The sequence below is a fragment of the Nicotiana tabacum genome, chromosome 7 (assembly GCF_000715075.1).
Source record: "Nicotiana tabacum cultivar K326 chromosome 7, ASM71507v2, whole genome shotgun sequence".
Classification (NCBI taxonomy): domain Eukaryota; kingdom Viridiplantae; phylum Streptophyta; class Magnoliopsida; order Solanales; family Solanaceae; genus Nicotiana; species Nicotiana tabacum.
Window position 1 is genome coordinate 20,011,059 of NC_134086.1, and position 72,089 is coordinate 20,083,147.

General features: G+C 41.5%; 3 protein-coding genes across 4 annotated transcripts; 2 read left to right on the top strand and 1 right to left on the bottom strand.

The window, feature by feature from the left end:
* Window positions 1-999: 999 nt before the first annotated feature.
* Window positions 1,000-2,111, bottom strand: LOC107765505 (germin-like protein subfamily 1 member 17). The gene is made up of 2 exons (XM_016584165.2): window positions 1,914-2,111; window positions 1,000-1,783 (listed from the first exon to the last, which is right to left on the bottom strand). Exons 1-2 carry the CDS (start codon window positions 2,038-2,040, stop codon window positions 1,230-1,232), a joined length of 681 nt encoding a protein of 226 aa, XP_016439651.1. The 5' UTR covers window positions 2,041-2,111; the 3' UTR covers window positions 1,000-1,229.
* A 7,705-nt stretch (window positions 2,112-9,816) lies between these two features.
* LOC107765503 (uncharacterized) lies at window positions 9,817-43,832 on the top strand. Of its 2 annotated transcripts, none has more exons than XR_012711514.1 (3): window positions 9,817-10,418; window positions 13,048-26,744; window positions 42,196-43,832. XR_012711514.1 is itself a non-coding variant. In XM_075256993.1 (3 exons), exon 3 carries the CDS (start codon window positions 37,334-37,336, stop codon window positions 38,459-38,461), a length of 1,128 nt encoding a protein of 375 aa, XP_075113094.1. In that variant the 5' UTR covers window positions 9,819-10,418; window positions 13,048-26,744; window positions 29,324-37,333; the 3' UTR covers window positions 38,462-43,832. The 2 variants fall into 2 exon arrangements, 1 of the variants encoding a protein (XP_075113094.1); XM_075256993.1 differs by having other exon boundaries at window positions 9,819-10,418; window positions 29,324-43,832.
* Window positions 43,833-45,516: 1,684 nt separating this feature from the next.
* Window positions 45,517-64,087, top strand: LOC142182649 (uncharacterized). The gene is made up of 2 exons (XM_075256994.1): window positions 45,517-60,377; window positions 63,852-64,087. Exon 1 carries the CDS (start codon window positions 54,150-54,152, stop codon window positions 55,275-55,277), a length of 1,128 nt encoding a protein of 375 aa, XP_075113095.1. The 5' UTR covers window positions 45,517-54,149; the 3' UTR covers window positions 55,278-60,377; window positions 63,852-64,087.
* The last annotated feature ends 8,002 nt before the right edge of the window (window positions 64,088-72,089 follow it).

Consider the following 72,089-nt stretch of genomic DNA (forward strand, 5'->3'; position numbering starts at 1 on the left):
ATTATGAATAGCTAATTTATTATCTAGGGTTTTGATGGAACCTATTGGAGGATGATTTTCCTGTTACGTTAATATAGATTTGTTGTAGCTTTTTTTCTATTTGTTCAACTGCATTATTATTGTAGTTGGTTGAAGAGCTCTCAATCGACTGTGCCTATTTTGTGTGTATTACTCGGGAGAGAGTGCATATTTAGGTAGTTGTTGAACAACATCGCTCCTAACGTATATGAGGGATCTATACGGAGGGTTTAAAGATGAGATTAGGGATAACGAAATCTTGGTGCGATCTGAGTGAGCCGTACATAATGTCAGCTAGCATAATTCGGGATAATATGTCTAGTAAATTGTGATAATTACTCGGGAGAGAGTTACGAGAGTCAGAGTGCTCATGATCGATAGAGAAAACTTAGGCAAATTTATAGAAAATGTAGCAGAAAGGATTCCGACAATAGGGAAATCATAACTCTAGACCTTCGTAATCTTGTCTCCAATCCTTATCCGTATTAATTAATAGTTTTACTGCTTTCTAGTATTTGTTAGTTAATTAAAAAATATATATTATAATCTTTATAATTGGGAAATTGTTTGGACTTGTGTTTCTTAGCGATATTGAACAACTGTAGCTAAGCCTTAGTTCTCTGTGGGATTCGACTCCGGACTTGTAAATCAGATTATATTTGCAACGACCGCTTAAACCTTTTTATAAGGCATAGTTGGGCGTGATCACCTTGCGAGCATCAATATAACATTTATAGTCTAAGTTCACAACTAGTTCCTTTAATCATTTTTTGACAAATAACAACACGATTGATAGAGAATCAGTGAAAATTGTCAAGCTCTTTGCTATTTACTAATCACTAGTTTATTAATGTTGTATTCATAGTGAATCCTCCCAGTTTGCTTATCTGCTGTAGGAATTTGTTAATGGAAATGGAAACGTTAAAGAAAAGTATACGAATACGTTCCCACATTGCTTGGGAGCAGCTAGCTATACACAACTTTCAGCACACAATAATATCTATAATCAGAGGCAAATCCAGGATTTGAACTACATGAGATTCAAATTTGAAGTTCTACCGTAGTTTATCGAATTTAATGGATTCAAAATCTATTATTTATATAAATTTAATGAGTTTATCGGCTGATATTCAGGGTTTGAGCAGAAAGTACGGGTTCAGCTGAACCCAAATCTTGTATTCTAGATACGCTCCTGTCTGTAATGAAAAATCTTAGGAGAATTTCTTCCGAAGTTGTTTGATCACTTTCTTATCAAGCTGGAAACCTTTGGCAAGAACATCATCGAGAATAGGTGGATCTGAAGCAAAGATTTCACTCGGAATCATGACGAATCCCGGACGTTGACTGTTGAAAGAAGCGAGTACAGTAGCATTGTTATGTCCCACATTATATAGGAAGTGAATAAGACCTTCTGGGATAACAAACACTTCTCCAGGATTCAAAATTTTCGAGAAGAGACGACTCTTAAAAATGTTGGGAAAATCAGGGAGAAGAAATCCAGCATAAATAGTACCTTCCAATATAGTTATAAGCTCGGTAGCTCGAGGGTGTGTGTGAAATGGGACTAGACCCTTCGGTTCTAAGTCAGCACGAGATATAGAAATACCAAGAGTGTTGAGTCCAGGCATTGTGATTGCATCCAAAATAGTCACAGAATAGCCCCACTTAGGGAGCGCTATATTTCCTTTTATATTAAGACCTGAAGCAAAGAAATCGTCTGATTTTGCAAGCTTTGGGTCTTTGCAAAACTGTCCATTCATGAATACTGCACAAGTGAAGCAATGAAGCAATATATGGCTTTTAGCAACAGTGATTATATAACATATTGCTTAAAAAAAGAAAAAGAAGAAATTAGTTAATAAGTTTCATAAGTACTATAGAAGGATATGATTTACCAGAACCGTTAGAGTCTGTATCTCCAACACATATGTCTTGTAGAGGGTTGAGATCATAGGCGTAAGCTAATTGGGATGAAAAGAAAGCAGCAATGGCTAAAGTTGCTATTAACCAGCTCATGCTCATTGTTGTAGCAAAGTCTAGTTTCACTAAATTTGGAAAGAATTGTTTGTTTGCTTTGGGCTTGTTATACTTTTTCTCTTATTCCAAATAACGAGAGAGGGTTCTACTACTTATAGTTCGACCTGGTCAATCATATTGCCGTCTTGCTTCCATTTGCCAAAAAGAAAAGTCCAGGTAATTTCTCTTTTTAAAATGCATATTATTGCAGGCTCAAGTTCAAGAAGTAACGATTAATCAAGAATCTCGTGATCTGTTTTACGTCCCTTTAATTAGTGGTCAACTTCACATCACTCAGCAAATGGTGAATTTGTTAGGTGTTTTTCGTGATATTTTTACCATATTTGATTTCATATCTCTTGAAGTAAAGGACAACATATTTATTATAATTGAGTTTTTCTTATTTTAGAAGAAAATTATAAATCTTCCTTATTTGGTTAGTCCCTTTTCTTGGAGGAAAATGTTTGGATTTCTATAAATTGAAAATCTTTCCTTCTCATTCAACAACATCCACAATGTAACCATAAGGGGTTTGAGAACTACTAGAAATTCGGGGAAGATTTTACCAATCAACTTTGGTCGGTAGCTGTAATCTCTGGAAAATAACCGACCAACTTCGGTCGGTTCATAGGTCAACATGGTCAAACATTTGAATCACATTAAAATTTACTATCTAAATAATATAAATATAATCTATTAGCACTTTATTTTGTAATACAAATAATGCAACCCCAAATGTTTTCTAATTGTTTCTTGCAACTTATACACTCTAATATCAGGTTGAGAGATTATTCCATCCTTGAACTTCTTAGCAATATATTTGGCTAAGCATAACTTGTTCTTGTTTTTTGTATTACATTTATGGGTTGTATCATATTTTTTTCAAAGTGAAATCTCCTGAATCATTATCAACACTAGCATACAGATCTCCTGAATCATTATCAACACTAGCATACAGTTCCCAATTACACAACTCTCCTTTACATTTTACCCTGACTCTATGTGGTTTATTAGGTCTTACAGCTTGTTTGGATGGTTTTTACCCATAGTTTTATAATATATTGTATAGTATTGTATCATTTTATGAATATAACGTTCAGATATAATGTATTGTTTGTTGTTGTTATATAACATTTTGCTATTTGTTTTGACTTTATCGTATCGTACTGTAACTGATAAGTTTACTAAAATACTCTTAATTGTTTAAAATTAAATTTATTAAGAATTACACATAAAAATAATTTAAGAATACCCCTTTCTACTAATTTGTCACGGCCCAGATTTTTCACCCGCGGGAGTCCTGATGGCGCCTACTAGTGAAAGCTAGGCAAGCCAACCCTTTGAATTATTTACTCTTTTCCCATTTTTAATCCCTTAACAATTAAGAACCAACATTATATAAACAACGGAATTTAATAAGCGAAAGACTGAAATGTAATATTTTAATTAAGATGCCAATACCAATCTATAAATAAATTACCTAGAACTGGTGTCACAATTCCATAGACTGTCCAGGAATACTACAAATAAAGGTCCGAAAGATTTATTACAACACTGTCTCTAAATTACACGAAAGAAACAGAATGAAAGGATAGAGGGAGACGCCAAGGCCTGCGGATGACTGCAGGACTACCTCGAATCTCCGAATGGACTGAAAGCAGCAACCCAAAGCTACGGTCTGTATGCTCCAGTACCGGGATCTGCACACAGTGCATCGTGTAGTATCAGCACAACCGACCCCATGTACTGGTAAGTGCCTAGCCTAACCTCGGCGAAGTAGTGACGAGGCTAGGACAAGACTACCAGATAAATTTGTGTAGTTAAATCACATACAACAGAAAGATAGAAGCAAATAATTACAACTAAAGATGGGAGGGGGAAAACATGCTGCGGGGAGTAACAGATAACAACAGAATATCAAAGAGGAGTGTAAAGAAATCAAAATCTAATTGCTAACAAGGATAAGGAAAACAAAATCATAATTCACTTTCATTTCTTCCTCACTGCAGACGTGCAGCCCGCTCCCATGTCATATATCCCGTTGCAGGCGTGCAATCCGCTCCCATTTCATATATCTCATTGCAGGCGTGCAACTCGCTCCTATTTCATATATATTGTTGCAGTCATACAACCCGCTCACATTTGATATATTTTGTTTTAGGCGTGCAACCCTCTCCCATTTCATATATCTCGTTGCACGCGTGCAACCCGCTCCCATTTCATATATCTCGTTGCAGGCGTGCAATCCGCTCTCATTTCATATATCTTGTTGCAGGCGTGCAAGCCGCTCCCATTTTATATATTTCCATGGCGGCGTGCCACCTGATCCCATTTACAGATCAACATCAATCACAAAAAAATTCCGACAAGGGAACTAGAGTATAACAACAACATCCCGGCGAGGGGAATAATATCGTAACAATAATATTCCGGCAAGGAAGACAATATCATAATCAATAACATCCCAACAACGGAGACAATATCATAATCAATAACATCCCGGCAAGAGAACCAACAATGATAATCAACATATTAAGCATGAATAAATCTCAACGGGGTCAGAACAATTACAAAACTAGACCTACGGGCATGCTTGACACCAACGTATGGATACTTATCACCATACCCATACGTCGTACTCCACAATTAACACATAGCAAATAAGACACAACTCTGAATCCCTCAAGCTAAGGTTAGACCAAACACTTACCTCGATGCCACGGACATAATTCAAGTCTCAACTACCGCTTTACCTCTGGTTTCCATCACCAATTCGCTCGTATCTAGCCACAAGTTAGATAACTATATTAATAAATACTAAATGAATCCATTCTAATGCATGAAAATATGTTTTTCAATGTTTTCCCCAAAAAGTCAAAAATCGACCCCGAGCCCACATGGTCACAACCCGAGGTTCGAACCAAAACCTGATTACCTATTCACCCACGAACCCAAATATATAATTTTTTTTGAAATCATACCTCAAATCGAGGTCCAAATCCTCAAAATTTGAAAAAACTTGGTTTTACCCAAAACACCCAATTTCCCCCATGAAAACCCTTGATTTTGAGTTGAAATCGTGTGAAAAGATGTTAAAGATTGAAGAAAACGAGTTAGAAATGACTTACAATCGATTTGGAGAAGAACTTTTCTTTGGAAAATTGCCCAAGAGAGCTTATGTTTTGAATGAGTTTGAAAAATGAAAGATTTTTGGCTAAGTTATGAATTTGCAGTCGCTGATGTCGCAATTACGACTAGGGTTCGCAATTGCGAACCGTTAAGAAACCTGCTTTCCTCGCATTTGCGAACAGGGGTTCACATTTTCAAACCCTGGAGATTCCTGTTCTCTTCGAATTTGCGATAAATATATTGCATTTGCGACCAAGGTAGCCCAGCCTATAGTTCGCATTTGTGATACCTAGTTTGCATTTGCGAGCCAGGATTCGCAATTGCAAAGCCTGCAGGCCTGTAACACACCAGCAATTTCCTAAGTCCAAATTTCACTCTGTAGCCTATCCAAAACTCACCCTAGCCCTCGGGGCTCCAAACCAAACTTACACGCAAGTCCAAAAACATCATACGGACTTGCTCGTGCGATCAAATCATCAAAATAACATCAATAACTATGAATTTAGCATGAAAATCAAAGAAAATCTCAAGAACTTTCAAAGTTTCAAATTTTTCAACTAAGGTTCTGATTCACGTCATATGACCTCCGTTTCTAACCAATTTTTACAGGCTCCACTTAAATCACGTATAAGACCTGTACCGGGCTCCGAAACCAAGATACGGGCCCGATACCATCAAATTCAAACATATTTCATTTCCAAAAACTCATGTATATTCCAAAAAACAATTTTCTTTAAAAATTCATTTCTCGGGCTTGGGATTTCGGAATTCGATTCTGGGCATACGCCCAAGTCCCATATTTTTCTACGGACCCTCTACGACCGTCAAATCACAGGTCTAGGTCCGTTTACCCAAAATATTGACTGAAGTTAACCTAAATTCAATTTAAAAGCAAAATTCACTGTTTTTCACAGATTTTCACATAATGGCTTTCCGGATATACGCCCGGACTCCGCACACACACTAAGATAAGACAAAAAGGAGGTTTTAAGGCCTCAGATCTCAGAATTTAGTTCTAAAACAAGTGATGACCTACTGGGTCATCACATTCTCCACCTCGAACGGACATAAAAAGGAAGTATTTGAGTCAGAGAAAAGATGGGGATAACGGCTCCGCATATCATACTCAGACTCCCAGGTCGCTGTCTCAACAAGCTGACCTCTGCAATGAACACGAACATAAGGGAAACTCTTCAATCCCAATTGTCGAACATGCCGGTCTAGAATAGATATCGGCTCCTCCTCATAGGACAAGTCCTTGTCCAATTGGACAGTGCTGAAATCTAATACCTGGGATGGATCGCAGTGATACTTCCGAAGCATGGACACATGAAACACTGGATGCACAGCTGATAAGCTCGGCGGCATCAATAACTATGAATTTAGTATGAAAATCAAAGAAAATCTCAAGAACTTTCAAAGTTTCAAATTTTTCAACTAAGGTTCTGATTCACGTCATATGACCTCCGTTTCTTACCAATTTTTACAGGCTCCACTTAAATCACGTATAAGACCTGTACCGGGCTCCAAAACCAAGATACGGGCCCGATACCATCAAATTCAAACATATTTCATTTCCAAAAACTCATGTATATTCCAAAAACAATTTTCTTTAAAAATTCATTTCTCGGGCTTGGGATTTCGAAATTCGATTCTGGGCATACGCCCAAGTCCCATATTTTTCTACGGACCCTCTGCGACCGTCAAATCACAGGTCTAGGTCCGTTTACCCAAAATGTTGACTGAAGTTAACCTAAATTCAATTTAAAAGCAAAATTCACTGTTTTTCACAGATTTTCACATAATGGCTTTCTGGATATACGCCCGGACTCCGCGCACACACTAAAATAAGACAAAAAGGAGGTTTTAAGGCCTCGGATCTCAGAATTTAGTTCTAAAACAAGTGATGACCTATTGGGTCATCACATTCTCCACCTCGAACGGACATAAGAAGGAAGTACTTGAGTCAGAGAAAAGATGGGGATAACGGCTCCGCATATCAGACTCAGACTCCCAGGTCGCTGTCTCAACAAGCTGACCTCTGCAATGAACACGAACATAAGGGAAACTCTTCAATCCCAATTGTCGAACATGCCGGTCTAGAATAGATATCGGCTCCTCCTCATAGGACAAGTCCTTGTCCAATTGGACAGTGCTGAAATCTAATACCTGGGATGGATCGCAGTGATACTTCCGAAGCATGGACACATGAAACACTGGATGCACAGCTGATAAGCTCGGCGGCAACGCATGTCTATAAGCCACCTCTCCCACTCGATCAAGAATGTCAAACAGGCCAATGTATCTAGGCAACACCCTTCATAGGCGACACCCGAAGCAACACCCACTCACCGACCATGAATGCCAAATTACTAACCTTACGGTCGGCATAACTCTTTTGCCTGGACTGAGCTGTACGAAGCCTATCCTGAATAATCATGACCTTGTCCAAGGCATCCTGTACTAGATCCGTACCCAACAACTGAGCCTCTCACAACTCAAACCATCCAACCGGCATCTGACACTGCCTACCATATAAATCCTCATAATGAGCCATCTAGATACTTGACTAGTAGTTGTTGTTGTAGGCAAACTCCGCTAAAGGCAAGAACTGATCCCACGAGCCTCCAAAGTCAATGACATAAGCTCGGAGCATATCCTCCAAAATCTGATAGTACGCTCGGACTACCAGTCCGTCTGAGGATGAACTACTGTGCTCAACTCAACCCGTGTGCCCAACTCATGTTGAACTGCTCTCCAGAAATGTGAGGTAAACTGCGTACCTCGGTCCGAAATGATAGACACAGGCACACCATGAAGACGAACAATCTCCCGGATATAGATCTCAGCTAATCTCTTGGAAGAATAGGAGACTGCCACAGGAATGAAATGTGCTGACTTAGTTAGCCTATCAACAATAACCCACACTGCATCGAACTTCCTCTGAGTCCGTGGGAGTCCAACAACCAAGTCTATAGTGATATGCTCCCATTTCCACTCAGGAATCTCAATCTTCTGGAACAAACCACCAAGTCACTGATGCTCGTACTTTACCTGCTGACAATTCATACACCGAGCTCATATATGCAACAATATCCTTCTTCATCCTCCTCCACTAATAATGTTGCCAAAAATCCTGATACATCTTAGCGGCGCCCGGATGAATAGAGTACCGGGAACTATGGGCCTCCCTAAAATTAACTCCCAGAGCTCATCCACATTAGGCACACAAACTCGACCCTACAGCCTCAAAACTCCATCATCTCCTAATGTTACCTGCTTGGCATCACTGTGCTGCACCGTGTCCCTAAGGATACATAAATGAGGGTCATCATACTGCCGATCTCAAATATGCTCCAATTAAGAAGAACGAGCGACTGTGCGAGCCAACACACAGCTAGGCTTAGAAGCATCCAACCTCACGAACTGATTGGCCAAAGCCTGAACATCCAAAGCAAGCGGTTTCTCACCAACCGGAATATATGCAAGGCTGCCCATACTGGCTGACTTCCTACTCAAAGCATCGGCCACCACATTGGCCTTTCCCGTATGATATAAGATGGTGATATCATAGTCCTTTAATAGCTCCAACCACCTTTTATGCCTCAAATTTAGCTCCTTCTGCTTAAATAAATACTGCACTCTTATGATCCGTGAACACCTCATATGACACGGCATATAGATAATGCCTCCAAATCTGTCTTTATTTTGTCACCAAAGATATGTATTTAATTTGTCACCGAATATGTCTTTAACAATCATTAGAAAAAAATGATGAACTATGATAAAGAAAGGAATGAGAATTGGCAGGACAAAAGAACAAAGAATTGGAGTGTAACAACCCGACCGATCATTTCATGAGTTATAGCCCTGTTTTCCCTATTTCTATTTTTTATGTGTTTAAGTTGTATTGTATGGTATCGGGTTGGTTGGTTCGGGTTCAGAGTGGTTTTGGAGAGGATAGACACTTAGACTCCTATTTTGAAGTTAAGTTGGAAAAGTCAACCGGATATTAACTTATGAGTAGATGATCTCGGATGTGAATTCAGATAGTTCGGTTAGCTCCGTCAAGTGATTGTAGACTTAGAAGCGTGTTCGGAATGTAATTTGGAGGTTCGTGGTAGATTTAGGCTTGAATTGACAAAATTGAAAATTTGGCGTTTCTCGGTTGGCAATGGAAATTTGATACCGGGATCAGAATGAAATTTTGTAAATAGGAGTAGGTCTGTAGTATCATTTGTGATGTGTGTGAAAAAGTTTAGGTCATTCAGGTGATGTTTGATAGGTTTTGGCATCGTTTGCGGAATTCGGAAGATTAGAAGTTTTTAGGCTTGAATCCGAGGATGAATTGGTGTTTTGATGTTATTTGGAGTGTTATGAAGGTTTAAATAAGTTTGAATTGTGGTATGTGACTTGTTGGTATTTTTGGTTGAGGTACCAGGGGCCTCGGGATGAATTCGGATGGTTAGCGGAAGAGTTGGAAATTTGTTTGAGCAGCTAAAGCTGCTGCTTCTGTTATTGTGAGCAGTTAATTTTTTATCATGTTTAAATTTATTCCCACTTTTCTCCACTCACTACCCACTTTCCCCACTTTCTCCACTCATGTTCCACACTCTCCCCACTTTCCCCACTCATGTTCCCCACTCTCCCCAAAAATATTTCCTCCACCCAATCTTCATCATTTTCTGGGCATAAGACACACATCATATTTTTTTTTAGAAATGGGCTCCCAAGCAAAAACAAGAGAAGAGATCTTCTTCATCTTCTTCTTCATTTATCCAGGCTAAAAGATCAGATTTCTCTACCCCTAAAAAAATGGTGCAACACAGAGAGCTTCTTTCTTCTTCTTATTCAATATCCATAGAAAAACACACACAAAATTCAGGGAACTGGCTCACCTCCTCTCACGCGACTCTAGCGACCTTCACTGACCTCCCAAAATTCATCTCACTCACTCTTCTCTTATAGATCCTCACCCACACGCAAGAGCAAAAGAAAGGGAGCACTCTCTGATTTAGAGCACTGAAATTCCGCAAAAGAAGAAGAAAACATAAATAAAAAGAAAGAGGACAGGAAGGATATTTTCCGAATTGATTGAGTTTGCTGCAGTTTATCTCCATGTGTCTGGTTTTCTAAACATTTTTGGTTAAAAAGCGCTGTTGATTTTGCTGTTCTCTGCATAGTGGGACTCTAATTAGCTGTTCTAGCCTCTATTTGGCTTTCTCTTCCTCTAAGTTGAAGCTTCGAGCTGTTAGGTATGGTTTCTCCTCAAACTATTGTAAAATCTATTAATATGAAGCTATGATTGCTCTCTGATTCATCTGCTGTGTACTGTGAGTTTGTCGATCTTGGTTTAGTTTTAGTATGAAATAAATGTCATCTGTGTTAATTTTAATCAGAAAGTAAAAGGATGCCTTTGTAAAGAGAAATTTTCTCATTGTTTGAATCTTGTAATACTATAATAGGAGGTCTTCGTGCTGTAAATTGAAACTTTCTACATGAAAACTAAAGCTTTAATTGACTTTTCATTATTACTTGGTTTGTTTTCCGTGAAGAACTTCTGGCCAATGTAACGCTATTTAAGCTCATTCAAAAAAAAAAAGGAAAAACAATGACGAGTAATGTGTACCAAGGTGGATAACTTTGGTTTTATGTTGTAAATTGAACTCAATATACAATCACACCTATACTGTCATGTTTTACATATTCCCGTCATATTAGTAGTACAATTACATCAAGGTTCATCGTAGATGTCTCATGACAAATTGAGTAATCAGCATGGTTGAATAATTCTGCCGGTTAGAAATGAAGTTAAAGTGATATGCCCTGTTATTATGTGGTTGCAAATATATATTTCTTTCATAATAATTCCATACCCAAAAATCAGTGTTTCGCTTGATTTCAAATTAATTTTAGGAGATAAATCACAAACATCGTAGCTTGCCTCAGGCACGATTAATAATTTATCGTGATTGTGGGTACGGTCCCGTGACATAGTTACGATACCTAATTCCCAAATTTGGGGTGCATTTCATGTGACCCGATTATAACAACTTCGAATAATAAAACCCTTTTGTAATAACATGGGGCGTGCCATGCCAAATAAAATCCCAAAACCATGGCCCTCACTTAATTAATTTTAACCCTTTAAAAATCGAGGTGTGCCATTAGTTTAATTTTTCATGGCCTTCACAAATTAATTTAGGTGTGCTACTAAATTAATTTCCTTAAACTCGGGTATGCATTTGATGTGACCCAACTCCAATTCTCAACAATGTTAAATAAAATGTGTCGTGGATCGCGGGTACATTTCATGTGGCGTGGTTCAAGACATGTTTTAAATAACGTTGAATCTTCCTAAAAATAATTAAAAGCGATTTAATAAAGTTAAAATGTACCATAGGCTAAAACATGTATTAAAATCAGATAATAGGCTGATTATAATAGTTTAAGTGACCATGTTAGAATCACGGAATCTGAGAATGCCTAATACCTTCCCTCGGGTTAACAGAATTCCTTACTCAGAATTTCTGTTTCGCAGACCTCAAAAGGAAAGTCGAAATCTTCCTCGATTTGGGATTTAAAAATAAATCGGTGACTTGGGACACCAGAAAACAAACCATCCCATGTGGCGACTCTGAACAAAAATAAATAAATAATCCTATTTCGAATAATGTCACTTAAAGTGGAAAAACTCCCTTGTACTACCTTCGGTTGTGTAAAAAAAGGTGTGACAGCTCTGGCGACTCGGCTGGGGATCGAACCCAGAATCTCTGGTTCAGGGTTCAAGAATTCGAGCTTAGAATAGCTGTTATGATTGGCTTTATCTGTTATCTGATTTTTTTACATGTTTGAGCCTAATGTGCTAAATGCCGCTTTTTACTGCTTTGATTTTATGTGAACTGTATATAAACTGCTACGAAACCCTTCCTCTCTCTAAGTCTTCTAAATCATGGAAAAGGGTGCACTTCGTGTGACTTCACTTCTGTTTAGAGTCTTACCCAATTTTAGAACGAGGCTCGGACAAGTTGCAAAGCCGATGAAGCTTCTGTATTCCCGGTACGCTACCCCCCCTCGGCTCGAGTTGTCCGTTCGGGTAAGCCAGGTCTAGAACAATAAACCCAAGTTTCAAACCTAGTATAACAAAGGCTCATGCCGGATCCCTAGTAGGATTGTTTGTTTGCATCACATGCATTTGACTTACGAGACTCAACATAGGGGTTGGGTCTGTCTAAGACAGGTGTAGCCCAAAAGGAAAGAACATCCTGATGCATCCTACTTGCTACTTGTGCATTTATTTGCTTCGAATTTGTATGTTGACCGACTTATGAATAATAGGAGAAAAGTTGGGAAAAGAAAATCAATGTGAGGGCTCGGAGAGATAATCACATGTTTTGAAAATCAGTGTCCAAAAATATGCAGAAACTCTGTCAAAATTTTGACAAAATATTTCTGTTTGAAAAATAATTGGTTTATTTTCGTCCAATCTTCCCAAACTACACCAGTTTGATTCTCACTGGATGTGGGATACGTAGGCAACCCTCATCGGGTCGAATTCCCTTTTGCAAAAATAGCCCAAAAACAACACAATTTTAGTTTTAGTCACAAATAAGTAGGGTGATGTCATTCTTATCTTAAATAAGCCGAATGTCCCCAAAAGGGCGCCAGAAGGCTGTTTTTGCAAGAACGGCCACCTCTGGTCATTTTGTTTTTTATTTTTTATTTTTCGACCGATTAGTAAGCACAGCCTTAAAATCTTCTTCCCCGAAGTGCTGAAAGGCCCTATCTGCAAAATCGGGTTTTATTTTTAAGTAAAATTTTGAAAAAATAGTGTTACTCTTTTGGGTCAAAATGAGTTATTAAATCACCTTAATAAATGTGCAGGATGAGCACAAATGAAATTGAACCCTTCACAGCCCTTAAAGAGATCCCCTTACAGCTCCACATGTGGTGGAATGATCTAGGAAAAGGCAGTAGAGAAACTGTGGTAAAAGTTCTGGGAGGCCTCGTCGGACTGTTGAACATCAAGCCAAGGTTGGACATAATTGAAGCTTTAGTACCTTTTTGGGACCCAACTCGCAATGTGTTCCGTTTCTCTAACTTTGAGATCACACCCACGCTAGAGGATGTTGCGGTTATGCGGGCCTTAATGGAAACCTTAGAAGTCGATATCCAGTGTCACCAAGACTGGTATCTCCCCACAAATTTCTGGATCTGTTGAGTATTAGTCAGAATATCCAGGATGGAAGTTTATCTAAAGGTTATTGCACTTTCCAGTTCTTGTATCAACGCTATGGTAACCCTCGAGGTTTTGAAAAGCCGAACACTGGTGTGACCCATGCCGGGAATAAAGACAAATGTGAGGCAAGGCGGGGTTTTGCTTTTATAGTAGCATTCTTGGGTGTTGTAGTCTTCCCGCGAAAAGATGATAATATAGAGGTAGGTCTCGTAGGAATGATCGATGTTGCAATCAAGAAAGCCAATGACACTGTAGTTCCCCTGATCTTATCTGAAATCTACCGAGCCTTGACTATTTGTCGGGGAGGGGGAAAGTTCTTCCAAGGCTGCAATCTGTTATTACAATTATGGATGCAGGAACATCTCTGCCACCGAGTTGGGTATATGAATTACGGTATGACCGGTTTGAGTTGCATTGAAGAATTTGAAAGCCGAGTAGTGGGTATTGAATTCCCCGAGGGGACTGAAGCTTGGCTTGCACATTTGAGCTCATTGACTGCCGATAAAATTGAGTGGGCATTCGGATGGCTTCCTGTCACCGAAGCAGTATACATGTCAGCTGAAGTGTGTTATCTCTTCCTGATGGGCATCCGGAGCATCCAGCCGTATGCTCCCCACAGGGTTTTGCGCCAATTAGGAAGATTTCAAACCGTCCCCCATGACGAAGATTTGAGTAAACATGTCATTGAATTGGGCCCAAAAGCCGTATTTTCAGAAGGGAGAATTCGCCATGTGTGGAATGAATGTAGATTTCTTGAACCTAAGACCATGGTGCGAGATCTAGCTAGAGGTGAAGTGGACCCTAAGTACATTTTTTGGTTCGGTAAAAGATTTCAGATTCCTGAGAGACCTGCTAAGAGAGCCCATGTTCAACAATTTACTAGCGACTCGCAAGAACAGTGGGGCTGGTTGGCAAAAGAAGAAAGCTATAGGGCCAAAATAAGCCAGTTAGAAAGGCAAGTCATGGACCTTCAGTTTGAAAATAGTTTGCAAGCCACCACAGATGAGGGAGAAAAGAAAAAACTAACTCAAGAAACTGAATCTCAAAGCTCAAATCAGGAAGATGAAAATAGCTGCTAGAAACCCGGAAAGAAGCCGAGCAGATGAAAGGCTTATAAGCAGTCTGAAAAAGAAAGCCCTTGAGTGTCAAGATGACCTAGAAAAGTCTGAGGCCAATCTAGCAAAAGCCCGGGCTTAATTAGTGGTAAATGCAAAAGGTTGGACACAGTTTGTACAACAAATGAAGAGAAAATATGAAGGGACAATCACCAGTCTGAGAAGAAAGGTAACTACTCTTGAGAATGAGGCAACCAAGCAGGCTAAAGATTTCGAAGCTGGCAGGGAACACTGTTAGGATTTGATGGCTCAGATGGAGGAAGGAATACAACAATTGCAAAATCATCACCTTCACGACTCTCAAGTGTTAGAAGCCAGGAATCAGCAGGCCGGGCGTCTGCTTCAGGAAAAGGGTAGAATCCGAGAAAGGGTTAGAGCCATTGTCGACTACATTGTTATGAAATGCCAAGCATGTGAGTACATGACTCTAACCACTTTCTTCGCTGCAGTGAGGACATTTGTCCGCCAGATAATGAGTGATTTGGAGCGACTTCAAGGGGATCTCGCATATAGGCCCGTGGCGGGACCGAATGATGTCCCACGGGCCCAGGAGTCGAAGCCTTAATGTATTCCTGATTTTTCATTTATCGAGTATGTATTTTGGTTTATTTTGAGTTTGTTTGCAGTTCCAAGAAAATGAGTAGTTTGAAGTCCTTTGTAATAGAAAAGTTTAGGAGTTTTTATTATTAAAAATCGAAAATACCCAAAAAATAAAATAAAATAAAAAATTTCTTTATTTTTCGCATTTTTTTTTGAACTACGTAATGATTTGATTCACGCGGCATCGTGATACGTAGGCAATCTTCATCGTATTCGATCACGATTTTGTAAATAACTCCAAGAAGAAAGAGATGTGAAAAGAAAGACCCATAAGAAAAACCCAAAAAAGGAAGAAAAGAGAGCCGAAGAAAAATCAAAGGAAAACTGAGAAATGAGAGTGAGAAAAGAGATAAAAAAAAGTGGAAGATTGGAAGTGGAAAGAAGAGAAAATCAGGTAAAGTAAGTAAAGCTGGGATGAAACATGCAACCGTTGCAATACACGTAGAAACACATTTGACTGTATAGGTGCATCACACCCCAACATGTGATTACCTATGTGTTATTTGCTTCAAACTGACCAGTTTGTTGTCTGCCGTTAGTTAGGTTTTAAAGAAAGGTGATTGGTTTTGTGGTAGTCTGGCGTCACATCCATACTTCACGAGGTCGAAGGGAAGCATTGAAATGACTCTGCCAACGGTTCCTATTACGAATGAGAGTCCGATCTCGGGCATCCCAACTCCAGAATCGGCATCTGTCGAGGAAAATAGGTTACTACGTCTCCGCATGATGGAAATCTAGGACGCCTGGGCAAACGGAAGAGAACCACCAAGTGCAATCCCTGGATTTCCCGAGCTTTTTCCCAGGGCAAGTGGGACCTCCAACAGCCCAATAAACTATCCAAATACCCCACTAGGATACCCTACTATTTCCGCCAACTTTGTGGGAATACCTTCTAAGGCTCGCCCTCAGGTGTTAGATTCAGGTGCAGCTTCGAATATCTTCACTGCTCCGCCTTGTTCGGCTACGGCACAACCTACACTGCCTATGCCCAGCTTTGACCCATCCTCCTTCACCTTCCAAACACCATCTTTACCACTGGAACCTACACAGTTTCCCACCTATACTTACTCCCAACCACCCCGGTATGAGTTCACCGCAAGGCATAAGAAAGCGACAAAAACCCCGGAGCAAGAAGAGATTGCGAAGAAGATGAGGAGTATGGAACAGAGTATCAAAAGCATACAAGGCTTGAGTGGACATAAAAGTGTATCCTATGCTGACTTATGTATGTTCCCTCATGTGCATCTGCCATTGGGATTCAAAACCCCAAAATTTGAGAAGTATGATGGAAACGGTGATCCTATTGCTCATCTCAAGAGATATTGCAACCAGCTGCGAGGAGCCAGTGGGAGGGAAGAACTCCTCATGATCTATTCCGGAGAAAGTCTGGTTGGCATCACATCTGAGTGGTACATGGACCAAGATATATCCCGCTGGCACATCTGGGATGACCTTGTTAGAGATTTCGTCAGGCAGTTCCAGTACAACATTGATATTGCTTCAAATAGGAACTCATTGACAAACTGGAAGAAGAAATCCTCGGAAAGCTTCCGAGAGTACGCAGTTAAATAGAGTGAACAGGCCTCCAGGGTAAAGCCTCTGATGGATGAGATTGAAATGGTCACATTTTTCCTCCAAGCTCAGGAAGCTGACTACTTCCAAAATATGATGTCCGCAATGGGTAAACCGTTCGCTGAAGCCATCAAGATTGGCGAAATGGTTGAAAATGGGTTGAAAACGGATTGAATTCTAAGCCAATCCGCCATCAGAGCTACCTCCCAAGCCATTCAGGGTGGGTCTGGAGGAGTAGCGAAGGGCAAGAAAAAGGAAGAAACATCCATGGCTGCGTTGGGTGCAAGAAAACACCGTACTCCCAGATCCCTTTTCTCAGAAAAAACCCCGCAACACTATTACCCCCACCAAGACGTAACATATGCTCCTCAGCCATACACGGTCATGAATGCTCAACCTTATGTCCGGCCATAACAACAAGCCAACCGGAACTAAGCTCCATTCTCTAGAAACCAACCTCATTACCAAAACCACTACAACCCCAGCCTCCACAAAACAATTTCCACCTTCGTGAACTACCCAAGAGGCCAAATTTTACACCAATTGGCAAAATCTACTCCAGAATGTTACCAAAGCTTGTTCAAATGGGTTTGCTATAGCCTGTTCCTCAAACCAGGAAAAACCCAGCATCACCCGCTTACACAGCCGGTACCCGATGCGCCAATCACTCAAGGGCAGAAGGGCATGACACAGATGATTGCTGGACTCTAAAGAGAGCCGTGGAGAACTTGATAGAACAAAGTAAGATAGTGTTAAGGGATAAAGATATTCCCAATGTGACTAACAACCCACTGCCGGCCCACAACAACAGGCCGGTAATTGGAATGATTTGTGAGGACAAGGAATTTGACCCAGCATTGAAGGACATCATTTCCATCACTGATGTAATAAAGAAACCAAAAGCTGCCCGGAAGCAAGATAAAGGGGAGAAAAAGAACAAAACCACCCCTCCAAAGTCAGAGAAGAAAGTTGAAGTTGAAACTAGGGCAATGCCTCCAAAAGACGTTGTTCTCTATGTCCCTCGAGGCTGCAAAGAAAAGTAGATGACTTTGAGTCCTCCCAGGAGATTCGAGCTGAATAAGAAAACCCAAATGTATGTGCCCAAGGGCGCTTATGTGATGTGGGGGCCAATTAATCCACCAAGGCTGAGTGAGCCCGTAGTTATTAGCCGCACATCACAAAAGCCCATGACGGATCCTACCGCTGTGCCCTGGAACTACAACAAATCAGTGGTGACTTACAAAGGCAAAGAAATATGGGGAGAAGTTCAAGAAAATAACCCAGCTGAAAAGTATTTCTATTTGGAAGAGGTGAACAATGCCACTAGAAAGCGCTTCCCATCTAAGAAGCCCGTGAGTGCCGAAGAAGTGGAGGCCTTCTTTCGAAAGACTTCTGTAGAGCAGTTGGAGAGAATAGCCGAAAGATTTTCGCAATCAACTAGATCTCCTTCAGCAAAAATGACTTGCCCCCAGAAAGAGCCGCACATAACAAAGCCCTGCACCTGACAGTCAAATGCGAAGGGTACTACGTGAAAAGGGTTATGTTGGACGGAGGCTCTGAGTTAGACATTTGCCTGCTCTTAACTCTACAGCGTATGGAAATCGGTACCAAAAGAATCCGACCCAACAACGTCTGTGTACGTGCCTTCGATGGTATCAAAAGGGACACGATTGGAGAGATTGATCTGATTCTGACCATCGGCCCAGTAAACTTTGAAATAACCTTCTAGGTTCTGGACATGGACACATCCTACAACTTTCTTTTGGGGAGGCCCTGGATCCATGCAGCGGGGGCTGTACCCTCTACTCTTCACCAGATGGTGAAGTTCGAGCACGAGGATCAAGAGATTGTGGTCCAGGGGGAAGATGAACAATCAATTTATCGGGACCATCAGTCCCGTGTCTTGAAGCAAGACAACGGAGCGAGCACATAGTCTAACAAGCCTTTGAAATCGTGGTCACTGATCAGTGTGAAGAAGGAAAACCTTTCCCTCAACCCTTCCTTTCTAATGCATCAATCATGGTGGCCAAAGGAATGATTAGGCATGGCTACAAACCTGGGAAAGGGCTTGGGAAATCATTGCAAGGAATAGCTGAACCTATCACCCTGACCGCCAGTGAAAAGTTCTTTGGGGTAGGCTTCCGACCTACTCCAGCTGATGTAAAATGGGAAGATGATAGAAAGAATAATGGTTGGGTCTTGCCTCAGCCGGTGTTGCATCTATACAGCACATTTATCAAGACGAAATACAATGAGGAAGAGGAAGATAAGGCCTTTACAGCCGAAAAAATCGAAGCAATCTGTGGGGCTATGAGGAAGATACTGTATGAAGCCCACATGGTTCAACCAGGGGAAGGCTCAAGCACCGCTGAGGTGCTGTCTATGGGACCTAATGCCAAACTGCAGAATTGGAGGTCACGCCATTCCCAATCAGGCAGGAATCCCGGTAGACCTGTCCTGCCAATTTTTCTTCATCATGAGTTATTCCAGGGTGTAACTCGGATGTTTTCTTTAGTTTCTTGTCTTTTAATTTCCAATGTAAACCCTGTTATCTTCAAATTCAATGAAATGAAATCAATATTTCATCGTTCATCTTTCTTTATTCTTTCTGATTCAGTTATTTTTCTCTTTTATTTATTCTTTCAGTTCTAATAATGTGGCTTTAAATAACATGACATGCTTGCGGACTTCATGCCCAGATCCAAACACGTTGTCTAACTGTGAAATAATGAACCAAGAACTGAAATACGATGAAGAAGTGGCTTTTAGGGAAATAAATCGAGAGTTGGAGCAATTTGAGAATAAACCTAAGCCGAACTTAAATGATACCGAGCTAGTTAATTTGGGCAGTTCTGAAGAAATCAGGGAAACCAAGATAAGCATTCACACAGATGGAAAAACCCGGGACGCATTAATCCAACTCCTATTTGAGTTCAAAGATGTGTTTTCTTGGTCATATGACGACATGCCAGGACTAAGTGTTGATTTGGTGGTTCATAAGTTGCCGACTTACCCCGACTACCCCATTGTCCAGCAAAAGCAAAGAAAGTTTAAAACTGACATTAGTGACAATATCAAAGAAGAAGTCACGAAACAGCTAAAAACGGGGGTGATCCCAGTAGTTCGATATACCACATGGCTAGCTAATGTAGTTCCAGTGCCAAAGAAAGACGGGAAGACCCGGGTTTGTATGGATTACAGAGATTTAAACAAGGCAAGTCCTAAAGATAACTTCCCTTTGCCTAACATCCATATACTTGTTGATAATTGCGCCAAACATGAGATACAGTCCTTCGTGGATTGTTACGCAGGATATCACCAGGTGTTGATAGATGAAGAAGATGTAGAAAAGATAGCTTTTACCACACCTTGGGGTACAAACTGTTACAGAGGCATGCCATTTGGTCTGAAGAACGTCGGGGCAACCTACATGAGGGTCATGACTGCCATTTTTCATGATATGATGCACCAAGAGATAGAGGTATACGTGGACGATGTAATCATCAAATCCAAAACTCAGGATGACCATGTTCGGAACTTGAGAAAATTCTTTGAGCGGCTACGCAAATATGATTTGAAGCTAAACCCTGCCAAGTGCGCATTTGGAGTCCCATCTGGCAAACTCTTGGGTTTCGTAGTCAGCCGAAGGGGCATTGAGTTAGATCCAACAAAGATAAAGACCATTCGGGATTTGTCTCCTCTGAAAACCAAGAAGGATGTTATGAGTTTGTTGGGTAGATGGAACTACATCAGTCGGTTCATTGCCTAGTTGACCTCCACATGTGAACCCATATTCAGGTTGTTAAAGAAAGATGCGGTGATCAAATGGACAAACGAGGGCCAAGAAGCTTTCCATAAAATCAAGGAATATCTGTCGAATCCGCCAGTGTTGGTCCCACCTGAGCCAGAGAGGCCTCTGTTCCTGTATCTGACCATCTTGGAAAATTCTTTTGGTTGTGACCTCGGGGCAACATGATGTGACCAGAAAGACAGAGCAAGCCATTTACTATTTGAGCAAAAAGTTTACCAATTATGAAGCCAAGTACACTTTACTGAAAAGAACTTACTGCGCTTTAACTTGGGTCACTCAGAAGCTGAGGCATTATTTGCAGGCCTACACCACTTACCTCATAACCAGGTTGGATCCTTTAAAATACATATTCTAGAAGCCAATGCCCACTAAGAGGTTGCGAAGTGGCAGATCCTACTTACGGAATTTGACATAGTCTACGTCACTCGCACAGCAATGAAAGCCCAGGCATTAGCAGATCACCCGGCTGAAAAACCGGTTGATGATGAATACCAACCTTTGAGCACTTACTTCCCGGATGAAGAGGTAAATTCAGTTGAGGCAATATCCGAAGATATTAATACTTGGAAAATGTTCTTTGATGGAGTGGTAAATGCAAAAAGTGTTGGAATCGGGGCAATCTTGATCTCACCCACTGGTCAGCATTATCCAGCCATGGCCCGACTTCTATTTTTCTACACAAACAACACCGCCAAGTATGAAGCCTGCATTATGGGTATGAACATGGAAATTGACCAAGATATCGAAGAATTATTAATCATGGGAGATTCAGATTTGATTATCCGACAAGCGCAAGGAGAATGGGAGACTCGAGATGTCAAACTTATTCCCTACAGGCAATATATAGAAGATCTTAGCAAGCGGTTCAAGTCAATAGAGTTCAGATACATCCCTCGTTGTCACAATGAACTGGCCAATGCACTTGCTACTTTGGCCTCGATGCTGCCATAACCAGGTAATGCCCATATTGATCCCTTGGAAATCCAAATCAGGGAAAGGCATGGCTACTGTAATATGGTTGAGGCGGAACCAAATATTCAGCCATGATATCATGACATCAAAAGATTTTTGAAAACCAAAGAATACCCCGAGCAAGCCAGCGGAGACCAAAAGAGAACCATTAGACGGCATACAAGTGATTTCTTTATTAGTGGTGATGTCTTATACAAAAGGACCCCGGACCTCAACTTGTTAAGATTTGTTGATGCCGAAGAAGCCGGAAGAATCATGTACGAAGTGCACGCAGGAGTGTGCGGACCCCACATGAAGGGGTATGTTTTGGCAAAGAAAATCCTTCGAGCAGGTTATTACTGGATGACCATGGAAAAAGACTGCTTCAGTTTGGTTCGGAAATGTCATCAGTGTCAGGTGCACGGTGATTTGATTCATGCAACTCCCACAAAACTGCATCCCATGTCAGCGCCTTGGCCATTTATTGCTTGGGGCATGGACGTCAGTGGGCCAATCGATCCAAAAGCCGCAAATGGGCACAGATTCATATTGGTCGCCATCGACTATTTCACGAAATGGGTTGAAGCAATCACTCTCAAATCTATCACCAAGAAAGCTGTGGTAGATTTCGTGCACTCCAATCTTATCTGCCGTTTTGGAATTCCTGCAACTATTATCACAGACAATGCTGCAAACTTGAATAGTCATTTGATGGGGGAGATATGCGAACAATTCAAGATAACGCATCAGAACTCTACTCCTTATCGGCCTAAAGCCAAAGGTGCCATCGAAGCAGCAAACAAGAACATCAAAAAGATTTTGAGAAAGATGATTCAAAGTTCCAAGCAGTGGCATGAAAAGTTGCCTTTTGCATTGTTAGGGTATCGTACTACTATGCGCACGTCGGTCGGAGCAACCCCGTACCTTTTGGTTTATGGCACTGAAGCCGTAATACCCGCGCAAGTTGAAATCCCTTCTCTCCGGATCATTGTTGAAGCTGAAATTGAAGATAGTGAGTAGGTCAAAGACCGTCTGGAACAGTTAACCCTGATTGATGAAAAGCGAATGGCCGCAGTCTGCCACGGGCAGTTGTACCAACAAAGAATGGCCTGTGCTTACAATAAGAAAGTACGGCCCAGAAAATTTGAAGTGGGACAACTTATTTTAAGGCGTATTCTTCCTCATCATTAGGAAGCAAAAGGGAAATTTTCTCCTAACTGGAAAGGCCCATACATTATCTGAAAGATATTACCAAGAGGAGCGTTATATCTGGGAGATATCGAAGGAAACGACCCCGAGGCAGCTGTGAACATAGACGCGATCAAAAGATACTATGTCTAGTCCTTCTACAGCAATAGCACTATCCGACTGGGATGACAAAGGCTTTCATTCTTGCTACCCCAAACACTCCAATCCTTTTGCTAACCCTTTGAGCCGGTTACTTTTCTTTCATTACCCTCTTTAAAACTCAAAAAAAGGAAAGAAAAAAAAGAAACAAAAAACATGTTTCCCTGAACTACGTTCGACTTGATTCCAAAAGGATACGTAGGCAGCCTCTCTCCTGGGGTTCAGTTACACCAAAACAAAAATCAAATTTTCCCCAAAAGTGAAACTGGGCAGATGTTATAATGGTTCGGCGATGATCCCGCCTGAATGGTTCCAAAGTTGTAATTCGATCCAACTCTTTTTACCCAAACCTTGTTCAAGTCCTTCCGATCAATCGGCGAAAGGTTTTCAAAATCGGAGAACCCAGTTGTTTGGATTCAATGCAATCAAGATAAGAGAAATAAAATGAGAGAGTTTTATTGGTGAAAACCTACGGGCACCGTAAGGTGATGGTGAGCAGAGAAATTGAAAAACGAGAGAGTCTTGTTAGTGAAAACTCGTAAAGAACACTATAAGGCAACGGTGAGAAGAGAAATGAGAGAGGTCGATTGGCGAAAACCCGCAAAGGGCGTTGTTAATTGAAGAAGAAACCCCTCACTACCATTGGTACTGAAAGAGTCCTGGCAAAATTTCTTGGTTTTAAAACACGGGTCGCAATGGGTTTATAAGAAGTTGGATAGTTGTGAAGATCAGGTATCTAGTCCAAGAAGCATGTCATATCTATTGAAGTCCGCATGCGCTCCAGATAATTCTTTTTCTTCTTCCCTGAAAGGGACACTTCTCCTTAAATTCACTTTTCTTGTCCTTTGTTTTATTTTCTTTGAATCCCTTTTGGTCTAACTCTGTTCTAAAACTAATACAAAGAAAAGGTGGCAAGATTGGTCTTACCGGGTTCTACTTAACAAAATCAAAGTCCAAAGAAAAGTACCCAGCCTCAACAGGAGCATCAAGTCGATCCCGATTGACCATGATGGCCGATGCTTTGAAATCAAAATCATTGAAAATGAAAAGAAATCCAAGATCAAAAGCCCCTAGCGGCAAAATAAGGTGAAAAGACCAAAGCCCCACGTGGTTGAAGCGTCATATGGAAAGTTTGGAAATTTGAGTTCCTTGGTTTAAGGAGAGAGATAAATCTTCAGAAAATCCAGCAAACGGCAGAGGTTCTCACTAGAAGAGTTGGGCCGCGATCAAGTGATCAAAACAGTCAAGGCCACGAAACCAACCACTGTTTCAAACTAACAATTGTTCTTTATTTGAAAAAGTGAAACAAGTGCAATCCAAAGCAACCATGCAAGAAGCAGGTGCAACCAAAATGGAAAAATAAATGTGCAAGCGCTAGAAACAGCTTTGCAACAATAATCAACCCAAAAGGGAAGTCTCCTCCAAATTCTTTCCTGCATTTTTTTACTAAAAAATGAATTGAACTGAAAGAAAATAGATAAAAAAAAGGAAAAAAAAAGAACAAGAAAAAAAGAAGAAGGGCAGTTTAGAAGCCACAATATCAATCTTTTGCCTTTTTGCCAACATTAGGGCTCTGATCCCTGAGTTGAGATTTTTAGACATAGGGCCTCCACTCCGTAGTCGCCTTTTGCCAATATTAGGGCTCCAATCCTTGAGTTGAGATTTTTAGACATAGGGCCTCCATTCCCTAGTCGCCTTTTGCCAACATTAGGGCTTCAATCCATAAGTTGAGATTTTTAGACACAGGGCCACCATTCCTTAGTCGCATTTTGCCAACATTAGGGCTCCAATCCCTGAGTAGAGATTTTTAGACATAAGGTCTCCATTCTCTAGTCGCCCTTTTGCCAACATTAGAGCTCCAATCCCTAAGTTGAGATTTTTAGACATAGGGCCTCCATTCCCTAGTCGCCTTTTGCCAACATTAGGGCTCCAATCCCTGAGTTAAGATTTTTAGACATAGGGCCTCCATTTCCTAGTCGCCTTTTGCTAACATTAGGGCTCCAATCCCTGAGTTGAGATTTTTAGGCATAGGGCCTCCATTCCCTAGTCGCCTTTTTGCCAACATTAAGGCTCCAATCCCTGAGTTGAGATTTTTAGACATAGGGCCTCCATTCCCTAGTCGCCTTTTGCCAACATTAGGGCTCCAATCTCTGAGTTGAGATTTTTAGACATATGGCCTCCATTCCCTAGTTGCCTTTCATATGACCTCCATTCCCTAGTCGCTATTTGCCAACATTAGGGCTTCAATCCCTCAGTTGAGATTTTTAGACATATGACCTCCATTCCCTAGTCGCTATTTGCCAACATTAGAGCTTCAATCCCTCAGTTGAGATTTTTAGACATAGGGCCTCCATTCCATAGTCGCCTTTTGCCAACATTAGGGCTCCAATCCCCGGGTTGAGATTTTTAGACATAGGGTCTCCATCCCTTAGTCGCCTTTTGCTAACACAGGGTCTCCACTCCCTGGTTGATTTTTAGTGTAGATATAGGGCTCCACTCCCTAATCTCTTTCCCAAGGATACACAATCCTTATTTTATCGCTTTCAATTAAAGAAATAGTTTAGATTTTAGTTACAAAAAACTCACGAAATTTTTCTAGTAAAAACTGGGGCAGAAAAAATTCGTTTGTTTGTTCGTTTTGGTGTCTGAGCAGGTTTTACCTCGAGGCACAGGGTTTGAGGTGACCAAAAGAATGAGTCTCAATCAAGAATAAAGAAAAGAAGAAAAAGATTAAAAAGAAGTAAACTCAATGTGCGAAAGTGGAGAAAAGATATGGACTGCTCAAGACGTGATTGAAATCACAATCTTTCCAAGTCCCATCTTGATCCGAAAAGTTGAAGATGAAAGAACTAGCACATGTAGCTAACGAGCAGCAAGATTCAGATCAGATTCTGCAGGAAGAACCAGCCAAGGCTCAACATCAAGCTTTAGAAGATATATAGATAGGAATCTTGTAACTCGTAGTTGACAGGCTTAGCTAGTTTAGTTTTTTATTTTTTATTTATGTGTAATAAGGAGCTCAGCAAGCAGAAACAGCAGCGAAATCATAGCTTCCCGGTAGTCCCAGCTACCAAAACTTCCAGAACTACACGCGACTTGATTCCCTTATGACCCAAGATATGTAGGTTGTCCAAAATCAGGACTCGGTTGCACCCTTTCCTTTGTTTATTTTCTCTTTTGAAAAAAGGGATTTGTTAAAAAATTAGTCACATGGCTCACCTTATCTTTGTTTGAAAACTCTTCATGTTTCCAAACAAAGAGGGGCAACTGTGAGCATCTAATTTTTGACTATGTTTGAATTTATTCCCACTTTTCCCCACTCTCCCCGCTTTCCCCACTCTCCCCAAAAATATTTCCTCCACCCAATCTTCATCATTCTCTAGGCATAAGACACACATCAGATTTTTTGTAGGAATGGGCTCCCAAGCAAAAATGAGAGAAGAGCTCTTCTTCATCTTCTACTTCATTTATCCAAGTTAAAAGATCAGATTTCTCTACCCCTAAAAAAACGCACAACACAGAGAGCTTCTTTCTTCTTCTTATTCATTTTCCATAGAAAAACACACACAAAAATCAGGGAACTCGCTCACCTCCTCTCACGCGACTCTACCGACCTTCACTGACCTCCCGAAATTCATCTCACTCACTCTTCTCTTATAGATCCACACCCACACACAAGAGCAAAAGAAAGGGAGCACTCTCTGATTTAGAGCACTGAAATTCCACAAAAGAAGAAGAAAACATAAATAAAAGAAAGAGGGCAGGAAGGATATTTTCTGAATTGATTGAGTTTGCTGCAGTTTATCTCCATGTTTCTGGTTTTCTAAACATTTTGGGTTAAAAAACGCTGTTGATTTTGCTGTTCTCTGCATAGTGGGACTCTAATTAGCTGTTCTAGCCTCTATTTGGCTTTCTCTTCCTCTAAGTTGAAGCTTCGAGCAGTTAGGTATGGTTTCTACTCAAACTATTATAAAATCTATTAATATGAAGCTATGATTGCTCTCTGATTCATCTGTTGTGTACTGTGAGTTTGTCGATCTTGGTTTAGTTTTAGTATGAAATAAATGTCATCTATGTTAATTTTAATCAGAAAGTAAAAGGATGCCTTTGTAAAGAGAAATTTTCTCGTTGTTTTAATCTTGTAATCCTATAATAGGAGGTCTCCGTGCTGTAAATTGAAACTTTCTACATGAAAACTAAAGCTTTACTTGACTTTTCATTATTACTTGGTTTGTTTTCCGTTAAGAGCTTCTAGCCAATGTAACGCCATTAAGCTCATTCAAAAAAAAAGGGAAAAAATGACGTGTAATGTGTACCAAGGTGGATAACTTTGGTTTTATGTTGTAAATTGAACTTAATATACAATCACACCTATACTTTCATGTTTTACATATTCCCGTCATATTAGTAGTACAATTACATCAAGGTTCGTCGTAGATGTCTCATGACAAATTGAGCAATTAGCATGGTTGAATAATTCTGCCGGATAGAAATGAAGTTAAAGTGATATGCCCTCTTATTATGTGGTTGCAAATATATATTTCTTTCATAATAATTCCATACCCAAAAATCAGAGTTATGCTTGATTTCATATTAATTTTAGGAGATAAATCACAAACATCATAGCTTGCCTTAGGCACGATTAATAATTTATCGTGATTGTGGGTACGGTCCCGTGACATAGTTACGATGCCTAATTCCCAAATTTGGGGTGCATTTCATGTGACCCGATTATAACAACTTCGAATAATAAAACCCTTTTGTAATAACATGGGGCGTGCCATTCCAAATAAAATCCCAAAACCATGGCCCTCACTTAATTAATTTTAACCCTTTAAAAATCGAGGTGTGCCATTAGTTGAATTTTTCATGGCCCTCGCAAAATTATTAGGCGCGCTACTAAATTAATTTCCTTAAACTCGGGTGTGCATTTGATGTGACCCAACTCCAATTCTCAACAATGTTAAATAAAATGTGTCGTGGATCGCGGGTACATTTCATGTTGTGTGGTTCAAGACATGTTTTAAATAACGTTGAATCTTCCTAAAAATAATTAAAAGCGATTTAATAAAGTTAAAATGTACCATAGGCTAAAACATGTGTTAAAATCAGATAATAGGTTGATTATAATAGTTTAAGCGACCGTTCTAGAACCACAGAATCTGAGAATGCCTAATACCTTCCCTCGGGTTAACAGAATTCCTTACTCAGAATTTCTGTTTCGCAGACCTCAAAAGGAAAGTCGAAATCTTCCTCGATTTGGGATTTAAAAATAAACCGGTGACTTGGGACACCAGAAAACAAACCATCCCATGTGGCGACTCTGAACAAAAATAAATAAATAATCCTATTTCGAATAATGTCACTTAAAGTGAAAAAACTCCCTTGTACTACCTTCGGGTGTGTAAAAAGGAGGTGTGACAGCTCTGGCGACTCTACTGGGGATCGAACCCAGAATCTCTGGTTCAGGGTTCAAGAATTCGAGCTTAGAATAGCTGTTATGATTGGCTTTATTTGTTATCTGATTTTTTTACATGTTTGAGCCTAATGTGCTAAATGCCGCTTTTTACTGCTTTGATTTTATGTGAACTGTATATAAACTGCTACGAAACCCTTCCTCTCTCTAAGTCTTCTAAATCATGGAAAAGGGTGCACTTCGTGTGACTTCACTTCTGTTTAGAGTCTTACCCAATTTTAGAACGAGGCTCGGACAAGTTGCAAAGCCGATGAAGCTTCTGTATTCCCGGTACGCTGCCCCCCCCCCCACGGCTCGAGTTGTCCGTTCGGGTAAGCCAGGTCTAGAACAATAAACCCAAGTTTCAAACCTAGTATAACAAAGCCTCATGTCGGATCCCTAGTAGGAACGTTTGTTTGCATCACGTGCATTTGACTTAGGAGACTCAACATATGGGTTGGGTCTGTCTAGGACAGGTGTACCCCAAATGGAAAGATCATCCTGATGCATCCTACTTGATACTTGTGCATTTATTTGCTTCAGATTTACATGTTGACCGGCTTATGAATAATAGGAGAAAAGTTGGGAAAAGAAAATCAATGTGAGAGCTCGGAGAGATAATCACTTGTTTTGAAAATCAGTGTCCAAAAATTTTCTGTTTGAAAAATAATTGGTTTATTTTCGTCCAATCTTCCTGAACTACACCAGTTTGATTCTCATTGGATGTGGGATACGTAGGTAACCTCATCGGGTTCAACTTCCCTTTTGCAAAAATAGCCCAAAAACAACACAATTTTAGTTTTAGTCACAAATAAGCAGGGTGATGCCATTCTTGTCTAAAATAAGCCAAATGTCCCCAAAAGGGCGCCGGAAGGCTATTTTTGCAAGAATGGCCACCTCTGATCTTTTTTTTCAACCGATTAGTAAGCACAGCCTTAAAATCTTCTTCCCTGAAGTGCTGAAAGACTCTATCTGCAAAATCAGGTTTTATTTTTAAGTAAAATTTTGAAAAAATGGTGTTACTCTTTTGGGTCAAAATGAGTTATTAAATCACCTTAATAAATGTGTAGGATGAGCACAAATGAAATTGAACCCTTCACAGCCCTTAAAGAGATCCCCTTACAGCTCCACATGTGGTGAAATGATCTAGGAAAAGGCAGTAGAGAAACTGTGGTAAATGTTCTGGGAGGCTTCATCGTACTGTTGATCATCGAGCCAAGGTTGGACATAATTGAAGCTTTAGTACCTTTTTGGGACCCAACTCCCAATGTGTTCTGTTTCTCTAACTTTGAGCTTACACCCACGCTGGAGGAAGTTGCGGGTTATGCAGGCCTTAATGGAAACCTTAGAAGTCGATATCCAGTGTCACCAAGACCGGTATTTCCCCACAGATTTTTGGATCTGTTGAGTATTAGTCGGGATAACCAGGATGGAAGTTTATCTGAAGGTTATTGCACTTTTAAATTCTTGTATCAACGCTATGGTAACCCTCGAGGTTCTGAAGAGCCGAACACTAGTCTGACCCATATCGGGAATAAAGATAAATGGGAGGCAAGGCGGGGTTTGACTTTTATAGTAGCTTGGGTGTTGTAGTTAACCCGCAAAAAGATGGTAATATAGAGGTAGGTATCGTAGGAATGATCGATGTTGCAATCAAGAAAGCCAACGGCAATGTAGTTCCCCTGATCTTATCTGAAATCTACCAAGCCTTGACGATCTGTCAGGAAGGGGGAAAGTTCTTCCAAGGCTGCAATCTGTTATTACAATTATGGATGCAGGAACATCTCTGCCACCGGGTTGAGTATATGAATTACGGTATGACCGGTTTGAGTTGCATTAAAGAATTTGAAAGCCGAGTAGTGGGTATTGAATTCCCCGAGGGGACTGAAACTTGTCTTGCACATTTGAGCTCATTGACTGCCGATAAAATTGAGTAGGCATTCGGATGGATTTCTATCACCGAAGCAGTATACATGTCAGCTGAAGTGTGTTATCTCTTCCTAATAGGCATCCGGAGCATCCAGCCGTATGCTCCCCACAGGGTTTTGCACCAATTAGGAAGATTTCAAACCGTCCCCCATGACGAAGATTTGAGTAAACATGTCATTGAATTGGGCACAAAAGCCGTATTTCCAGAAGGGAGAATTCGCCAGGTGTGGAATGAATGAAGATTTCTTGAACCTAAGACCATGGTGCGAGATCTAGCTAGAGGTGAAGTGGACCCTAAGTACATTGGTTGGTTCGATGAAAGATTTCAGATTCCTGAGAGACCTGCTAAGAGAGCCCACGTTCAACAATTTACTAGCGAATCGCAAGAGCAGTGGGGCTGGTTGGCAAAAGAAGAAAGCTACAGGGCTAAAATAATCCAGTTGGAAAGGCAAGTCATGGGCCTTCAGTTTGAAAATGGTTTGCAAGCCGCCACAGATGAGGGAGAAAAGAAAAACTAACTCAAGAAAATGAATCTCAAAGCTCAAATCCGGAAGATGAAAATAGCTGCTAGAAACCCGGAAAGAAGCCGAGCAGATGAAAGGCTTATAAGCAGTCTGAAAAAGAAAGCCCTTGAGTGTCAAGATGACCTAGAAAAGTCTGAGGCCAGTCTAGCAAAAGCCCGGGCTCAATTAGCGGTAAATGCAAAAGGTTGGACACAGTTTGTACAACAAATGAAAAGAAAATATGAAGGGACAATCACCAGTCTGAGAAGAAAGGTAACTACTTTTGAGAATGAGGCAACCAAGCAGGCTAAAGATTTCGAAGCTGAGAGGGAACACTGTTATGATTTGATGGCTCAGATGGAGGAAGGAATACAACAATTGCAAAATCATCACCTTCACGACTCTCAAGTGTTAGAAGCGAGGAATCAGCAGGTTGGGCGTCTGCTTCAGGAAAAGGGTAGAATCCGAGAAAGGGTTAAAGCCATTGCCGACTATATTGTCATGAAATGCCAAGCATGTGAGTACATGACTCGAACCACTTTCTCCGCTGCAGTGATGACATTTGTCCACCAGATAATAAGTGATTTGGAGAGACTTCAAGGGGATCTTGCATATAGGCCCGTGGCGAAACGGAATGATGTCCCACGGGCCCCAGGAGTCGAAGCCTTAATGTATTCCTGATTTTTCATTTATCGAGTCTGTATTTTGGTTTATTTTGAGTTTGTTCGCAGTTCCAAGAAAATTAGTAGTTTGAAGTCTTTTGTAATAGAAAAGTTTAGGAGTTTTCATTAATGAAAATCGAAAATTCCCAAAAAAATAAAATAAAATAAAAAATTTCTTTATTTTTGACATTTTGTTTTGAACTACGTAATGATCTGATTCACGCGGCATCGTGATACGTAGGCAATCCTCATCGGATTCGATCATGATTTTGTAAATAACTCCAAGAAGAAAGGGATGTGAAAAGAAAGACCCAGAAGAAAAACCCAATAAAAGAAGAAAAGAGAGCCGAAGAAAAATCAAAGGAAAAATGAGAAAAGAGATAAAAAAAAGTGGAAGATTGGAAGTGGAAAGAAGAGAAAATCGGGGAAAATATGTAAAGCCAGGATGAAACATGCAACCGTTGCGATACACGTAGAAACACATTTGACTGTATAGGTGAATTACACTCCAACATGCGATTACCTATGTGTTATTTGCTTCAAACTGACCGGTTTGTTGTCTACTGTTAGTTAGGTTTTATAGAAAGGTGGTTGGTTTTGTGGTATTCTGGCTTCGCATCCATACTTCACGAGGTCGAAGGGAAGCATTGAAATGTCTTCAGAAATGACTCTGCCAACAGTTCCTATTACGGATGAGAGTTCGATCTCGGGCATCCCAACTTTAGAATCGGCAGCTGCCGAGGAAAATAGGTTACTACGTCTCCACATGATGGAAATCTGGGACGCCTGGGCAAACGGAAGAGAACCACCAAGTGCAATCCCTGGATTTCCCGAGCTTTTTCCCAGGGCAAGTGGGACCTCCAACATCCCCATAAACTATCCAAATACCCCACTAGGATACCCTACTATTTCCGTCAACTTTGTGGGAACACCTTCTGAGGCTCGCCCCCAGGTGTTAGATTCAGGTGCAACTTCGAATATCTTCACTGCTCCGCCTTGTTCGGCTACGGCACAGCCTACACTGCCTAGGCCCAGCTTTGACCCATCATCCTTCACCTTCCAAACACCATCTTCCCCACTAGAACCTACACACTTTCCCACCTATACTTACACCCAACCACCCCGGTATGAGTTCACCGCAGGGCAAGAGAAAGCTACCAAAACCCCTGAGCAAGAAGAGATTGCGAAGAAGATGAGGAGTATGGAACAGAGTATCAAAAGCATACAAGGCTTGAGTGGACAGAAAAGTGTATCCTATGCTGACTTATGTATGTTCCCTCATGTGCATCTGCCATTGGGATTCAAAATCCCAAAATTTGAGAAGTATGATGGACACGGTGATCCTATTGCTCATCTCAAAAGATATTGCAACCAGCTGCGAGGAGCCAGTGGGAGGAAAGAACTCCTCATGGCCTATTTCGGAGAAAGTCTGGTTGGCATCGCATCTGAGTGGTACATGGACCAAGATATATCCCGCTGGCACATCTGGGATGACCTTGCTATAGATTTCGTAAGGTAGTTCCAGTACAACATTGATATTGCTCCAGATAGGAACTCATTGACAAACTTGAAGAAGAAATCCTCGGAAAGCTTCCGAGAGTACGCAGTTAAATGGCGTGAATAGGCCTCCAGGGTAAAGCCTCCGATGGATGAGATTGAAATGTTCACAGTTTTCCTCCAAGCTCAGGAAGCTGAGTACTTCCAAAATATGATGTCCGCAATGGGTAAACCGTTCGCTGAAGCCATCAATATTGGCAAAATGGTTGAAAACGGGTCGAATTCTAAGCCAATACGCCATCAAAGCTACCTCCCAAGCCATTCAGGGTGGGTCTGGAGGAGTAGCGAAGGGCAAGAAAAAAGGAATAAACATTCATGGCTGCGTCGGGTGCAAGAAAACACCGTACTCCCAGATCCCTTTTCTCAAAAAGAACCCCGCAGCACTATTACCCCCACCAAGACGTAACATATGCTCCTCAGCCCTACACGGTCATGAATGCTCAACCTTATGTCCGGCCACAACAACAAGCCAACCGGAACCAAGCTCCAATCTCTAGAAACCAGCCTCCTTACCAAAACCACTACAACCCCCGGCCTCCACAAAACAATTTCCACCCTCGTGAACCACCCAAGAGGCCAAATTTTACACCAATTGGCGAAACCTACTCCAGCCTGTTACCAAAGCTTGTTCAAATGGGTTTGCTACAGCTTGTTCCTCAAACTAGGCAAAACCCAGCATCACCCGCTTACAGAGCCGGTACCCGATGCGCCTATCACTCAGGGTTAGAAGGGAACGACACGGATGATTGCTGGACTCTGAAGAGAGCCATGGAGAACTTAATAGAACAAAGGAAGATAGTGTTAAGGGATGAAGATATTCCCAATGTGACTAACAACCCATTGCCGACCCACAACAACGGGCCGGTAATTGGAATGATTTGTGAGGATAAGGAATTCGACCCAGTGTTGAAGGACATCATTTCCATCGCTGATGTAGAAAAGAAACCAAAAGTTGCCCCGAAGCAAGACAAAGGGGAGAAAAAGAACAAAACCATCCCTCCAAAGTCAGAGAAGAAAGTTGAAGTTGAATTTGGGGCAATGCCTCTCAAAGACGTTGTTCTCTATGTCCCTTGAGGCCGCAAAGAAAAGCAGATGACTTTGAGTCCTCCCAGAAGATTCGAGCTGAATAAGACAACCCAAATGTAAGTGCCCAAGGGAGCTTATGTGATGTGGGGGCCAATTAATCCACCAAGGCTGAGTGAGCCCGTGGTTATTGGCCGCGCATCACAAAAGCCCATGACGGATCCTACCGCTGTGCCTTGGAACTATAACAAATCAATGGTGACTTACAAAGGCAAAGAAATCTGGGGAGAAGTTCAAGAAAATAACCCGGCTGAAAAGTATTTCAATTTGGAAGAGGTGAACAATGCCACTAGAAAGCGCTTCCCATCTAAGAAGCTCGTGAGTGCCGAAGAAGCGGAGGCCTTCTTTCGAAAGATGAAAATGGCGGATTATGAGGTGATCGACCAGCTTCGAGAATTTCCCGCACAAGTCTCCTTGTTATCTCTGTTGATGAACTCCACCGAACATCAAAAGGTATTGATCAATACCCTTAACGAAGCATATGTGTCTGTTGGGACTTCTGTAGAGCAGTGGAGAGAATGGCCGAAAGATTTTTCGCAACCAACTAGATCTCCTTCAGCAAAAATGACTTGCCCCCAGAAGGAGCCGCATATAACAAATCCCTGCACCTGACAGTCAAATACAAAGGGTACTACGTGAAAAGGGTTATGTTGGACGGAGGCTCTGGGGTAGACATTTGCCCGCTCTTAACTCTGCAGCGTATGGAAATCGGTACCGAAAGAATCCGACCCAACAACATCTGTGTACGTGCCTTCGATAGTATAAAAAAGGACACGATTGGAGAGATTGATCTGATTCTGACCATCGGCCCAGTAGACTTTGAAATAACCTTCCAAGTTCTGGACATGGACACATCCTACAACTTTCTTTTGGGGATGCCTTGGATCCATGCAGCGGGGGCTAAACCCTCTACTCTTCACTAGATGGTGAAGTTCGAGCGCGAGGATCAAGAGATTGTGGTTCACGGGGAAGATGAGCAATCAATTTATTGGGACCCATCAGTCCCGTGTCTTGAAGCAAGAGAGGAGATCGAGCACATAGTCTATCAAGCCTTTGAAATCGTGGTCACTGATCAGTGCGAAGAAGGAAAACCTTGCCCTCAACCCTTCCTTTCTAATGCATCAATCACGGAGGCCAAATAAATGATTAGGTATGGCTACAAACCTGGGAAAGGGCTTGGGAAATCATTGCAAGGAATAGCTGAACCTATCACCCTGACCGCCAGTGAAAAGTTCTTTGGGATAGGCTTCCGACCGACTCCAGCTGATGTAAAATGGGCAGATAATAGAAAGAATAATGGTTGGGTCTTTCCTCAGCTGGTGTTGCATCTATACAGAACATTTATCAAGCTGAAATACAATGAGGAAGAGGATGATAAGGCCTTTACAGCCGAAGAAATCGAAGCAATCTGTGGGGCTATGAGGAAGATACTGTATGAAGCCCACATTGTTCAACCAGGGGAAGGTTCAAGCACCGCTGAGGTGCTGTATATGGGACCTAATGCCAAACTGCAGAATTGGAAGGCCACGCCATTCCCAATCAGGCGAGAATCCTGGTAGACCTGTCCTGCCACTTTTTCTTCATCATGAGTTATTCCAGGGTGTAACTCTGATGTTTTCTTTAGTTTCTTGTCTTTTAATTTCCAATGTAAACCCTGTTATCTTCAAATTCAATGAAATGAAATCAATATTTCATCGTTCATCTTTCTTTATTCTTTCTGATTCAGTTATTTTTCTCTTTTATTTCTTCTTTCAGTTCTAATAATGTGGCTTTAAATAACATGACATGCTTGCGGACTTCATGCCCAGATCCAAACACGTTATCTAACTGTGAAATAATGAACCAAGAACTGAAATACGATGAAGAAGTGGCTTTTAGGGAAATAAATCGAGAGTTGGAGCAATTTGAGAATAAACCTAAGCCAAACTTAAATGATACCGAGCCGGTTAATTTAGGCAGTTCTGAAGAAATCAGGGAAACCAAGATAAGCATTCACACAGATGGAAAAACCCGGGACGCATTAATCCAACTCCTGTTTGAGTTCAAAGATGTGTTTGCTTGGTCATATGACGACATGCCAAGACTAAGTGTTGATTTGGTGGTTCATAAGTTACCGACTTACCCCGACTACCCCCATGTCCAGCAAAAGCAAAGAAAGTTTAAAACTGACATTAGTGACAAGATCAAAGAAGAAGTCACGAAACAGTTGAAAGCGGGGCTGATCCGAGTAGTTTGGTATACCACATGGCTAGCTAATGTAGTTCCAGTGCCAAAGAAAGACGGGAAGACCCGGGTTTGTGTGGATTACAGAGATTTAAACAAGGCAAGTCCTAAAGATAACTTCCCTTTGCCGAACATCCACATCCTTGTTGATAACTGCGCCAAACATGAGATACAATCCTTCGTGGATTGTTATGCAGGATATCACCAGGTGTTGATGGATGAAGAAGATGCAGAAAAAATAGCTTTTACCACACCTTGAGGTATATACTGTTACAGAGTCATGCCATTTGGTCTGAAGAACGCCGGGGCAACCTACATGAGGGCCATGATTGCCATTTTTCATGATATGATGCACCAAGAGATAGAGGTATACGTGGACGATGTAATCATCAAATCCAAAACTCAGGATGACCATGTTCGGGACTTGAGAAAATTCTTTGAGCGGCTACGCAAATATGATTTGAAGCTAAACCCTGCCAAGTGCGCATTTGGAGTCCCATCTGGCAAACTCTTGGGTTTCGTAGTCAGCCGAAGGGGCATTGAGTTAGACCCAACAATGATAAAGTCCATTCGAGATTTGTCTCCTCCGAAAACCAAGAAGGATGTTATGAGTTTGTTGGGTAGATTGAACTACATCAGTCGGTTCAATGCCCAGTTGACCTCCACGTGTGAACCCATATTCAAGTTGTTAAAGAAAGATGCGGCGATCAAATGGACAAACGAGTGCCAAGAAGCTTTCGATAAAATCAAGGAATATCTGTCGAATCCGCCAGTGTTGGTCCCACCTGAGCCAGAGAGGCCTCTGTTCTTATATCTGACCATCTTAGAAAATTCTTTCGGCTGTGTCCTCAAGCAACATGATGTGACCAGAAAGAAAGAGCAAGCCATTTACTATTTGAGCAAAAAGTTTACTAGTTATGAAGCCAAGTACACTTTACTGGAAAGAACTTGTTGCGCTTTAACTTGGGTCACTCAGAAGCTGATGCAGGCCTACACCACTTACCTCATAACCAGGTTGGATCCTTTAAAATACATATTCCAGAAGCGAATGCCCACTGGGAGGTTAGCGAAGTGGTAGATCCTACTCACGGAATTTCACATAGTTTACGTCACTCGCACAACAATGAAAGCCCAGGCATTAGCAGATCACCTGGATGAAAACCCAGTTGATGATGAATACCAACCTTTGAGCACTTACTTCCCGGATGAAGAGGTAAATTCAGTTGAGGAAATATCCGAAGATATTAATACTTGGAAAATATTCTTTGATGGAGTGGTAAATGCAAAAGCTGTTGGAATCGTGGCAATCTTGATCTCACCCACTGGTCAGCATTATCGAGCCACGGCCCGACTTCGGTTTTTCTGCACAAACAACATCGCCAAGTATGAAGCCTGCATTATGGGTATGAACATGGAAATTGACCAAGATATCGAAGAATTGTTAATCATGGGAGATTCAGATCTGATTATCCAACAAGCCCAAGGAGAATGGGAGACTCGAGATGTCAAACTTATTCCCTACAGGCAATATATAGAAGATCTTAGCAAGCGGTTCAAATCAATAGAGTTCAGATACATCCCTCATTGTCACAATGAACTGGCCAATGCACTTACTAATTTGGCCTCGATGTTGCCATACCCAGGTAATGCCCATATTGATCCCTTGGAAATCCAAATCAGGGAAAGGTATGGCTACTGTAATATGGTTGATGCGGAACTAAATATTCAGCCATGGTATCATGACATAAAAAGATTTGTGAAAACCAAAGAATACCCCGAGCAAGCCAGCGGAGACCAAAAGAGAACCATTAGACGGCATACAAGTGATTTCTTTATTAGTGGTGTCGTCGAAGCAGCAAACAAGAACATCAAAAAGATTTTGAGAAAGATGATTCAAAGTTCCAGGCAGTGGCATAAAAAGTTGCCTTTTGCATTGTTGGGGTTTCGCACTACTATGCACACGTCGGTCGGAGTAACCCCGTACCTTTTGGTTTATGGCACTGAAGCCATAATACCCGCGCAAGTTGAAATCCCTTCTCTCCGGATCATTGTTGAAGCTGAAATTGAAGACAGTGAGTGGGTCAAAGACCGTCTACAACAGTTAACCCTGATTGATGAAAAGCGAATGGCCGCAGTCTGCCACGGGCAGTTGTACCAACAAAGAATGGCCCGTGCTTACAACAAGAAAGTACGACCCAGAAATTTTGAAGTGGGACAACTTGCTTTAAGGCATAATCTTCCTCATCATTAGGAAGCAAAAGGGAAATTTGCTCCTAACTGGAAAGGCCCATACATTATTTGAAAGATATTACCAAGAGGGGAGTTATATCTGGAAGATATCAAAGGAAACGACCTCGAGGCAGCTGTGAACGCAGACGTGGTCAAAAGATACTATGTCTAGTCCTTCTGCAGCAATAGCACTATCCGACTGGGATGATAAAGGCTTTCATTCTTGCTACCCTAAACACTCCAATCCTTTTGCTAACCCTTTGAGCCGGTTAATTTTCTTTCATTACCCTCTTTAAAACTCAAAAAAAGGAAAGAAAAAAAAATGTTTCTCTGAACTACGTTCGACTTGATTCCGAAAGGATACGTAGGCAGCCTCTCTCCTGGGGTTCAGTTACACCAAAACAAAAATCAAATTTTCCCCAAAAGTGAAACTGGGCAGATGTTATAATGGTTCGGCGATGATCCCGCCTGAATGGTTCCAAAGTTGTAATTCGATCCAACTCTTTTTACCCAAACCTTGTTCAAGTCCTTCCGATCAATCGGCGAAAGGTTTTCAAAATTGGAGAACGCAGTTGTTTGGATTCGATGAAATCAAGATAAGAGAAATAAAATGAGAGAGTTTTATTGGTGAAAACCAACGGGCACCGTAAGGTGATGGTGAGCAGAGAAACTGAAAAACGAGAGAGTCTCGTTAGTGAAAACTCGTAAAGAACACTATAAGGCGACAGTGAGAAGAGAAATGAGAGAGGTCGATTGGCGAAAACCCGCAAAGGGCGTCGTTGATCGAAGAAGAAACCCCTCACCACCATTGGTACTGAAAGAGTCCTGGCAAAGTTTCTTGGTTTTAAAACACGGGTCGCAATGGGTTTATGAGAAGTTGGATAGTTGTGCAGATCAGGTATCCAGTACAAGAAGCATATTATATCTATTGAAGTCTGCATGCGCTCCAGATAAGTCTTTCTTTTTTCCCTGAAAGGGACATTTCTCCTTAAATTCACTTTCTTGTCCTTTGTTTTATTTTCTTTGAATCCCTTTCGATCTAACTCTGTTCTAAAACTAATACAAAGAAAAGGTGGCAAAATTGGTCTTACCGGGTTCTACTTAACAAAATCCATGTCCAAAGAAAAGTACCCAGCCTCAACGGGTGCATCAAGTCGATCCTGATTGGCCATGATGGCCGATGATTTGAAATCAAAATCATTGAAAATGAAAAGAAATCCAAGGTCAAAAGCCCCTAGCGGCAAAATAAGGTGAAAAGACCAAAGCCCCACATGGTTGAACCGTCATATGGAAAGTTTGGAAATTTGAGTTCCTTGGTTTAAGGAGAGAGATAAATCTTCCGAAAAGCCAGCAAACGGCAGAGGTTCTCACCAGGAGAGTTGGGCCGCGATCAAGTGATCAAAACAGTCAAGGCCACGAAACCAACCACTGTTTCAAACTAACAATTGTTCTTTATTGGAAAAATTAAAACAGGTGCAATCCAAAGCAACCATGCAAGAAGCAGGTGCAACAAAAATGGAAAAAGAAATGTGCAAGCGCTAGAAACAACTTTGCAACAATAATCAACCCAAAAGGGAAGTCTCCTCCAAATTCTTTCCTGCATTTGTTTTACTAAAAAATGAATTGAACTGAAAGAAAATAGATAAAAAAAAAGGGCAGTTTAGAAGCCCCAATATCAATCTTTTGTCTTTTTGCCAACATTAGGACTTCAATCTCTGAGTTGAGATTCTTAGACATAGGGCCTCCACTCCGTAGTCGCCTTTTGCCAATATTAGGGCTCCAATCCCAGAGTTGAGATTTTTAGACATAGGGCCTCCACTCCCTAGTCGCCTTTTGCCAATATTAGGGCTTCAATCCCTAAGTTGAGATTTTTAGACATAAGGCCTCCATTCCCTAGTCGCATTTTTGCCAACATTAGAGCTCCAATCCCTGAGTTGAGATTTTTAGACATAGGGCCTCCATTTCCTAGTTGCCTTTGCCAACATTAGGGCTCCAATCCCTGAGTTGAGATTTTTAGACACGGGGTCTCCATTCCTTAGTCGCCTTTTGCCAATATTAGGGCTCCAATCCTTGAGTTGAGATTTTTAGACATAAGGCCTCCATTCCCTAGTCGCCTTTTTGCCAACATTAGAGCTCCAATCCCTGAGTTGAGATTTTTAGACATAAGGCCTCCATTCCCTAGTCGTCTTTTGCCAACATTAGGACTCCAATCCCTGAGTTGAGATTTTTAGACATAGGGCCTCTATTCACTAGTCGCCTTTTGCCAACATTAGGGCTCCAATCCCTGAGTTGAGATTTTTAGACATAGGGTCTCCATTCCCTAGTCGCCTTTTTGTCAACATTAGGGCTCCAATCCCTGAGTTGAGATTTTTAGATATAGGGCCTCTATTCTCTAGTCGCATTTTGCCAACATTAGGGCTGTAATCCCTGAGTTGAGATTTTTAGACATAGGGAATCCATTCCCTAGTCGTCTTGTTGCCAACATTAAGGCTCCAATCCATGAGTTGAGATTTTTAGACACAGGGCCTCCATTCCCTAGTCGTCTTGTTGCCAACATTAGGGCTCCGTAGTCGCCTTTTGCCAACATTAGGGCTCCAATCCCTGAGTTGAGATTTTTAGACACAGGGCCTCCATTCCTTAGTCGACTTTTGCCAACATTAGGGCTCTAATCCTTGAGTTGAGATTTTTAGACATAAGGCCTCCATTCCCTAGTCACCTTTTTGCCAACATTAGAGCTCCAATCCTTGAGTTGAGATTTTTAGACATAGGGCCTCCATTCCCTAGTCGCCTTTTGCTAACATTAGGGCTCCAATCCCTGAGTTGAGATTTTCAGACATAGGGCCTCCATTCACTAGTCGCCTTTTGCCAACATTAGGGCTCCAATCCCTGAGTTGAGATTTTTAGACATAGGGCCTCCATTCCCTAGTCGCCTTTTTGTCAACATTAGGGCTCCAATCCCTGAGTTGAGATTTTTAGACATGGGGCCTCCATTCCCTAGTCGCATTTTGCCAACATTATGGCTCTAATCCCTGAGTTGAGATTTTTAGACATAGGGCCTCCATTCCCTAGTCGCATTTTGCCAACATTATGGCTCTAATCCCTGAGTTGGGATTTTTAGACATAGGGCATCCATTCCCTAGTCGTCTTGTTGCCAACATTAGGGCTCCAATCTCTGAGTTAAGATTTTTAGACACAGGGCCTCCATTCCCTAGTCATCTTGTTGCCAACATTAGGGCTCCAATCCCTGAATTGAGATTTTTAGACATATGGCCTACATTCCCTAGTCGTTATTTGCCAACATTAGGGCTCCAATCCCTGAGTTGAGATTTTTAGACATAGGGTCTCCATTCCCTAGTCGCCTTTTGCCAACATTAGGGCTCCAATCCCTTAGTTGAGATTTTTAGACATAGGGCCTCCATTCCCTAGTCGCCTTGTTGCCAACATTAGGGCTCCAATCCCTAAGTTGAGATTTTAGACATAGGGCCTCCATTCCCTATTCTCCTTTTTTGCCAACAGTAGGGCTCCAATCCCCGGGTTGAGATTTTTAAACATAGGGTCTCTACTCCCTGGTTGGTTTCTAGTGTAGATATAGGGCTCCACTCCCTAATCTCTTTCCCAAGGATACACAATCCTTATTTTATCGCTTTCAAATAAAGAAATAGTTTATATTTTAGTTACAAATAGCTCACAAAATTTTCCTAGTAAAAACTTGGGCAGAAATATTTCGTTCGTTTGTTCGTTTTGGTGTCTGAGCAGGTTTTACCTCGAGGCACAGGGTTTGAGGCGACCAAAAGAATGAGTCTCAATCAAGAAAAAGAAAAGAAGAAAAAGATTAAAAAGAAGTAAACTCAATGTGCGAAAGCGGAGAAAAGATATGGGCTGCTCAAGACGTGATTGAAGTCACAAGCTTTCCAAGTCCCATCTTGATCCGAAAAGTTGAAGATGAAAGAACTAGCACATGTAGCTAACGAGCAGCAAGATTCAGATCAGAGTCTGCAGGAAGAACCAGACAAGGCTCAAGATCAAGCTTCAGAAGATTTATAGATAGGAATCTTGTAACTCGTAGTTGACAAGCTTAGCTAGTTTAGTTTTTTATTTTTCATTTTGGTGTAATAAGGAGCTCAGCAAGCAGAAACAACAGCGAAATCACAGCTTCCCGGTAGTCTCAGCTACCAAAACCTTCAGAACTACACGCGACCTGATTCCCTTATGACCCAGGATATGTAGGCTGTCCAAAATCAGGACTCGGTTGCACCCTTTCCTTTGTTTATTTTCCCTTTTGAAAAAAAAGGATTTGTTCAAAAATTAGTTACATGGCTCACCTTATCTTTGCTTGAAAACTCTTCATGTTTCCAAACAAAGAGGGGCAGCTGTGAACATCTAACTTTTGACCATGTTTGAATTTATTCTCACTTTTCTCCACTCACTACCCACTTTCCACACTTTCTCCACTCACTACCACTTTACCCACTTTTCTCACTCATGTTCCCCACTCTCCCCGCTTTCCCCACTCTCCCCAAAAATATTTACTCCACCCAATCTTCATCATTCTCTGGGCATAAGACACATATCAGATTTTTTTTTAGGAATGGGATCCCAAGCAAAAATGAGAGGAGAGCTCTTCTTCATCTTCTTCTTCATTTATCCAAGCTAAAAGATTAGATTTCTCTACCCCTAAAAAACGGCGCAACACAGAGAGCTTCTTTCTTCTTCTTATTCATTTTCCATAGAAAAACACACACAAAAATCAGGGAACTCGCTCACCTCCTCTCACGCGACTCTAGCGACCTTCACTAACCTCCCAAAACTCATCTCACTCACTCTTCTCTTATAGATCCTCACCCACATGCAAGAGCAAAAGAAAGGGAGCACTCTCTGATTTAAAGCACTGAAATTCCACAAAAGAAGAAGAAAACATAAATAAAAAAAAAGAGGACAGGAAGGATATTTTCTGAATTGATTGAGTTTGCTGCAGTTTATCTCCATGTTTCTGGTTTTCTAAACATTTTGGGTTAAAAAGCGCTGTTGATTTTGCTGTTCTCTGCATAGTGGGACTCTAATTAGCTGTTCTAGCCTCTATTTGGTTTTCTCTTCTTCTAAGTTGAAGCTTCGAGCTGTTAGGTATTGTTTCTCCTCAAACTATTGTAAAATCTGTTAATATGAAGCTATGATTGCTCTCTGATTCATATGCTTTCTACTGTGAATTTGTCGATCTTGGTTTAGTTTTAGTATGAAATAAATGTCATCTGTGTTAATTTTAATCAGAAAGTAAAAGGATGCCTTTGTAAAGAGAAATTTTCTCGTTGTTTGAATCTTGTAATCTTATAATAGGAGGTCTCCGTGCTGTAAATTGAAACTTTCTACATGAAAACTAAAGCTTTACTTGACTTTCATTATTACTTGGTTTGTTTTCCGTGAAGAGCTTCTAGCCAATGTAACGCCATTTAAGCTCATTCAAAAAAAAGGAAAACAATGACGTGTAATGTGTACCAAGGTGGATAATTTTGGTTTTATGCTGTAAATTGAACTCAATATACAATCACACCTATACTATCATGTTTTACATATTCCCGACATATTAGTAGTACAATTACATCAAGGTTCATCGTAGATGTCTCATGACAAATTGAGCAATCAGCATGGTTGAATAATTCTGCCAGTTAGAAATGTAGTTAAAGTGATATGCCCTCTTATTATGTGGTTGCAAATATATATTTCTTTCATAATAATTCCATACCCAAAAATCAGAGTTTTGCTTGATTTCAAATTAATTTTAGGAGATAAATCACAAGCATCGTAGCTTGCCTTAGGCACGATTAATAATTCATCGTGATTGTGGGTACGGTCCCGTGACATAGTTACGATGCCTAATTCCCAAATTCGGGGTGCATTTCATGTGACCCGATTATAACAACTTCGAATAATAAAACCCTTTTGTAATAACATGGGGCGTGCCATTCCAAATAAAATCCCAAAACCATGGCCCTCACTTAATTAATTTTAACCCTTTAAAAATCGAGGTGTGCCATTAGTTGAATTTTTCATGGCCCTCGCAAAATTATTAGGCGCGCTACTAAATTAATTTCCTTAAACTCGGGTGTGCATTTGATGTGACCCAACTCCAATTCTCAACAATGTTAAATAAAATGTGTCGTGGATCGCGGGTACATTTCATGTTGTGTGGTTCAAGACATGTTTTAAATAACGTTGAATCTTCCTAAAAATAATTAAAAGCGATTTAATAAAGTTAAAATGTACCATAGGCTAAAACATGTGTTAAAATCAGATAATAGGTTGATTATAATAGTTTAAGCGACCGTTCTAGAACCACAGAATCTGAGAATGCCTAATACCTTCCCTCGGGTTAACAGAATTCCTTACTCAGAATTTCTGTTTCGCAGACCTCAAAAGGAAAGTCGAAATCTTCCTCGATTTGGGATTTAAAAATAAACCGGTGACTTGGGACACCAGAAAACAAACCATCCCATGTGGCGACTCTGAACAAAAATAAATAAATAATCCTATTTCGAATAATGTCACTTAAAGTGAAAAAACTCCCTTGTACTACCTTCGGGTGTGTAAAAAGGAGGTGTGACAGCTCTGGCGACTCTACTGGGGATCGAACCCAGAATCTCTGGTTCAGGGTTCAAGAATTCGAGCTTAGAATAGCTGTTATGATTGGCTTTATTTGTTATCTGATTTTTTTACATGTTTGAGCCTAATGTGCTAAATGCCGCTTTTTACTGCTTTGATTTTATGTGAACTGTATATAAACTGCTACGAAACCCTTCCTCTCTCTAAGTCTTCTAAATCATGGAAAAGGGTGCACTTCGTGTGACTTCACTTCTGTTTAGAGTCTTACCCAATTTTAGAACGAGGCTCGGACAAGTTGCAAAGCCGATGAAGCTTCTGTATTCCCGGTACGCTGCCCCCCCCCCCCACGGCTCGAGTTGTCCGTTCGGGTAAGCCAGGTCTAGAACAATAAACCCAAGTTTCAAACCTAGTATAACAAAGCCTCATGTCGGATCCCTAGTAGGAACGTTTGTTTGCATCACGTGCATTTGACTTAGGAGACTCAACATAGGGGTTGGGTCTGTCTAGGACAGGTGTACCCCAAATGGAAAGATCATCCTGATGCATCCTACTTGATACTTGTGCATTTATTTGCTTCAGATTTACATGTTGACCGGCTTATGAATAATAGGAGAAAAGTTGGGAAAAGAAAATCAATGTGAGAGCTCGGAGAGATAATCACTTGTTTTGAAAATCAGTGTCCAAAAATTTTCTGTTTGAAAAATAATTGGTTTATTTTCGTCCAATCTTCCTGAACTACACCAGTTTGATTCTCATTGGATGTGGGATACGTAGGTAACCTCATCGGGTTCAACTTCCCTTTTGCAAAAATAGCCCAAAAACAACACAATTTTAGTTTTAGTCACAAATAAGCAGGGTGATGCCATTCTTGTCTAAAATAAGCCAAATGTCCCCAAAAGGGCGCCGGAAGGCTATTTTTGCAAGAATGGCCACCTCTGATCTTTTTTTTCAACCGATTAGTAAGCACAGCCTTAAAATCTTCTTCCCTGAAGTGCTGAAAGACTCTATCTGCAAAATCAGGTTTTATTTTTAAGTAAAATTTTGAAAAAATGGTGTTACTCTTTTGGGTCAAAATGAGTTATTAAATCACCTTAATAAATGTGTAGGATGAGCACAAATGAAATTGAACCCTTCACAGCCCTTAAAGAGATCCCCTTACAGCTCCACATGTGGTGAAATGATCTAGGAAAAGGCAGTAGAGAAACTGTGGTAAATGTTCTGGGAGGCTTCATCGTACTGTTGATCATCGAGCCAAGGTTGGACATAATTGAAGCTTTAGTACCTTTTTGGGACCCAACTCCCAATGTGTTCTGTTTCTCTAACTTTGAGCTTACACCCACGCTGGAGGAAGTTGCGGGTTATGCAGGCCTTAATGGAAACCTTAGAAGTCGATATCCAGTGTCACCAAGACCGGTATTTCCCCACAGATTTTTGGATCTGTTGAGTATTAGTCGGGATAACCAGGATGGAAGTTTATCTGAAGGTTATTGCACTTTTAAATTCTTGTATCAACGCTATGGTAACCCTCGAGGTTCTGAAGAGCCGAACACTAGTCTGACCCATATCGGGAATAAAGATAAATGGGAGGCAAGGCGGGGTTTGACTTTTATAGTAGCTTGGGTGTTGTAGTTAACCCGCAAAAAGATGGTAATATAGAGGTAGGTATCGTAGGAATGATCGATGTTGCAATCAAGAAAGCCAACGGCAATGTAGTTCCCCTGATCTTATCTGAAATCTACCAAGCCTTGACGATCTGTCAGGAAGGGGGAAAGTTCTTCCAAGGCTGCAATCTGTTATTACAATTATGGATGCAGGAACATCTCTGCCACCGGGTTGAGTATATGAATTACGGTATGACCGGTTTGAGTTGCATTAAAGAATTTGAAAGCCGAGTAGTGGGTATTGAATTCCCCGAGGGGACTGAAACTTGTCTTGCACATTTGAGCTCATTGACTGCCGATAAAATTGAGTAGGCATTCGGATGGATTTCTATCACCGAAGCAGTATACATGTCAGCTGAAGTGTGTTATCTCTTCCTAATAGGCATCCGGAGCATCCAGCCGTATGCTCCCCACAGGGTTTTGCACCAATTAGGAAGATTTCAAACCGTCCCCCATGACGAAGATTTGAGTAAACATGTCATTGAATTGGGCACAAAAGCCGTATTTCCAGAAGGGAGAATTCGCCAGGTGTGGAATGAATGAAGATTTCTTGAACCTAAGACCATGGTGCGAGATCTAGCTAGAGGTGAAGTGGACCCTAAGTACATTGGTTGGTTCGATGAAAGATTTCAGATTCCTGAGAGACCTGCTAAGAGAGCCCACGTTCAACAATTTACTAGCGAATCGCAAGAGCAGTGGGGCTGGTTGGCAAAAGAAGAAAGCTACAGGGCTAAAATAATCCAGTTGGAAAGGCAAGTCATGGGCCTTCAGTTTGAAAATGGTTTGCAAGCCGCCACAGATGAGGGAGAAAAGAAAAACTAACTCAAGAAAATGAATCTCAAAGCTCAAATCCGGAAGATGAAAATAGCTGCTAGAAACCCGGAAAGAAGCCGAGCAGATGAAAGGCTTATAAGCAGTCTGAAAAAGAAAGCCCTTGAGTGTCAAGATGACCTAGAAAAGTCTGAGGCCAGTCTAGCAAAAGCCCGGGCTCAATTAGCGGTAAATGCAAAAGGTTGGACACAGTTTGTACAACAAATGAAAAGAAAATATGAAGGGACAATCACCAGTCTGAGAAGAAAGGTAACTACTTTTGAGAATGAGGCAACCAAGCAGGCTAAAGATTTCGAAGCTGAGAGGGAACACTGTTATGATTTGATGGCTCAGATGGAGGAAGGAATACAACAATTGCAAAATCATCACCTTCACGACTCTCAAGTGTTAGAAGCGAGGAATCAGCAGGTTGGGCGTCTGCTTCAGGAAAAGGGTAGAATCCGAGAAAGGGTTAAAGCCATTGCCGACTATATTGTCATGAAATGCCAAGCATGTGAGTACATGACTCGAACCACTTTCTCCGCTGCAGTGATGACATTTGTCCACCAGATAATAAGTGATTTGGAGAGACTTCAAGGGGATCTTGCATATAGGCCCGTGGCGAAACGGAATGATGTCCCACGGGCCCCAGGAGTCGAAGCCTTAATGTATTCCTGATTTTTCATTTATCGAGTCTGTATTTTGGTTTATTTTGAGTTTGTTCGCAGTTCCAAGAAAATTAGTAGTTTGAAGTCTTTTGTAATAGAAAAGTTTAGGAGTTTTCATTAATGAAAATCGAAAATTCCCAAAAAAATAAAATAAAATAAAAAATTTCTTTATTTTTGACATTTTGTTTTGAACTACGTAATGATCTGATTCACGCGGCATCGTGATACGTAGGCAATCCTCATCGGATTCGATCATGATTTTGTAAATAACTCCAAGAAGAAAGGGATGTGAAAAGAAAGACCCAGAAGAAAAACCCAATAAAAGAAGAAAAGAGAGCCGAAGAAAAATCAAAGGAAAAATGAGAAAAGAGATAAAAAAAAGTGGAAGATTGGAAGTGGAAAGAAGAGAAAATCGGGGAAAATATGTAAAGCCAGGATGAAACATGCAACCGTTGCGATACACGTAGAAACACATTTGACTGTATAGGTGAATTACACTCCAACATGCGATTACCTATGTGTTATTTGCTTCAAACTGACCGGTTTGTTGTCTACTGTTAGTTAGGTTTTATAGAAAGGTGGTTGGTTTTGTGGTATTCTGGCTTCGCATCCATACTTCACGAGGTCGAAGGGAAGCATTGAAATGTCTTCAGAAATGACTCTGCCAACAGTTCCTATTACGGATGAGAGTTCGATCTCGGGCATCCCAACTTTAGAATCGGCAGCTGCCGAGGAAAATAGGTTACTACGTCTCCACATGATGGAAATCTGGGACGCCTGGGCAAACGGAAGAGAACCACCAAGTGCAATCCCTGGATTTCCCGAGCTTTTTCCCAGGGCAAGTGGGACCTCCAACATCCCCATAAACTATCCAAATACCCCACTAGGATACCCTACTATTTCCGTCAACTTTGTGGGAACACCTTCTGAGGCTCGCCCCCAGGTGTTAGATTCAGGTGCAACTTCGAATATCTTCACTGCTCCGCCTTGTTCGGCTACGGCACAGCCTACACTGCCTAGGCCCAGCTTTGACCCATCATCCTTCACCTTCCAAACACCATCTTCCCCACTAGAACCTACACACTTTCCCACCTATACTTACACCCAACCACCCCGGTATGAGTTCACCGCAGGGCAAGAGAAAGCTACCAAAACCCCTGAGCAAGAAGAGATTGCGAAGAAGATGAGGAGTATGGAACAGAGTATCAAAAGCATACAAGGCTTGAGTGGACAGAAAAGTGTATCCTATGCTGACTTATGTATGTTCCCTCATGTGCATCTGCCATTGGGATTCAAAATCCCAAAATTTGAGAAGTATGATGGACACGGTGATCCTATTGCTCATCTCAAAAGATATTGCAACCAGCTGCGAGGAGCCAGTGGGAGGAAAGAACTCCTCATGGCCTATTTCGGAGAAAGTCTGGTTGGCATCGCATCTGAGTGGTACATGGACCAAGATATATCCCGCTGGCACATCTGGGATGACCTTGCTATAGATTTCGTAAGGTAGTTCCAGTACAACATTGATATTGCTCCAGATAGGAACTCATTGACAAACTTGAAGAAGAAATCCTCGGAAAGCTTCCGAGAGTACGCAGTTAAATGGCGTGAATAGGCCTCCAGGGTAAAGCCTCCGATGGATGAGATTGAAATGTTCACAGTTTTCCTCCAAGCTCAGGAAGCTGAGTACTTCCAAAATATGATGTCCGCAATGGGTAAACCGTTCGCTGAAGCCATCAATATTGGCAAAATGGTTGAAAACGGGTCGAATTCTAAGCCAATACGCCATCAAAGCTACCTCCCAAGCCATTCAGGGTGGGTCTGGAGGAGTAGCGAAGGGCAAGAAAAAAGGAATAAACATTCATGGCTGCGTCGGGTGCAAGAAAACACCGTACTCCCAGATCCCTTTTCTCAAAAAGAACCCCGCAGCACTATTACCCCCACCAAGACGTAACATATGCTCCTCAGCCCTACACGGTCATGAATGCTCAACCTTATGTCCGGCCACAACAACAAGCCAACCGGAACCAAGCTCCAATCTCTAGAAACCAGCCTCCTTACCAAAACCACTACAACCCCCGGCCTCCACAAAACAATTTCCACCCTCGTGAACCACCCAAGAGGCCAAATTTTACACCAATTGGCGAAACCTACTCCAGCCTGTTACCAAAGCTTGTTCAAATGGGTTTGCTACAGCTTGTTCCTCAAACTAGGCAAAACCCAGCATCACCCGCTTACAGAGCCGGTACCCGATGCGCCTATCACTCAGGGTTAGAAGGGAACGACACGGATGATTGCTGGACTCTGAAGAGAGCCATGGAGAACTTAATAGAACAAAGGAAGATAGTGTTAAGGGATGAAGATATTCCCAATGTGACTAACAACCCATTGCCGACCCACAACAACGGGCCGGTAATTGGAATGATTTGTGAGGATAAGGAATTCGACCCAGTGTTGAAGGACATCATTTCCATCGCTGATGTAGAAAAGAAACCAAAAGTTGCCCCGAAGCAAGACAAAGGGGAGAAAAAGAACAAAACCATCCCTCCAAAGTCAGAGAAGAAAGTTGAAGTTGAATTTGGGGCAATGCCTCTCAAAGACGTTGTTCTCTATGTCCCTTGAGGCCGCAAAGAAAAGCAGATGACTTTGAGTCCTCCCAGAAGATTCGAGCTGAATAAGACAACCCAAATGTAAGTGCCCAAGGGAGCTTATGTGATGTGGGGGCCAATTAATCCACCAAGGCTGAGTGAGCCCGTGGTTATTGGCCGCGCATCACAAAAGCCCATGACGGATCCTACCGCTGTGCCTTGGAACTATAACAAATCAATGGTGACTTACAAAGGCAAAGAAATCTGGGGAGAAGTTCAAGAAAATAACCCGGCTGAAAAGTATTTCAATTTGGAAGAGGTGAACAATGCCACTAGAAAGCGCTTCCCATCTAAGAAGCTCGTGAGTGCCGAAGAAGCGGAGGCCTTCTTTCGAAAGATGAAAATGGCGGATTATGAGGTGATCGACCAGCTTCGAGAATTTCCCGCACAAGTCTCCTTGTTATCTCTGTTGATGAACTCCACCGAACATCAAAAGGTATTGATCAATACCCTTAACGAAGCATATGTGTCTGTTGGGACTTCTGTAGAGCAGTGGAGAGAATGGCCGAAAGATTTTTCGCAACCAACTAGATCTCCTTCAGCAAAAATGACTTGCCCCCAGAAGGAGCCGCATATAACAAATCCCTGCACCTGACAGTCAAATACAAAGGGTACTACGTGAAAAGGGTTATGTTGGACGGAGGCTCTGGGGTAGACATTTGCCCGCTCTTAACTCTGCAGCGTATGGAAATCGGTACCGAAAGAATCCGACCCAACAACATCTGTGTACGTGCCTTCGATAGTATAAAAAAGGACACGATTGGAGAGATTGATCTGATTCTGACCATCGGCCCAGTAGACTTTGAAATAACCTTCCAAGTTCTGGACATGGACACATCCTACAACTTTCTTTTGGGGATGCCTTGGATCCATGCAGCGGGGGCTAAACCCTCTACTCTTCACTAGATGGTGAAGTTCGAGCGCGAGGATCAAGAGATTGTGGTTCACGGGGAAGATGAGCAATCAATTTATTGGGACCCATCAGTCCCGTGTCTTGAAGCAAGAGAGGAGATCGAGCACATAGTCTATCAAGCCTTTGAAATCGTGGTCACTGATCAGTGCGAAGAAGGAAAACCTTGCCCTCAACCCTTCCTTTCTAATGCATCAATCACGGAGGCCAAATAAATGATTAGGTATGGCTACAAACCTGGGAAAGGGCTTGGGAAATCATTGCAAGGAATAGCTGAACCTATCACCCTGACCGCCAGTGAAAAGTTCTTTGGGATAGGCTTCCGACCGACTCCAGCTGATGTAAAATGGGCAGATAATAGAAAGAATAATGGTTGGGTCTTTCCTCAGCTGGTGTTGCATCTATACAGAACATTTATCAAGCTGAAATACAATGAGGAAGAGGATGATAAGGCCTTTACAGCCGAAGAAATCGAAGCAATCTGTGGGGCTATGAGGAAGATACTGTATGAAGCCCACATTGTTCAACCAGGGGAAGGTTCAAGCACCGCTGAGGTGCTGTATATGGGACCTAATGCCAAACTGCAGAATTGGAAGGCCACGCCATTCCCAATCAGGCGAGAATCCTGGTAGACCTGTCCTGCCACTTTTTCTTCATCATGAGTTATTCCAGGGTGTAACTCTGATGTTTTCTTTAGTTTCTTGTCTTTTAATTTCCAATGTAAACCCTGTTATCTTCAAATTCAATGAAATGAAATCAATATTTCATCGTTCATCTTTCTTTATTCTTTCTGATTCAGTTATTTTTCTCTTTTATTTCTTCTTTCAGTTCTAATAATGTGGCTTTAAATAACATGACATGCTTGCGGACTTCATGCCCAGATCCAAACACGTTATCTAACTGTGAAATAATGAACCAAGAACTGAAATACGATGAAGAAGTGGCTTTTAGGGAAATAAATCGAGAGTTGGAGCAATTTGAGAATAAACCTAAGCCAAACTTAAATGATACCGAGCCGGTTAATTTAGGCAGTTCTGAAGAAATCAGGGAAACCAAGATAAGCATTCACACAGATGGAAAAACCCGGGACGCATTAATCCAACTCCTGTTTGAGTTCAAAGATGTGTTTGCTTGGTCATATGACGACATGCCAAGACTAAGTGTTGATTTGGTGGTTCATAAGTTACCGACTTACCCCGACTACCCCCATGTCCAGCAAAAGCAAAGAAAGTTTAAAACTGACATTAGTGACAAGATCAAAGAAGAAGTCACGAAACAGTTGAAAGCGGGGCTGATCCGAGTAGTTTGGTATACCACATGGCTAGCTAATGTAGTTCCAGTGCCAAAGAAAGACGGGAAGACCCGGGTTTGTGTGGATTACAGAGATTTAAACAAGGCAAGTCCTAAAGATAACTTCCCTTTGCCGAACATCCACATCCTTGTTGATAACTGCGCCAAACATGAGATACAATCCTTCGTGGATTGTTATGCAGGATATCACCAGGTGTTGATGGATGAAGAAGATGCAGAAAAAATAGCTTTTACCACACCTTGAGGTATATACTGTTACAGAGTCATGCCATTTGGTCTGAAGAACGCCGGGGCAACCTACATGAGGGCCATGATTGCCATTTTTCATGATATGATGCACCAAGAGATAGAGGTATACGTGGACGATGTAATCATCAAATCCAAAACTCAGGATGACCATGTTCGGGACTTGAGAAAATTCTTTGAGCGGCTACGCAAATATGATTTGAAGCTAAACCCTGCCAAGTGCGCATTTGGAGTCCCATCTGGCAAACTCTTGGGTTTCGTAGTCAGCCGAAGGGGCATTGAGTTAGACCCAACAATGATAAAGTCCATTCGAGATTTGTCTCCTCCGAAAACCAAGAAGGATGTTATGAGTTTGTTGGGTAGATTGAACTACATCAGTCGGTTCAATGCCCAGTTGACCTCCACGTGTGAACCCATATTCAAGTTGTTAAAGAAAGATGCGGCGATCAAATGGACAAACGAGTGCCAAGAAGCTTTCGATAAAATCAAGGAATATCTGTCGAATCCGCCAGTGTTGGTCCCACCTGAGCCAGAGAGGCCTCTGTTCTTATATCTGACCATCTTAGAAAATTCTTTCGGCTGTGTCCTCAAGCAACATGATGTGACCAGAAAGAAAGAGCAAGCCATTTACTATTTGAGCAAAAAGTTTACTAGTTATGAAGCCAAGTACACTTTACTGGAAAGAACTTGTTGCGCTTTAACTTGGGTCACTCAGAAGCTGATGCAGGCCTACACCACTTACCTCATAACCAGGTTGGATCCTTTAAAATACATATTCCAGAAGCGAATGCCCACTGGGAGGTTAGCGAAGTGGTAGATCCTACTCACGGAATTTCACATAGTTTACGTCACTCGCACAACAATGAAAGCCCAGGCATTAGCAGATCACCTGGATGAAAACCCAGTTGATGATGAATACCAACCTTTGAGCACTTACTTCCCGGATGAAGAGGTAAATTCAGTTGAGGAAATATCCGAAGATATTAATACTTGGAAAATATTCTTTGATGGAGTGGTAAATGCAAAAGCTGTTGGAATCGTGGCAATCTTGATCTCACCCACTGGTCAGCATTATCGAGCCACGGCCCGACTTCGGTTTTTCTGCACAAACAACATCGCCAAGTATGAAGCCTGCATTATGGGTATGAACATGGAAATTGACCAAGATATCGAAGAATTGTTAATCATGGGAGATTCAGATCTGATTATCCAACAAGCCCAAGGAGAATGGGAGACTCGAGATGTCAAACTTATTCCCTACAGGCAATATATAGAAGATCTTAGCAAGCGGTTCAAATCAATAGAGTTCAGATACATCCCTCATTGTCACAATGAACTGGCCAATGCACTTACTAATTTGGCCTCGATGTTGCCATACCCAGGTAATGCCCATATTGATCCCTTGGAAATCCAAATCAGGGAAAGGTATGGCTACTGTAATATGGTTGATGCGGAACTAAATATTCAGCCATGGTATCATGACATAAAAAGATTTGTGAAAACCAAAGAATACCCCGAGCAAGCCAGCGGAGACCAAAAGAGAACCATTAGACGGCATACAAGTGATTTCTTTATTAGTGGTGTCGTCGAAGCAGCAAACAAGAACATCAAAAAGATTTTGAGAAAGATGATTCAAAGTTCCAGGCAGTGGCATAAAAAGTTGCCTTTTGCATTGTTGGGGTTTCGCACTACTATGCACACGTCGGTCGGAGTAACCCCGTACCTTTTGGTTTATGGCACTGAAGCCATAATACCCGCGCAAGTTGAAATCCCTTCTCTCCGGATCATTGTTGAAGCTGAAATTGAAGACAGTGAGTGGGTCAAAGACCGTCTACAACAGTTAACCCTGATTGATGAAAAGCGAATGGCCGCAGTCTGCCACGGGCAGTTGTACCAACAAAGAATGGCCCGTGCTTACAACAAGAAAGTACGACCCAGAAATTTTGAAGTGGGACAACTTGCTTTAAGGCATAATCTTCCTCATCATTAGGAAGCAAAAGGGAAATTTGCTCCTAACTGGAAAGGCCCATACATTATTTGAAAGATATTACCAAGAGGGGAGTTATATCTGGAAGATATCAAAGGAAACGACCTCGAGGCAGCTGTGAACGCAGACGTGGTCAAAAGATACTATGTCTAGTCCTTCTGCAGCAATAGCACTATCCGACTGGGATGATAAAGGCTTTCATTCTTGCTACCCTAAACACTCCAATCCTTTTGCTAACCCTTTGAGCCGGTTAATTTTCTTTCATTACCCTCTTTAAAACTCAAAAAAAGGAAAGAAAAAAAAATGTTTCTCTGAACTACGTTCGACTTGATTCCGAAAGGATACGTAGGCAGCCTCTCTCCTGGGGTTCAGTTACACCAAAACAAAAATCAAATTTTCCCCAAAAGTGAAACTGGGCAGATGTTATAATGGTTCGGCGATGATCCCGCCTGAATGGTTCCAAAGTTGTAATTCGATCCAACTCTTTTTACCCAAACCTTGTTCAAGTCCTTCCGATCAATCGGCGAAAGGTTTTCAAAATTGGAGAACGCAGTTGTTTGGATTCGATGAAATCAAGATAAGAGAAATAAAATGAGAGAGTTTTATTGGTGAAAACCAACGGGCACCGTAAGGTGATGGTGAGCAGAGAAACTGAAAAACGAGAGAGTCTCGTTAGTGAAAACTCGTAAAGAACACTATAAGGCGACAGTGAGAAGAGAAATGAGAGAGGTCGATTGGCGAAAACCCGCAAAGGGCGTCGTTGATCGAAGAAGAAACCCCTCACCACCATTGGTACTGAAAGAGTCCTGGCAAAGTTTCTTGGTTTTAAAACACGGGTCGCAATGGGTTTATGAGAAGTTGGATAGTTGTGCAGATCAGGTATCCAGTACAAGAAGCATATTATATCTATTGAAGTCTGCATGCGCTCCAGATAAGTCTTTCTTTTTTCCCTGAAAGGGACATTTCTCCTTAAATTCACTTTCTTGTCCTTTGTTTTATTTTCTTTGAATCCCTTTCGATCTAACTCTGTTCTAAAACTAATACAAAGAAAAGGTGGCAAAATTGGTCTTACCGGGTTCTACTTAACAAAATCCATGTCCAAAGAAAAGTACCCAGCCTCAACGGGTGCATCAAGTCGATCCTGATTGGCCATGATGGCCGATGATTTGAAATCAAAATCATTGAAAATGAAAAGAAATCCAAGGTCAAAAGCCCCTAGCGGCAAAATAAGGTGAAAAGACCAAAGCCCCACATGGTTGAACCGTCATATGGAAAGTTTGGAAATTTGAGTTCCTTGGTTTAAGGAGAGAGATAAATCTTCCGAAAAGCCAGCAAACGGCAGAGGTTCTCACCAGGAGAGTTGGGCCGCGATCAAGTGATCAAAACAGTCAAGGCCACGAAACCAACCACTGTTTCAAACTAACAATTGTTCTTTATTGGAAAAATTAAAACAGGTGCAATCCAAAGCAACCATGCAAGAAGCAGGTGCAACAAAAATGGAAAAAGAAATGTGCAAGCGCTAGAAACAACTTTGCAACAATAATCAACCCAAAAGGGAAGTCTCCTCCAAATTCTTTCCTGCATTTGTTTTACTAAAAAATGAATTGAACTGAAAGAAAATAGATAAAAAAAAAGGGCAGTTTAGAAGCCCCAATATCAATCTTTTGTCTTTTTGCCAACATTAGGACTTCAATCTCTGAGTTGAGATTCTTAGACATAGGGCCTCCACTCCGTAGTCGCCTTTTGCCAATATTAGGGCTCCAATCCCAGAGTTGAGATTTTTAGACATAGGGCCTCCACTCCCTAGTCGCCTTTTGCCAATATTAGGGCTTCAATCCCTAAGTTGAGATTTTTAGACATAAGGCCTCCATTCCCTAGTCGCATTTTTGCCAACATTAGAGCTCCAATCCCTGAGTTGAGATTTTTAGACATAGGGCCTCCATTTCCTAGTTGCCTTTGCCAACATTAGGGCTCCAATCCCTGAGTTGAGATTTTTAGACACGGGGTCTCCATTCCTTAGTCGCCTTTTGCCAATATTAGGGCTCCAATCCTTGAGTTGAGATTTTTAGACATAAGGCCTCCATTCCCTAGTCGCCTTTTTGCCAACATTAGAGCTCCAATCCCTGAGTTGAGATTTTTAGACATAAGGCCTCCATTCCCTAGTCGTCTTTTGCCAACATTAGGACTCCAATCCCTGAGTTGAGATTTTTAGACATAGGGCCTCTATTCACTAGTCGCCTTTTGCCAACATTAGGGCTCCAATCCCTGAGTTGAGATTTTTAGACATAGGGTCTCCATTCCCTAGTCGCCTTTTTGTCAACATTAGGGCTCCAATCCCTGAGTTGAGATTTTTAGATATAGGGCCTCTATTCTCTAGTCGCATTTTGCCAACATTAGGGCTGTAATCCCTGAGTTGAGATTTTTAGACATAGGGAATCCATTCCCTAGTCGTCTTGTTGCCAACATTAAGGCTCCAATCCATGAGTTGAGATTTTTAGACACAGGGCCTCCATTCCCTAGTCGTCTTGTTGCCAACATTAGGGCTCCGTAGTCGCCTTTTGCCAACATTAGGGCTCCAATCCCTGAGTTGAGATTTTTAGACACAGGGCCTCCATTCCTTAGTCGACTTTTGCCAACATTAGGGCTCTAATCCTTGAGTTGAGATTTTTAGACATAAGGCCTCCATTCCCTAGTCACCTTTTTGCCAACATTAGAGCTCCAATCCTTGAGTTGAGATTTTTAGACATAGGGCCTCCATTCCCTAGTCGCCTTTTGCTAACATTAGGGCTCCAATCCCTGAGTTGAGATTTTCAGACATAGGGCCTCCATTCACTAGTCGCCTTTTGCCAACATTAGGGCTCCAATCCCTGAGTTGAGATTTTTAGACATAGGGCCTCCATTCCCTAGTCGCCTTTTTGTCAACATTAGGGCTCCAATCCCTGAGTTGAGATTTTTAGACTTGGGGCCTCCATTCCCTAGTCGCATTTTGCCAACATTATGGCTCTAATCCCTGAGTTGAGATTTTTAGACATAGGGCCTCCATTCCCTAGTCGCATTTTGCCAACATTATGGCTCTAATCCCTGAGTTGGGATTTTTAGACATAGGGCATCCATTCCCTAGTCGTCTTGTTGCCAACATTAGGGCTCCAATCTCTGAGTTAAGATTTTTAGACACAGGGCCTCCATTCCCTAGTCATCTTGTTGCCAACATTAGGGCTCCAATCCCTGAATTGAGATTTTTAGACATATGGCCTACATTCCCTAGTCGTTATTTGCCAACATTAGGGCTCCAATCCCTGAGTTGAGATTTTTAGACATAGGGTCTCCATTCCCTAGTCGCCTTTTGCCAACATTAGGGCTCCAATCCCTTAGTTGAGATTTTTAGACATAGGGCCTCCATTCCCTAGTCGCCTTGTTGCCAACATTAGGGCTCCAATCCCTAAGTTGAGATTTTAGACATAGGGCCTCCATTCCCTATTCTCCTTTTTTGCCAACAGTAGGGCTCCAATCCCCGGGTTGAGATTTTTAAACATAGGGTCTCTACTCCCTGGTTGGTTTCTAGTGTAGATATAGGGCTCCACTCCCTAATCTCTTTCCCAAGGATACACAATCCTTATTTTATCGCTTTCAAATAAAGAAATAGTTTATATTTTAGTTACAAATAGCTCACAAAATTTTCCTAGTAAAAACTTGGGCAGAAATATTTCGTTCGTTTGTTCGTTTTGGTGTCTGAGCAGGTTTTACCTCGAGGCACAGGGTTTGAGGCGACCAAAAGAATGAGTCTCAATCAAGAAAAAGAAAAGAAGAAAAAGATTAAAAAGAAGTAAACTCAATGTGCGAAAGCGGAGAAAAGATATGGGCTGCTCAAGACGTGATTGAAGTCACAAGCTTTCCAAGTCCCATCTTGATCCGAAAAGTTGAAGATGAAAGAACTAGCACATGTAGCTAACGAGCAGCAAGATTCAGATCAGAGTCTGCAGGAAGAACCAGACAAGGCTCAAGATCAAGCTTCAGAAGATTTATAGATAGGAATCTTGTAACTCGTAGTTGACAAGCTTAGCTAGTTTAGTTTTTTATTTTTCATTTTGGTGTAATAAGGAGCTCAGCAAGCAGAAACAACAGCGAAATCACAGCTTCCCGGTAGTCTCAGCTACCAAAACCTTCAGAACTACACGCGACCTGATTCCCTTATGACCCAGGATATGTAGGCTGTCCAAAATCAGGACTCGGTTGCACCCTTTCCTTTGTTTATTTTCCCTTTTGAAAAAAAAAGGATTTGTTCAAAAATTAGTTACATGGCTCACCTTATCTTTGCTTGAAAACTCTTCATGTTTCCAAACAAAGAGGGGCAGCTGTGAACATCTAACTTTTGACCATGTTTGAATTTATTCTCACTTTTCTCCACTCACTACCCACTTTCCACACTTTCTCCACTCACTACCACTTTACCCACTTTTCTCACTCATGTTCCCCACTCTCCCCGCTTTCCCCACTCTCCCCAAAAATATTTACTCCACCCAATCTTCATCATTCTCTGGGCATAAGACACATATCAGATTTTTTTTTAGGAATGGGATCCCAAGCAAAAATGAGAGGAGAGCTCTTCTTCATCTTCTTCTTCATTTATCCAAGCTAAAAGATTAGATTTCTCTACCCCTAAAAAACGGCGCAACACAGAGAGCTTCTTTCTTCTTCTTATTCATTTTCCATAGAAAAACACACACAAAAATCAGGGAACTCGCTCACCTCCTCTCACGCGACTCTAGCGACCTTCACTAACCTCCCAAAACTCATCTCACTCACTCTTCTCTTATAGATCCTCACCCACATGCAAGAGCAAAAGAAAGGGAGCACTCTCTGATTTAAAGCACTGAAATTCCACAAAAGAAGAAGAAAACATAAATAAAAAAAAAGAGGACAGGAAGGATATTTTCTGAATTGATTGAGTTTGCTGCAGTTTATCTCCATGTTTCTGGTTTTCTAAACATTTTGGGTTAAAAAGCGCTGTTGATTTTGCTGTTCTCTGCATAGTGGGACTCTAATTAGCTGTTCTAGCCTCTATTTGGTTTTCTCTTCTTCTAAGTTGAAGCTTCGAGCTGTTAGGTATTGTTTCTCCTCAAACTATTGTAAAATCTGTTAATATGAAGCTATGATTGCTCTCTGATTCATATGCTTTCTACTGTGAATTTGTCGATCTTGGTTTAGTTTTAGTATGAAATAAATGTCATCTGTGTTAATTTTAATCAGAAAGTAAAAGGATGCCTTTGTAAAGAGAAATTTTCTCGTTGTTTGAATCTTGTAATCTTATAATAGGAGGTCTCCGTGCTGTAAATTGAAACTTTCTACATGAAAACTAAAGCTTTACTTGACTTTCATTATTACTTGGTTTGTTTTCCGTGAAGAGCTTCTAGCCAATGTAACGCCATTTAAGCTCATTCAAAAAAAAGGAAAACAATGACGTGTAATGTGTACCAAGGTGGATAATTTTGGTTTTATGCTGTAAATTGAACTCAATATACAATCACACCTATACTATCATGTTTTACATATTCCCGACATATTAGTAGTACAATTACATCAAGGTTCATCGTAGATGTCTCATGACAAATTGAGCAATCAGCATGGTTGAATAATTCTGCCAGTTAGAAATGTAGTTAAAGTGATATGCCCTCTTATTATGTGGTTGCAAATATATATTTCTTTCATAATAATTCCATACCCAAAAATCAGAGTTTTGCTTGATTTCAAATTAATTTTAGGAGATAAATCACAAGCATCGTAGCTTGCCTTAGGCACGATTAATAATTCATCGTGATTGTGGGTACGGTCCCGTGACATAGTTACGATGCCTAATTCCCAAATTCGGGGTGCATTTCATGTGACCCGATTATAACAACTTCGAATAATAAAATCCTTTTGTAATAACTTGGGCGTGCCATGCCAAATAAAATCCCAAAACCATGGCCCTCACTTAATTAATTTTAACCCTTTAGAAATCGAGGTGTGTCATTAGTTGAATTTTTCATGGCCCTCGCAAACTTATAAGTGCGTAGTTGCTTTTGGTGCGCTATTAAATTAATTTCCTTAAACTCGGGTGTGCATTTCATGTGACCCAACTCCAATTCTCAACAACGTTAAATAAAATGTGTCGTGGATCACGAGTGCATTTCATGTGGCGTAGTTTAAGGCATGTTTTAAATAACGTTGAATCTTCTTAAAAATAATTAAAAGCGATTTAATAAAGTTAAAATGTACCATAGGCTAAAACATGTGTTAAAATCAGATAATAGGCCGATTATAATAGTTTAAGCGACCTTGCTAGAACCACGGAATCCGAGAATGCCTAATACCTTCCCTCGGGTTAACAGAATTTCTTACTCAGAATTTCATTTCGAAACAAACCATCCCAAGTGGCGACTCAAAACAAAAAAAAAATAATCTCATTTCGAATAATGTCACTTAAAGTGGAAAAACTCCCTTGTACTACCTTCGGGTGTGTAAAAAGAAGGTGTGACAGTTATATCCGCACCTGCGGATTGGGGACCGTAGGTGCGAGTTCTGCAGAAGTGGAAATGTATCGTAGAAGCAGAGAAGGACCACATGAGCGGAAGTTGGACCGCATCTGCAAGCCTACAGGTGCGAGGTTTGGGGAGCAGGTGCGAAAGCTGGGGATTTATGTGAATTGCGCAGATGCGGTGTTTGGACCGCGGGTGCGGTCCCGCAGGCAAGTGAATTTTGTCGTAGGTGCGAAAATACCTGGGCAGAAGTATAAATTAGACCCTTCGCGAATTTTTGCCCATTCTTCACCATTTTTGGCCGAGATTTGAGCTTTGGGCAGTGATTTTCAAGAGGAATCAAAGATTATCAGTGTGGTAAGTTACTTGGGCTTTATTATTTGTGTTTGTGATGATTTTCCTACTGTTTAATCATGGAATTAGTGGGAATTTGGGGTGAAGATGAAGGGCCTAGGGCTTAAGTTTTGGATATTTTGATTGAGTATTTGACGGGTTAAATGGAGTCGGATTTTGATAAATCTTGTATGTATGGACTCATGAGTGGAAGGAGTTTCTATTTTTGTGATTTTTGTCGAATTCTGAGACATCGGCCTGGGAGTTGGGTTTGGGTTTTTTGGATTTTGGATTGAATTGATAGTTTCTCATTTGGAATTGATTCCTTGGCCTATATTGATTGCGTTGTATTGCTTTTGGTTAGATTCGGGATGTTTAGAGGCCGATTCCAGAGGCAAGGGCATAGAGGAGTAGGATTTGGCTTGGTTTGAGGTAAGTAACGCTTTCAAACTTGGTTCTGAGGGTTCGAAATCCCGAACTATGTATTATGTGATTAATATTGAGGTTATGCAAATGCCAAATGATAGGTGTGTGGGCATGCACCGTGAGAATTGTGGCCTGGTTCATTCCATGGCACCGCTTAGTGACTTTTTCTTGTTGATATCTGTGTTATGATTATATGATTAAGGAAATGAACTGTAAATCATGCTAATCATCATGTTAGGGCTTCACGCTAATACTGTTAAGACCCGAGTGGTCGTCTCTTCCTGTCATCTCATTAGTTCCATTGATATTTTGTACTCAGTCTTGTTCATGCATATCATATCATGTCTCAGTCTCAGTTGTTATTATTTGGCACATCATATCATTGTTTCAGACTAGTTTCATGGCATTGTGAGCCCGTGTGTGTGAGACTGGAGAGTGATGACTGAGTGAGGCCGACAGCCTGATTATAAGTGACAGTTATGGAATCGGGTTGCATGTCGTAGCAGTTATGTTGATGATTATGATAGAGCTTGGGCTGTAGGAGCCCATCCGGAGTCTGTAACACACCCCCAATGAGCGCAGATGATATTTTGAGGGATGGATTTCCCTGGACATGGATTTGTCCGAAGTATTGATATCTGGAGATGGATTTCTTTCTAGGGTTGGAATGTCCTTTACCTCAGTACCGAGTGATTTATAGCCAGTGATGAGTATGTTTCGGGATGGATTTCCTTGGGTCGAATGGCCATATGCGGCACACACACACACACACACACACACACACACACACACACACACACACACACACACACACACACACATATATATATATATATATATATATATATATATATATATATATATATATATATATATATATATATATATGTATATATATATATATATAGATTTCTCCTTAGGGATTGGATTACCCTTGTTTCCTCGGAACTAGTTAACTTGCAGTCAGTATTGTATATGTTCCGGGATAGATTTCCCTGGGCCGGAGGCCATATGCAGTACCGAGCGGTTAAGCACTTGAGAGAGGGAGCATACGATGCATTTTCATGAATTTTTGGCATTGACATGTAAAGTTTTGTTGAGCTTTATACTTCACATTGTTTGGATTGGTATTTACTTTACTATTGAGTTGAATAATTGAATTGCCAACATGCCTACTTTTCTATACAGTTTAGTTGTGTTATAATTGTTGAGGTTTAGTTCGTCACTACCTATTAGTCCATAGTTTGGACTTGTTACTTACTGAGTTGGTATACTCACATTACCCCCTGCACCTTGTGTGCAGATCCAGGAATCTCAGGTCACAGTAGCGGCTGTTGACTACTCCAGTCGCGGATTATCACCGAAGATAGCGAGGTAGCTGCCTGGCGATCGCAGACCCACCTTTCTCCTTCTTTATCTTCTTTCTAGTATACTTTGGCTACTTTCAGACTATTTTGGTCTTGTTATGTTTCGGAACGATTGTAGTATTGCTCATGACTTAGTGACACCAGAGGTCGGGCTTTTATTTTCACATTTTAATTTTTCACTTTATATTTTTTATGGAAATTTCAGTTAAAAAAGGTTGTTATTTAAGTTTTATTGAAATGTTGAACTATTTTGGGAATGTGTCAGCTGGCCTAGTTCCATGATAGGCGCCATCACGACCGGGATGGTTTTGGGGTCATGACAAGTTGGTATCAGATCCTAGGTTACATAGGTCTCAAGAGTCATAAGCAGGTTTAGTAGAGTCTTGCGGATCGGTACGGAGACGTCTGTACTTATCCTCGAGTGGCTGCAGAACCTTTAGGAAAAGCTTCACATTCTTGAATTATTGACGTGCGAACCTATTGATTCTGGTACTAAACTTTTGTTATTCTATTCTCTCATAGATAGTGAGGACACGTGCTACCAGTCAGGATGGATGGCCACCAGTACCACCAGTTGGGGCCACTAGAGGCCGAGGTCGCGGTCGAGGCCATGGTAGGGGCAGGGGTGTAGACCGTACAACAGTTGGAGCAATGTTTTCTTATCCACCGGCTGCCCCAGTTCATGATCAGGCCCCAATTGTGGACCCTCCAGCAGGACCAGCTTAGGCACCGACTCTGCCTATTGTTATCCCAGGTCTTCAGGAGACCTTAACTCAGATTTTGACCATGTGCACCAGTCTTGCTTAGGCGATCGCCGTTTATGCTACAACAGCTACTTCCCAGGCCATGGGAGACACTCAGATTCCCACTACTCGTACATCTGAGCAGGTTGTTCAGGGACTACAGATACTAGAGGTACCACCAGCCCAGCCAGTTGCACCTGCTTATGTGGTACCAGTCATGCCTGATGATGAGCAACGTCGATTGGAGAGATTTGGTAGGCTTCAGCCTCCGATGTTTAGTGGTGCAAAGGGCAAGGATGTCCAGGGTTTCTTGGACAAGTGTTAGAGGATTCTTCGTACAACAAGTATTCTGGAGACCAGTAGGGTCACGTTCACTACTTTTCAGTTTTTTGGAGTTGCCTTTACTTGGTGGGAGGCTTATGATAGGCGTAGGCCTATTAGTGTAGCACCCCTTATGTGGCAGCAGTTCTCCGTCCTTATTTTGGAGAAGTATGTGCCGCAGTCCCGCAAGAGGAGCTGCGTAGATAGTTCGAGTAGTTGCATCAGGATGATATGACTTTGACGCAGTATGAGATGGGGTTTTCAGAGTTAGCTTGTCATGCTGTTTGGTTGTTCCTACAGATAGGGAGAGGATCATGAGGTTCGTGGATGGCCTCGATTATCAGCTATGCATTCTTATGACCAGAGAGAGTGTCTGGTGCTTCTTTTGAGTAGGTGGTCAACATTGCCATAGAGATAGAGTCAGTTTTCCGACAGGAGCGAGTTGAGAGGGAGTCCAAGAGGCCTTGGGGATCTGGTAGTTTTGGTAGTGTTCCTTCTGGAGGTCAGTTTTAGCACGGTAGAGTCCGTCCATTCAGACATGCTTAGACGGCTCGTCCGGGTCACTATGGTGGATCATCTAGTCATGGTTCTCACAGTTCACATCAAGGCCACTCATTTCTTAGTGCCCTTCCAGCTTAGAGCTCGACTCATGCACCATCAGTTCAGGGTTCATCTATGCCTAGTTCTTCTAGTGGGTATCCCGGTGCTCGGTGCTCCCTTCAGTCCCTATTGCTAGTGGCCAGTAGAAGTTGCTTTGAGTGTGGAGATTTGGGTCATATAAAGAGGTTTTGTCCCCGTCTTATGGGAGGTTCGTCCCAGCAGAGAACTCAGCATTCGGCTTCAGCACAACTTGCTTCCCCACCCGCCCAGCCAGCTCAGGGTAGAGGTTAGTTAGCTAAGGGTTGCCCTAGAGGGGAGGTCGATCAGGTGGTGGTCAAGAGCGCTTCTATGCACTCCCAGCCATACCAGATGATATTACTTCAGATGCCATAATCACAGGTATTGTCTCAATCTGCCATAGAGATGCCTCCGTATTATTTGAGCCTGGTTCCACTTTTTCATATGTGTCATCATATTTTGCTCAATATTTGGATATGCCCTGTGAGTCTCTTATTTCATTTGTTTGTGTATCTACCCCGGTGGGCGATACTATTATTGTGAACCGCGTATATCGGTCTTGTGTGGCGACTATTGGGGGTTTGGATACCCGAGTAGACCTCTTATTGCTTTGTATGGTTGATTTTTATGTGATATTGGGCATGGATTTTTTCTCTGTGTCATGCTATTTTGGACTGTCATGCTAAGACAGTGATGTTGGCAATGTTTGGGGTGCCACGGATTGAGTGGTGAGGTTCGTCGGATTATGTACCCAGTAGGGTGATTTCATACTTGAAGGCCCAACAGATGGTTAGGAAGGGTTGTCTTTCTTATTTGGCCTTTGTGAGGGATGTCAATGTAGAGACTCCTAGTATCGATTCAGTTCCGGTAGTGAGGGGCTTCCCGGATGTGTTTCCTGCAGTCCTGCCTGGCATGCCACCAGATAGGGATATTGACTTTGCTATTGATTTGTTGCCAGGCACTCAGTCCATTTCTATTCCACCATATCGTATGGAACTGGTAGAGTTGAAGGAATTGAAGGAGCAGCGTCACGAACTTCTTGATAAAGGGTTTATTCGGCCTAGTGTGTAGCCTTGGGGTGCGCTTATTCTATTTTTGAAGAAGAAGGATGGCATAATGGGGATGTGCATTGATTACAGGCAGTTGAACAAAGTCACAATCGAGTATCATTTGCCTCGTATTGATGATTTATTTGACCAGCTTCAGGGAGCGAGAGTGTTCTCCAAGATCGATCTCCGGTCAGGGTATCACCAATTGAAGATTAGGGACTCAGACATTCTTAAGATAACTTTCAAGACCCGATATGGTCATTATGAGTTCCTCTTGATGTCTTTTGGGATAACCAATGCCCGGTAGCATTCATGTATTTGATGAGCAACGTGTTTCGGCCTTATCTTGACTCATTTGTTATTGCGTACATTAATGATATCCTGGTATACTCGTGTAGTCAGGAGGAGCACGCTGAGCATTTGAGAGTTATATTGAAGCGGTTGAGGGAGGAGAAACTTTACGCAAAGTTCTCCAAGTGTGAGTTTTTGCTGAGTGAAGTGGCGTTCTTGGGGCACGTGGTGTCCATTGAGGGTATTCAGGTTGATCCGAAGAAGATAGAGGCAGTACAGAGTTGGCCTAGACCGTCCTCAGCCTAAGAGATTCACAACTTTCTTGGTTTGGTGGTTTATTACCGTCAGTTCGTTCTGGGATTTTCATCTATAGCATCACCCTTGACCAAATTGTCTTAAAAGGGTGCTCCTTTCATGTGGTCGGATGAGTGTGAGGCGAGCTTTCAGAAGCTCAAGAATGTCTTGACTACAACTCCAGTGCTAGTTTTGCCATCAGCTTCAGGTTCTTATACGGTATATTGTGATGCTTCTTGGGTTGGCAGTGGTTGTATGTTGATGTAGGATGGTAGAGTGATTGTTTATGCTTCTCGTCAGTTGAAGCCCCATGAGAAGAACTACCATGTTCATGATTTGGAGTTGGCTGCCATTGTTCACGCATTGAAGATTTGGAGGCATTATCTCTACGATGTGTCTTGTGAGATATTTACTAATCATCGTAGCCTCCAGCACTTGTTCAAGCAGAAGGATCTCAATTTGAGGCAGCGAAGATGGTTAGAGTTGCTAAAGGACTATGATATTACTATGATTCTATCAATCTGGGTGCCACGAAGATATACTAGGATTTGAGACAGCACTATTGGTGGAGGAGAATGAAGAAGGATAGAGTGGGATTTGTAGCTCGGTGTCTCAATTGTCAGTAGGTGAAATATGAGCATCAGAGACCGGGTGGCTTCCATCAGCAGATGGATATTCCAGAGTGGAAGTGGGAGTGGATCACCATGGATTTTGTAGGTAGACTCCCATGGACTTTGAGGAAGTTCGATGCTATTTGGGTGATTGTGGAGGCACTGACCAAGTCCGCGCACTTCATTCCTATGTGTACTACTTATTCTTCAAAGCGATTAGCTGAGATTTATATCCGAGAAATTGTTCCCCTGTATGGTGTCCCGATTTCCATCATTTCAGATAGAGGTACTCAGTTTACATTGCAGTTTTGGAGGGCTGAGCAGCGAGAGTTGGGTACTCAAGTTGAGTTGAGCACGACTTTTCACCTTAGACGGACGAGCAGTTCGAGCGCACTATTTAGATATTAGAGGACATGTTGCGTGCTTATGTCATTGATTTTGGAGGTTGATGGGACCAGTTTCTACGCTCGTGGAGTTTGCTTACAACAACAGTTATCAGTCGAGTATTAAGATGGCACCATATGAGGTTTTATATGGGAGACGTTGTAGATCTCCAATACGTTGGTTTGAGCACGGCGAGGCTAGACTTTTGGGTACAGTCTTGGTGCGAGATGCTTGGACAAGGTGAAAGTGATTAAGGAGCGACATCGTACAGCGCAATCAAGACAAAAAAGTTATGCTGACAGGAAGGTCCGTGATGTGTCTTACATTGTTAGGGAGAAGGTTCTACTGAAAGTTTCACCCATGAAGGTTGTTATAAGATTTGGGAAGAAGGGTAAATTGAGCCCTCGGTTCATTGGGCCTTTTGAGGTGCTTCAGAGGATTGGAGATATGGCTTATAGCCTTGCTTTGCCACCTAGCTTGTCAAGGGTGCATCCGGTATTTCATGTTTCTATGCTGCGGAAGTATATCGACGATCTGTCTCATGTTTTGGATTTCAGCACGATTAGTTAGACGGTGATTTGACTTATGACATAGAGCCAGTGGCTATTTTGGAGTGGCATGTATGAAAGTTGAGATCAAAGGATATAGCTTCAGTGAAAGTGTAGTGAAGAGATCAGCCCGTAGAGGAGGCTACTTGGGAGACCGAGCGGGAGATGCGGAGCAGATATCCATGCCAGTTTGAGGGTTCAGGTATGTTTCTTGACTCGTTCAAGGGCAAACATTTTTTTAAGAGGGGGAGGATGTAACGACGTGACCGGTTGTTTCATAAGTTATAGTCCCATTTTACCCATTTCTGCTTCTTTATGTGTTGTTCAGCTGTATTGTGTAGTATCAGGTTTGTTTGTTCGGGTTCATAGTAGTTTTGGAGAGGAATGAGACACTTAGTCTCCTATTTTGAAGTTAAGTTGGAAAAGTCAACCGGATGTTGACTTATGAGTAGATGATCTTGAATGTGAATTCTGATGGTTCGTTTGGCTCCGTTATGTGATTGTGGACTTAGGAGCATGTTTGGAATGTAATTTGGAGGTTCGTGGTAGATTTAGGCTTGAATTGGCGAAATTAGAAATTTGGCGTTTCTCGATCGGCAGTGGCCGGGATTTGAGCTTTGGGCAGTGATTTTCAAGAGGAATCAAGGATTATCAGTGGGGTAAGTTACTTGGGCTTTACTATTTGTGTTTGTGATGATTTTCCAACTATTTAATCATGGAATTAATGGAAATTTGAGTTTTGAAAGGTCTAGGGTTTGAGTTTTGGAGAGTTTTGATTGAGGATTTGAGGGGTCAAATGGAGTCGGATTTTGATAAATCTTGTATGTATGGACTCATGAGTAGAATAAGTTTCTAGCTTTGTAATTTTTTTCGAATTCCGAGACGTGGGCCTGAGGGCCGGGTTTGGGTGAATTTCGAGATTTTGGATTGAATTGATAGTTTTTCATTTGGAATTGATTCTTTGGCCTATATTGATTGCATTGTATTGCTTTTTGTTAGATTCTGGACGTTTGGAGGCCGTTTCCAGAGTCAAGGGCGTAGCAGAGTAGGATTTGGCTTGGTTTGAGGTAAGTAACGCTTCCGAACGTATTTCTGAGGGTTCGAAACCCTGAACTATGTGTTATGTGATTAATATTGAGGTGACGCAAATGCCAAATGATTGGTTTGTAGGCGTGCACCGTGAGAATTGTGGCCTGGTTCATTCTGTGGCACCGCTTGGTGACGCTTTCTTTTTGATATTTGTGTTGTGATTATATGATTAAGGAAATGAACTATAAAACATGTTAATCATCATGTTAGGGCTTCACGCCAATACTGTTTAGATCCGAGTGGCCGTTTCTTGCTGTCATCTCATTAGTTCCATTGATATTCTGTATTCAGTCTTGTTCATACATATCATATCATGTCTCAATCTTAGTTGTTATTATTTAGCACATCATATCATTGTTTCAGGCTAGTTTCATTGCATTGTGAGCCTGTGTGTGAGACTGGAGAGTGATGACTGAGTGAGGTCGAGAGCCTAATTATAAGTTGTAGTTATGGGATTGGACTGAATGTTGCAGCGGTTATGTTGATGATTATGATAGCGCTTGGGCTGTAGGAGCCCCACCGGAGTCTGTAACACACCCCTAGTGAGCACAGATGATATTTTGAGGGATGGATTTCCCTGGACTTGGATTTGTCCAAAGTTTTGATATCTGGAGATGGATTTCTCCCCAGGTTTGGAATGCCCTTTACCTCGGTACCGAGTGACTTATAGTTAGTGCTGAGTATGTTCCGGGATGGATTTCCCTTGGCCGGATGGCATATGCAGTACCGAGTGGTTGAGTGCGTTCATATATATATATACACACACACACACACCTGGAGATGGATTTCTCCTCAAGGATTGGATTACCCTTGTTTCCTCGGAACTGGTTGACTTGTAGTCAGTGTTGTATATGTTCCGGGATGGATTTCCCTGGGCCAGAAGGCCATGTGCAGTACCACGCGGTTGAGCACTTGAGAGTGGGAGCATACAGTGCATTTTCTTGCATTTTTGGCATTAACATGTAAAGTTTTACTGAGTTTTATACTTCACATTGTTCGGATTGGTATTTACTTTACTGTTGAGTTGAATAATTGAATTTCCAGCATGCCTACTTTTCTGTACAGTTTAATTGTGTTATAATTGCTGAGGTTTAGTTCGTCACTACCTATCAGTCCATAATTTGGACTTGTTACTTACTGAGTTAGTGTACTCATGTTAACCCCTGCACCTTGTGTGCAGATCCAGGTATCTCAGGTTACGATAGCGGCTGTTGACTACTCCTGTCAGAAATTATCACCGGAGATAGCGAGGTAGCTGCCTGGCGATCGCAGTCCCACCTTTCTCCTTCTTTATTTTCCTTCTAGTACACTTTGGCTACTTTCAGACTATTTTGGTCTTGTTATGTTTCAGAACGATTGTAGTATTGTTCATGACTTAGTGACACCCGAGGTCGGACTTTTATTTCCGCATTTTGGTTTTTCACTTTATATCTTTTATGGAAATTTCAGTTGAAAAAGGTTATTATTTAAGTTTTAATGAAATGTTGAACTATTTTTGAAATGTATCGGCTAACCTATTTCTATGATGGACGCCATCATGATCGGGTTGGTTTTTGGGTCGTGACATGGAGCTAAAGTACTTAGAATTGGAGTTAAAATCACATTAGGAGAAAAAACTAAACAAAAAGAAAGGCAAAACCTATACCTTTTAGGTAGAAGTTGGAAGCGACAATAGTTCTGGAAAAAAAAGGACTAAGACAAAGTATGTTATAGGTTGGAGATTTGGAGCTAAAATAAAAAAAAAATTAAAATAGAATTATGGAGTAATAAGCTAGGACATAATTAGAAAGAAAAATAGGAAACAATCTCACTACATCAAATCGATTATTTCAAAAAGGGGACTTTTTATTTTTCTAGAATAATGAATTTAACAATACAATACAACTAATTTTAATGAAACAATCAAAACAAATATTATTTTGGGATAATAATACAATACGATACAATAGGTAACAACTCCAAACACGTTGCTAGATTTAATTGAACCTTCTCCTGAATAGCATAGTCAGTTACAAGTTGTGTAAAGCTTTGCATCTTTTTAAATATCATACCTAATTCAAATAAGGCATATTTGGAAGAATCATCATACCTTAGCTCTTTGCTTCTTCTTCTAGAAGGTAAATCAATACCTAGTTGTGCAAAAATATTTAAATCTTCACTATTGTCTTCACTATTGTCTTCACTAGCATCATCTGATGAGTCAATGAAGTCTTCATCACCACCCAA

Bases quoted from the DNA above. Each gene is read 5' to 3' on its own strand.
- LOC142182649 (XM_075256994.1), top strand. From the start codon at position 54,150: ATGAAAGCCCAGGCATTAGCAGATCACCTGGATGAAAACCCAGTTGAT.
- LOC107765503 (XM_075256993.1), top strand. From the start codon at position 37,334: ATGAAAGCCCAGGCATTAGCAGATCACCTGGATGAAAACCCAGTTGAT.
- LOC107765505 (XM_016584165.2), bottom strand. From the start codon at position 2,040: ATGAGCATGAGCTGGTTAATAGCAACTTTAGCCATTGCTGCTTTCTTT. The intron at 1,784-1,913 runs GTAAATCATATC...TCACTTGTGCAG, and splicing joins TACAGACTCTAACGGTTCTG to TATTCATGAATGGACAGTTT.